This window comes from Carettochelys insculpta, chromosome 29 (assembly GCF_033958435.1).
Source record: "Carettochelys insculpta isolate YL-2023 chromosome 29, ASM3395843v1, whole genome shotgun sequence".
NCBI lineage: Eukaryota > Metazoa > Chordata > Testudines > Carettochelyidae > Carettochelys > Carettochelys insculpta.
Genome location: NC_134165.1, coordinates 8,893,367 through 8,963,685, shown reverse-complemented (window position 1 = coordinate 8,963,685; position 70,319 = coordinate 8,893,367). Strand labels below are relative to the sequence as shown.

The 70,319-nt window shown below is 54.7% G+C and overlaps 1 protein-coding gene across 2 annotated transcripts; it reads left to right on the top strand.

Moving 5' to 3' along the window:
- Positions 1-32,716: 32,716 nt before the first annotated feature.
- TESPA1 (thymocyte expressed, positive selection associated 1) lies at positions 32,717-61,238 on the top strand. 2 transcript variants are annotated; one of them, XM_074979859.1, is made up of 11 exons: positions 32,717-32,851; positions 41,355-41,561; positions 42,265-42,307; positions 48,485-48,534; positions 48,877-48,930; positions 49,460-49,496; positions 49,863-49,964; positions 51,677-51,885; positions 52,702-53,885; positions 58,132-58,216; positions 60,344-61,238. In XM_074979859.1, the coding sequence occupies exons 2-11, from the start codon at positions 41,396-41,398 to the stop codon at positions 60,499-60,501; spliced, it is 2,088 nt and encodes a 695-aa protein (XP_074835960.1). In that variant the 5' UTR covers positions 32,717-32,851; positions 41,355-41,395; the 3' UTR covers positions 60,502-61,238. The 2 variants fall into 2 exon arrangements, with proteins under 2 accessions (XP_074835960.1, XP_074835959.1); XM_074979858.1 differs by having other exon boundaries at positions 42,262-42,307.
- The last annotated feature ends 9,081 nt before the right edge of the window (positions 61,239-70,319 follow it).

Below are 70,319 nucleotides of genomic sequence, written 5' to 3'. Positions count from 1 at the left end.
TAGGTGACTCTGGACCCAATCTCTACCCTCTGGCATAGCTAACCTCTCCCCCCAGATTAGGTACAGCCACTGCTTTGTGGAAGAACACGAAAGATGAAAGATATAGCAACCGCAAGGAATACATTCAGGGCATTCTATTAAGTTTATGTATCATTGCGGGCCAGGGATTGTATGAAATTCCCGGGTTACCACAGCTGCTCAAGATGCCAAAACACATGCATGCATGGTGATTTAAGTAAATCACTCAGGTTGTAAACTCATCTGGAGAGGTCCACCTGGGGATGCCTGTATATACTGGTTCAAACTCTGTTTTCCCAAGACCAATAAAGAAAGGGCTTTTGATGTGAAAATGCTGGGTTTGAATTGACTCAGGGCCATTTTTTTCCTGATCCAGCAAACAGCCAAGAACTCCTGTTGGAGGAGGGGCTCACAAGGTGAGGTTTTAGTGAACGTGAAGACACTTTGACTGTTTTCATATGGTTTCTCTGTAATGCTTTTACCGTAAGAATAAATGTGCTTGCTTAGAAGATCTGGGTGGTAACTTGCAGTTGTTGGCAATACCCCATTCCTAGCCTTTGGAGGGAGATCAACACACAGGCAGACTGACTTGCTAGAGATATCACGGCATAAGGAAGGGAGCTGTGCAGTCTTAGAACACCTGGGCTACGTCTACACGTGCAGCCAACATCGAAATAGTCTATTTCGATGAATAACGTCTACACGTCCTCCAGGGCCGGCAACGTCGATGTTCAACTTCGACGTTGCTCAGCCCAACATCGAAATAGGCGCAGCGAGGGAACGTCTACACGTCAAAGTAGCACACATCGAAATAGGGATGCCAGGCACAGCTGCAGACAGGGTCACAGGGCTGACTCAACAGCAAGCCGCTCCCTTAAAGGGCCCCTCCCAGACACAGTTGCACTAAACAACACAAGATACACAGAGCTGACAACTGGTTGCAGACCCTGTGCCTGCAGCATAGATCCCCAGCTGCCGCAGAAGCAGCCAGAAGCCCTGGACTAAGGGCTGCTGCCCACGGTGACCATAGAGCCCCGCAGGGGCTGGAGAGAGAGCATCTCTCAACCCCTCAGCTGATGGCCGCCTTGGAGGACCCAGCAATTTCGACGTTGCGGGACGCGGATCGTCTACACGGTCCCTACTTCGACGTTGAATGTCGAAGTAGGGCGCTATTCCTATCTCCTCATGAGGTTAGCGACTTCGACGTCTCGCCGCCTAACGTCGAAGTTAACTTCGAAATAGCGCCCGATGTGTGTAGACGCGACGGGCGCTATTTCGAAGTTGGTGCCGCTACTTCGAAGTAGCGTGCACGTGTAGACGCAGCTCTGGTCAGAAAAGAGTGGGATAAGGATCTCTGCCCAGAGACAGGTGATGGCAGGGGAGCCCAGGGAGCCCAGGACTGTGTAAATCCAAGGCCAATGCCCGAGTATTACCCCTGCTCTCTGGCTCAGGTCAGAAAGGCCCTTGCTGGTTCTGAGCCCCATGGATGGCAAAATCTGTTCCCAGAGGGGCAGTGGCTGTATCAGACCCATCTCTCTCAGGAGGTAAGGGTTTTACCCCACCAGGCAGGTCTCTGTTCCTGGTATACTGAGAAGTCCACCTCTGTGACTGGATCACAGACACCTCGCTCTGGGTTTTAATGGGGAGATGTAATGAGGCCTAGCACCAGCTTGGGATTTGTGACGGTGGAGTGGGGTTGGGGGGATAATACCCCCAGTCTAGGTTTTCTTAGCCTGGACTCTTGCCTCTGGGAAGGATGGCCTAGTGGTCCAGGCACTGAGTCACATGCAAAAGTTGCAGCGTTGGTTCCTCTTTCTGCCACAGACTGACAGTGTGTGACCTGAACCCCGACCTGCTGTGTCAAAACAAAAAGCAGTCAAGTAGCACTTTAAAGACTAGCAAAATAATTTATTAGGTGAGCAAATCAGAGAGTGGAGGGGTGGGGGAGGAAGGTCAAGAATTAGATTAAGCCAAGTATGCAGACGAGCCCCTGTAGTGACTCAGAAAGTTCAGCTGTGTCAGTGTCACCTTAATTCTCCAGGCTTGGGTGTGCCTGACAGTGCTCTGCTAGTGACAAGCAGCCTCTCCAGGCCCTGGTCATCCGGCCGCTAGCTGGTGAAAGAGCAGCCAGCAATGCTCTCCCAGTCACTCATGGGTTACATGAAGAGCAGCTTCAGCCAGGGCTCTAGTCCCTGGCTTGCACCCTGAGAAATATAGGTCTTGTTTGCTCACTGTGCAGCCCAAGCCTGTATAAAGTTCCTCTTTCCACCAAAGGGTAATGAATATGCAATAGCCTTTGTTAACCTGATTAGAGACTCCCCAGATAGCTCCGCCCAAACCCCAGTGGTTTAAATAAAACGTTGAAACAAGCATATGAACTAGAACCAGACAGAATTTCAAGGAATAAAAGCTTACAAGTCAGGGTCAGCTATGAACGAAATAAAAAACATACGCACCTGCTAGTACCCAAACTTTAGCAAGGCCAATAGTTCTGAAAGCAAAACAGCTGGTCTCACCATTAGCCGCAATACATTTCACAGGCCTCATCTTTCCAGCCCCCCACCACCCCTCCCACCAATCAATGCTGCTTCTCTTTATCTTCGAACTGATCTTGCTTCCATGTTTCAAGGTGCGGGAGGGGAGGTGACCAGAGGCCTTTTCCCCTCCTTATCCCCACCTATTTGGCTGGAAAATTCCTTGCTGAGTCCTGGGGTTGGCAAACTGTCCTTCAGGTGCGTCGAGAAGTCCTGTGGCACCTTATAGAGTAAGAGGTGTTTTGGAGCATGAGCTTTCATTGGTAAAGTCCTTCAGGTGAATTGCAAATTCTTATTTACACCTTCTACAGGATGTGCCTTTTGTGCTGTCCTGGAGGCAACTGTAAAGCTTTAGGTCTCCAAGGGGCTGGTCTGCGGGTGTTCCCTACGCTCACCGTATGCTGCATAATACATAATACATAACAACATTTCATAAATCCCTATACAACAAGAAGTCTTGTGGCACCTTATAGACTAACAGATATTTTGGAGCATAAGCTTTCATGGGCAAAGACTTATGCTCCAAAACATCTGTTAGTCTATAAGGTGCCACAAGACTTCTTGTTGTTCTTGAAGCTACAGACTAACACGGCCACCTCTCTGATCCCTATACAATGTTGAGATTCCCATTGTAACAGGACAGTGATGTTTAGCAGATCATGAGTGTTCACGTGATAGCTTGTGTAGCAGATTGTACAACATATACCTTAACCGTACAAGAGTGGTGAACGTGGGGTACAGTGTCACACCTTGGGCAGTCGCTGTCCCCATGCACTCCCTCCTGTGCTGTAACAAACCTGTCTCCTTCCCTCCCAGCATGGTCAGCCTGGCACTGCAAGTACTGGATGAGGTACATTAGTCCCTGGGGACCGGACATGTCTCCAGCAGGAGTCTGTCTCAGCTGGACACACTGACAAGAGCTGATAAGAGCTCACAAGGTGGAACTAGGGTTACCATATTTGACCTTTCAGAAAAGAGGACACCCTTGAGAAGGAATTTATCTGTATCCCGTATCTACCCACTCACGTTGTATTCTGTACTATAACACTTTAATACAATGTGCATGGGTAGCTACAGATACAGACACACAACCCCTCGGGGTGTCCCCTTTTTTTGTATGGGAACCCTACTGAAGCAGGAGTGCTGAAGCTCAGAGGTTCAGTTTCAGAGGGTAATGTGGCCACTTTGCCAACCCTGGAGGAAGGGTGAGACACCTTGGGGGCCTGGCACATCAAAGGGCCTGTTCCAAAGCTGGGCTCTAGTGCCCATCCTGTGAATCTGAGAAAGGGGGTCAGGGAACTGCTAATCTAGATCTCATCATTTTATATATGTAACTGGAAATATATGTTTTCCAATGTGCAGTTAAGGCTGAATGTCATCTGCCATTGTGTGGCCCAGTTACCCAGTTTTGTGAGATCCTTTTATAACTCTGCACAGTCATCCTGACATTTAATTATCTTGAATAATTTTGCATCAACTATACCTATAAATTGACGTTAGCTCTTATCACTTGAGATAGAGCTTCAGCAGCCATTGTGGACAGTTCTCTGAAAATCCGCTCCTGTGCAGCAGCCGTCAATAAAGCTTATAGCATCTTGGAAATCATTAGGAAAGGGATTGATAAAATATCCTATAGCCTCTGTATAAACCCATGGCACGCCCACATTTTGAATGCCACCTTTTAAAAGCTATATTGGAATGGAAAAGGTACAAAAAAGGGAAGCAAGAATGATTAGGGATGTGGACAGCTGCCATATGGGGAGAGAATAATAAAATTGGGACTTTTCACCTTGGGAAAAAAGGTGGACTACAAGTGAGGTGCATAAAATCATGACAGGTCTGGACAAAGTCAATTATGAAGTGTTATTTAATCCTTCTCATAACACGAGTGTTAGGGGCTCACTCCATAAAATTAATAGGGAGCACATTTAAAACAAACACATATTTCCTTACACAGTGAACCCCTGGAATTCTTTGTCAAGCTTCTCAGGGGATGTTGTGAAGGCCCAGGCTATATCATGATTCTCAAAATAACTAGATATGTTCATGGAGGGTAGGTCCACCAATGGCTATTAGCCAGGACAGGCAGAGATGGTGTCCCTGGTCTCTGTTTACCAGAAGCCATGAATGGGTGAAGGATGGACATTTGATGACTGCCTGTTCTGTTCATTCCCTCCGGGGCATGTTGCATTGGCCACTGCTGGAAAACAGGATATTGGACTAGACGGACCTGGCAATTCGTATTCTATCATCTGCAAACTCTGCCACCTCACAGTTTAACCTGTTTTCCAAAGGAAAATGGTGAATAACACTGGTCCCACTCCCCCTCGGCTGGGGGAATCGCAGTGCAGGGAAGGTGTGTGCTCCCTTAGGCTCCACCCCCATTGCTCCATTGGACAGGAATCATGGCTAACGGGAGTGGTGGTAGCAGTTCCTGCAAGTGCTGGGTGATGCAGAGTGACCTGTGTCGCCCCACCCCAGGAGCTGTGCCAGGTAAATGCTCCATTTTGATCTGCACCCTTTTCCTATAAACCTTCCCCTTCCTTGGCATGCAGGTTTCAGAAAGCTTCTGTAACTATGATTTAACATACTCCCAGGCCCCTTCCCCATTCAGATCCTTGGGTTCTGCAGCCCAGCCCACTTCCCTAGCTCCCTTCATCTTCTGAAAGTTTTCCCTGTGAAATCAAGGGCTCTTCCCTTTAGTTTTAAACTGATTTAGCTCATGATCACTCAAACCAAGGCTGTCTTCCACGTCCAGTTCTGCTAGGAGCTCCTAACTACTTAGCGATATTAAACCTAAAACGGAATCTCCTTTTGTTGGTTTGGGGACTGTTCAATGCAGAAATCTGTGAGCTATCACATCCAGGCATATTTGGATTCTACCATTGTTAGTAGCAATTTTCTTTTAATCTATAGCTGGGAAATTAAAATCTTCTCTAATCCCCCAAATCCCAATATTTTTTGGTTCACTAAATTATCAGAGAGGCGTAGGTGCTGGAAGTAGTGGGGGGCAGGGGGTGCTGCAGCACCCCCTGGCTTTAAGTGGTTTCCATTACATGAAGAATTTCCAGCTTGGTACAATAGTTGTTAGCACCCCCACTGTAAACATTGTTCCAGCCCCCCTGCAGAAAGGCCCAAAATGACTCCTGGTGGATTATAATCTCTGGTTTCACTTTCTGCACCAGCAGTACTGGTTCCCCCATCTTGTTCCTTGTGCTCCTTCCACTGGCGAACAGATACTTAGTTGTTTCTGCTTGGATTTGCCAAGATTCCTAGCTCAGTTAGGGGCAGCCTTTCTACTTCCAGTATTACATATCTTATCCTTCCTGTCACTGGTGTTGGCCCTATTTTCACTCTTAGGCTACGTCTACACGTGCAGCCAACATCGAAATAGGCGCAGCGAGGGAACGTCTACACGTCAAAGTAGCACACATCGAAATAAGGGTGCCAGGCACAGCTGCAGACAGGGTCACAGGGCGGACTCAACAGCCAGCCGCTCCCTTAAAGGGCCCCTCCCAGACACAGTTGCACTAAACAACACAAGATACACAGAGCTGACAACTGGTTGCAGACCCTGTGCCTGCAGCATAGATCCCCAGCTGCCGCAGAAGCAGCCAGAAGCCCTGGGCTAAGGGCTGCTGCCCACGGTGACCATAGAGCCCCGCAGGGGCTGGAGAGAGAGCATCTCTCAACCCCCCAGCTGATGGCCGCCATGGAGGACCCAGCAATTTCGACGTTGCGGGACGCGGATCGTCTACACGGTCCCTACTTCGACGTTGAACGTCGAAGTAGGGCGTTATTCCTATCTCCTCATGAGGTTAGCGACTTCGACGTCTCGCCGCCTAACGTCGAAGTTGGTGCCGCTACTTCGAAGTAGCGTGCACGTGTAGACGCAGCTCTAATGTCCCAGGCTCCTACCCTTTGTTGTTCTTTTCTCCATAGCTGTATCTTTTCTTGCTTGGTTTTCCTTCCACCCAATGTTAGACTGAGGAAAGGAGATTACATGAGCATCTCCCAGCCTTCCCCCCTGAACTCCCCCTTTAACACATTTATAATCAGTTGTATTTATTAGGTAATGAACTTCCATGGGTAAGACCCACTTCATCAGATGAAATATGAAGAAGTGGGTCTTATCCAGGAAAGGTCATTACCCAATATATAAAATTGTTGGCCTCTAAGGCACTACTGGACTGCCTGTGTTTTGTGAAGCCACAGACTAACATGGTGACCCCTCTGAGACTATAGTCAATTGTACCAGAGTCCATCCCAGAAGTCTATTTCCCTCCCTACGCAGGTGGAGTCCATTCCATGAGCTCAGTCGTTTGTCCATCAATGCCTTTTGGTGGTTGAACATCCCACTATAGCGTCTCCGCCATCAGTTGGACCAACACAAGCTAGGGTCAGCTTTGCTCTCCTCCTCCAGGCACTGGTAGAATCTCACTGAAGACCACTTCAACCTCCACTTCTTCAAGCATCTTCCCCAGCCTGGCACAGTACCCAGTGGCACCAAGAGCCATTGCAGGCCCCAGGGCAAGAAGGAGCGTAGCCAAGAGTGGAAGGGGTGGAGCCAAGGGCAGTCAACCCTCTGCACTGCCCAGACCACTGCATTGGACCCACCCCCATTCCCTGACAGCTGCGTGCAGCTCGAGCAGCACTACTGCACTGTTTCAAAGGGGCCTGGAGCTCCAGGCACCACTACTACCAAAGTAGCAGCAGAGGCAGCTGGTGCTCTGGGCCCCTAAGAAACACCAGACACTCGGGCAACTGTCCCCTTGCTGCCCCTACCATCAGTGGGCCTGACAGTGTCCCTGGATGCGTTCCAGTGAGACTTCTGCTTACCATTTGTTTCCACCTGATGGACAATCAGTGGATTCTTTCCTGCTCCCACTGGGATCCTTTTCAGCCTCAGGTCCACATCTGTCATGAATGAGTGCAGGGAAGGGGTTAATCTCCAGAGGCAACCTGAATCCCGGGTGAGCCAATGGGAGTGACGTAGCTTGGTTTAAACTGAGAACAATTGGAGCTTTCAGGCTTTCTTTTCTGCAGACCAGCAGAGAGGAAAACCAGGGGCGAGATGTCTCCCCGGCATTCAGAAATATACGGACTGTTGCAAAATCAGCCGTAGAGATGTAAGTTAAAGGGAAATGTATAGTTAGATGTGATCAGATTATGCTTATTTTGAATTTGGTTGGACTGGCTGCTCTGTTCTTCTCTTGTGTGTTGTTGTTTGACTTGATATTTTTTCCCCTGTGACTTGATATTTTTCCCCTGTTACTTGATGTTTTTCCCCAATGTGCCTGCCTGGGAAAAAGGGGTCTCCAAGGGCTAGGTTGGTGTCCTCTACCTTCCAGGGTTCAGAGGATCTGTAATCCCGGAGCCGGTTTAAGGTCAAGCCTGTGTATAGGCAAGGTGTTTTTAAGTCTCTGCTAGGCCCCACTTTCTGCACTCGGAGTGGCAGAGGATCCCTGACAACATCCCATATCTCAACTCCTGGCAGACACCACCACCCTCCTGCGCTCCCAGCCAGTGCTTTTGACAGGCCTGCCTGTTCTTTGCAGGGATTCCTCAGTCAGATAGACCTGCCTCTTCCCAGGAGTGATTCACGCGCCGTTCCTCTTCTGTCCTTTCCAGCTGGAAGGCCTCTCGTCTTGTCTACTCACTTACCATCTTCTGTGAGTCATCCACTAGCCTCGCAGGGCTGAGAATTTCGGCCCTCTTCTTGTAGGAGTAACTGCTCGTCTCTTCTGTGCTGCCTCCCACCTTCTGTGACTGCTGGCTGCTCTCTTTCTTGGCTTTCCTACTCAGCAAGCCTGTTCCTGAGCTCTATTTCGCCTTTTCTGGGTGTTCTTTTTCAGCTGCTTGGTTCTTGTACTCACGTTTCCACTAGCCACTTTCCTCACCCTCCCAGTTCTCCAGTGCAGCTCGCATCTACCAGGCTTGGCTCTCTCGCCTTCCTTCCGTCATCTGCTTCTCAAAACTCTGCCACAGTTCCTATCTGCAGTTCCAGTCATGGGATCTTCCTTCAGCTCTGGCAGGCAGCACTTCATACAAACAAGGCACTTTTCAGTTGCCCTCTCCAGGGTAATGTACATGCTGCCATATCCACATCCAATCATCTTCACTGCCTCTTCCACTCCTTGGGTCACTGCTCAGCACCATGCCCCACACAAAAGCCTTGTAACCATAGGCCCGGGGTGGGGAACTCCCAGCCTATGATCTGGATCTGGACTGTGGTTTGCAAGGATTTGGCCCCCAAGGCTTGGGGATATCCTTCCCAGCATGTGGCCCATATTGGGCTGGGAGGCTGGGGAGCCCCAAACCTCGCAGGCCAGAGTCAGGGAAGTTGGGGTCAGATCTGGCCCACGGGCTCATCCTGACAGGGGTAAAAAGAGGCTCTGCTGCTGCTCCTCCTGCCCCTCCCCTGGCTGGGGGAATGGCGCCACTGCTGCTTGGAGAGGCTTCCCCTGCCACTCTGATTGGATGGAATTCCGGCCAATGAGAGCAGTCGTGGGGGGCAGTGACTGGGAGTGGCGGGAGGAAAGCCTCTGCAGAGAGCTTTTTTTCTCTTCATTGCCATTCCCCCAGCTGGGGCAGGTGGCAGCAGGCAGGGGTAGGTGTTCCCCTTCACCCAGCCCCCACATGCCCACCCTGCTTCTGCAACCCCTCGTGCCTCATGGCTACCTCCCTCAGCCTGTCCCTCTTCCCTTCCTCCCACCCAGACCCCCCCAAATCCCCAGCCCATTTCTGCACCCTCCCTCCTGCTCCCCAGCAGCTCCCTCCCACACACTGAACCCTGCACACCCCATTTTTGGTCCCAGACCCCCCAGAAGAGGTAATCCAGCGTGGGGGGAAACCCTGAACCTCAGTCCCCACTTCTTTACCCCGGCCCGTGGTTCTGGACTGCGAGGGTCTCAGTCAGGGGCTGCATGAGTGAGGGGTTTTCTGTTTTTGCACAGCAGGGGATGGCAGCAGCTGTAGTAGGGGTCACCCCGCCCCACACCTCACCACGCAGGGCGAGCAACAGTCTGCTCTGCTTCACTGCACCCTTCGGCTTGCAAAGCCCCGTTTCTCTGTGGATGACTGGGAGTGGAGGCCGCCTCTTGCTGCCATGGAAGAGCAGGGCTCAGTGGCCGGGAGGCTAGGGAGGAGTGGGGCAGCTGCTGATGATACCATGCGCTGAGTGCAGGGGGCAGGGCAAGGGGAGGAAAGTGCCCCCTGCTGCTGCCACCTGTCCCCATGGCCCACACCCTCACCCAGGTAATCCTCCTTCTCCCGGCCGTGGGACAGCTGGGACGGCCCCCACCTCATCCTGATGGCCAGGACAGCTCTGGTGGGCAGGGATACAGGCTCGGTAAGGGGAACAGTGCCCGGGCCTTGCTGGGTCATGCAGAAAGGAGTGAACCTTCCCTCCAGGGCTGGGAGAAAATGGGGGAGGTTTGTTTGGTGTGTAAATATCCTGCCCCTTGCAGAGCCAGCCTTAGGCTTCCTGGGGCCCTGGGTGGTGGTGTTAAACTGGTGCCCTGGAGGCGGTGCGGGGGGCATGAATTTCTAGAGATGTGATTTTATAACCTTCAGCAACACACTAATGAAATGAGTTTGAACAGTGGCACCTGGGGTGGGGCTTATGGAGGAGAGGGAAGGGGAGAGGGTCCACATGCCCAATCCCTGCCCTTCCCCCCACCACCCATGCTCCGCCATTGGGTCCCACCATTGTGAGCTCAGATTTACACTGCAATGGGGAGTTTCCAGTATGGGAAAGACCAAGTCCAAGGTCTGAATCTCAGCCCCCTGGGCTGAGTGTGCAGTGCAGACATCCTCCCAGAGATCCAATCAGAGAGCCATTGGCTCGCTGGGTCCCACCCCCAAGAGATGCTGAGGCATGGACCTGCCAATCAGAGGAAACCCGCTGGGGGCAAGAAAAGGGTCTCAGAAAGGGCAGCCTAGGCCAGCTTCCACCCTTTGTTCTCCCGAGTGCCCTCCCTCCACACAGTCCATCCAGAGCCTCCCCAGACAAACAGCTCCCTGCACAGCCTGTCCCATTGGATAGGTCGGGGGGAACAGGCTGAGCCCAGCCCAGACAAGTGGCTGGGCTGAGAAGCTGGGGCTGGCCCAGGCTGGGGTGGGAGGAGGCCAGCAGCCACCTGCGTCAAACAGCTGCAGCAGCAGCAGCGGTAAGCAGATGAAAGTCCCATCACTTATTCATGCGGCAGGGGGGCTCTTTTGGTTTCTGCAAGTCTCCAGCAGCAGGAATTAACTAACTAGGTCAGTGAGCAGTGTCGGAGCTGCGTTCGTCTGTATCTGCAACCAGCGAGGAGTCCTGTCGTACTTTAAAGACTCACGGATTTGCATCTGGCGAAGTGAGGTTTTGCTGACGAAAGTTTATGCCCCAATAAATCTGTGAGCCTGTCAGGTGCCACTGGGGTCCTCGTTTTTAGGTCAGTGAGCATGGGGGGATCAAGCCTGGCTCATCTGTCAGCCGATGAAGAAGGGGAATGGTAGGATGCTGTGCCTGGTCTCTGGTTGTCCTAATGGACCTTCCTTTCCTTCGCCCTGGTCCTCTCCCCCTCTCTCCCAGTTATCCCAGTACAGCAGAGACCTGGCAAAGCCACTTTTCTGCTGTGGATCAAGACGTGTGTCTGCTTTTGGGGCATACTGGGATCCTGGAGCAGGCTGGACAGCTATTGACAGCACAACATCTCCCAGTGCCTGGCAGGAAGCTTTGAAGCAGAGAGTGTTGATCTCATGGGCCCAGCGACATCACCGGGGTGATATTGGCACCGGCCCCAAGCCAAGGGCTGGTCCTCAGGTGTGTTCAGTGTCTGATGCCCTTCCTGTGCACACAGTGTTGGTCTCTCTGGAGTGCCATTGGCAGGGCCCGTGAGTCTGTGTGCACCAGAGGTGGGACTTACGGGTTGCAGCTTTGTCAGGAGGATTGTGGAGGATTCTGGTTTTGATCACATTTGGTCACAAACAGCTGGGGATGTGCAATGGGCTAAACCAGCAGAATTGTAGCTAACTGGAGAGTTTCTACAAGAGCCATCTGGCCCTGCCCCATGACTCGGGCACCTGGCAACCAGGGCTGGCTTTCCCTGCTGCAGTCTCTGCCCATCGCACTGGGGTGGATGGGAGAGAGTCAGGATTCTGGTGGTGGTGGTGGGGACAGGGTATAATCTGTCCGGCTGGGGGCAAATGGGAACAGTGTTCATAGAATCATGGAAGCATAGAACAACAGAGCTGGAAGAGACCTAAAAAAAGCCATTGAGTCCAGCCCCCTGCTCTAGGCAGGACCAAACCCATCAGATCAGCCCTGCCAGGGCCTTGTCGAGGCGAGACTTAAACACCTCCAGGGATGGAGGCTCCACTGCTTCCCTGGGTAGAACATTCCAATGCTTCACCACCCTCCTCGTGAAAAAGCTTTTGCTAATGTTCAACCTGGACTTTTCCAACCGCAACTTGAGACCATTGTTCCGTGTTCTGCTGTCCGTGACCACTGTGAGCAGCCTCTCTCCAGCCTCTTTGCAGCCTCCCTTCAGTATTGGGAGAGCAGTTCCCATGGGGCCTGAGCTTGAGAGCTGCATGTGGCCAAGAGTCCATGGCCTGATCCTGACCTCACACCTCTTGGATACTGGTGACTCTCCAATGATGTCAAAGGAGTCAATCCAAATTTAACAGGAGCCGGACCCCTTTCTTCTGTGCTTCCCTGACCTGAGCCCATCAGCTTCACTAAACGGGCTGGGTCTGGCTGTGGGAATGGGCGCACGCCAGCATCTATTCAAAGCTCAGCTGGGGGTCTCACTGCCCTGCTAGATCACTGTAACACACACAGGAGTGAGTGACTACAGCCTGGCCTGCAGTAACATCACAGGGCATGGCCCCCACAGCCAGCTTACAGCAGGGGCATCAGGGCTCAGCTGCTCAGCCCTGCAGGACCCAGTGAGATTTCTTGGATATACTTGGGACAACGTGACTTTATGGCACCACTGCTAATGGAGCTGGGACAGGGAGACTTCCCCAGTCCATGACCCGAAGTAAACTCTATTTGAAATCATCTTCTGCTATTTTATGTGGCCTTTTGTGAGCTCTAGAGGCAGTGGCAGGGCCTGTGAACCAGGATACAATGCTACATGGTCCTACTCTGTCTCAGGGCATGTCTACACCACCAAGTTGTTGTTACCTTATTTTACGCTGGAGACCATCCCAGGGTTACAATAAGAGGTATTTCATTAAATGCCACTGTTGGATTAAACATAGGAACATAAGAACGGCCACACTGTGTCAGATCAAAAGTCCATCTAGCCCAGTATCCTGTCTGCCAACAGTGGCCAATACCAGGTGCCTCAGAGGGAGTGAACCTGTCATCAATCTCCAGCTCTGACAAACAGAGGCTAGGGGCAGCTTTCCTTACCCATCCTGGCCAATAGCCATTAATGGACCTAACCTCCATGAATTTATCTAGCTCTTTGTAAAATCCTGATATAGTCCTAGCCTTCACAGCCTCCTCTGGCAAGCAGTTCCTCATTTTGACTGTATGCTGTGTGAAAAAGGATTCCCTTTTATTTGTTTTAAATCTGCTGCCCATTAATTTCATTTGGTGTCCCCCAGTTCTTATATTATTGGAAGAAGTAAATATTTTTCCTTGTTCACTTTCTCCACGCCACTCATAATTTTGTATACCTCAATCATATCCCCACTTAGTCTCCTCTTGTCTAAGATGAAATATCCCAGTCTCTTTAATCTCTCTTCACATGGGACCTGTTCCAAACCCCTAATCACTTTAGTTGCTCTTTTCTGAAACTTTTCTAATGCCAGTATAACTTTTTTGAGATGAGAAGACCACATCTGTACACAGTATTCAAGATGTGGTGTACCACGGTTTTAAATAAGGGCAATAAGATATTCTCAGTCTTATTCTGTATCCGTTTTTTAATGATTCCTATCATCCCATTTGCTTTTTTGACTTCCGCTGCACACTGCATGGAGGTTTTCAGAGAACTATCCACAATGACTCCAAGATCTCTTTGCTGATTAGTTGTAGCTAAATTACACCCCACCATATTGCATGTATAGTTGGGGTTATTCTTTCCAATGGGCATTCATCACCATCAGCAACCATGGGCTCAGTGCCTGTTGGTGTCTGATGCCTCCCTCACTATTTCCTTCCATCTTTCCCTGTCCAGTCTGGAGGGGCTTAGTTTCTGTAGACTAGCTCTGCACCAATCTACTATATCATCTGCCCATTCTCTGTGAGGTCTGCCTCTCCTATTTGAACCGTTCATTATGTCAAAGACCAGGGTCTTGATTTTGCATTCATTGTTCATTCTGCAGATATGCCCAAATAACTGTAACTTCCATTTATAACTTTCTGCAGTAAGTTGTCTTTCAGTTGTGTTTTCCTATATAATTCATCCTTGGTGACCTTCTGCATCCATCCTATTCTCAGGATCTTTCTATAACAACTCCTCTCGAATACCAATATTCTTCTCTTCGTATCTTTCATTATCACCTGTCTCACGTCCTACAACATGCTGCTGAATACACGTTTTCAAGACACTCAGCTTTGTCCCTAAGCTAATTGCTTTGTTTTTCCAGATCTTATCCATCGCCTTCAAACTCGCTCTTGTTTTTGCTATTTTAGTTGCTGTTTCCTTCTTACAGTCTAGCTCATATGTTATATTGCTTCCCAGATACATGAACTTTTATACATTCTCTAATTCGACCCTGTCTACACTGATCTTCCTTCCTATTTCCTTGTCTCCAAATACCATTGGTTTTTTAAATCAATGTTCATAACCAGTCCATACTGCTTCCCTTCCTCGTTTAGCACCTGCACCCTCCTCGCTGGCTTTTCTTCGTCTTCTTCAATGATACCTATGTCATCCGCAAACCTCAGGCTGTTAATTCTCATCCCTTCTGCCTCTTCCTTGATCTTGCCCATCGCTGTCTCTAGGTGTGTGATGAAGAAACTTGGCGATATCGGATCTCCTTGTCTCGTACCTCTACTCATTCTAAACCAACTTCCCAGTTCCGTGCATGTTCTCACCACTGCCTCTGCATTGTCGTTGATATCCTTCAACAACTGTATCAGTTTGCTATCCACTCCATACGACTCCAACACCACCCAAGTCACTTTCTGATCTATACTGTCAAATGCCTTCTGAAAATTGATGAAACAAGAGTAGATGTTCTTGTTTCCATTGAGCTTTCTCCAATATCAATCTTAGTGCCCATATCTGCTGTATGGTACTTCTATCTATAGTGAATCCCTCTTGCTCATCTGGCAGATGTTCCTCCATCTGCGACCTCAGTCTTTCCCTCAGTGTCATCATAAACACTTTGCCTAGATGACTCATTAGGGCAATCGTTCTGTAGTTCTTGCACTCCAGTGCACTTCCTTTCTTGTGTATTGTCACTAGTACAGATTTTGTCCATTCCTTAGATGCTTTCCCTTCTTTCCATGCTATATTACATAGTCGGTGTATTTCCTGAATCATACTTTCTCCGCCATATTTGATCATCTCTCCATGATCCTATCATTTCCAGGGCTTTTGTTGTTCTTTAATCATGTCATTGATATTTCTACTTCCTCCTTTGAAATATCAGTCTAGTTCTTGATGCTTGGCAAAGATATCTCTTTCAGTTCTTTGATCAATCCCTCTGAGACACTTGGGTGCAACTGTGTTTTGTATAGGTTGGTGCAGTATCTCGTCCATTGCTGCACAGTCTTCTCCTTGCTCATGAATATCTCGTCATTCTCGTCTTGGATCACTATCTGCTTCAGCTGCCACTTCCTATTAATATTCTTGATCATCTTCTACACCTCCCTAGCCTTACACTTGCCACAATACCTCTCTATACCTTCACACTGCTCCTCTAACCATTTCGTATTATCCTTTCTGGCCTCTTTCCTTACCTTGTTCCATTTCACTCTATATTGCTGTTGCACCCTGTCAGAAACATCCCTTCTGATCTTGGACCAACTACAGTGTCTCCTGAATAATCCACTTCTTATTGATCTTCTTTTCTTCTGGAACAGCCTGCTCAATTGCCTCTTCTATTGCTGTAGCTACCCCTTCATCTCTCTTATCTAGGTCTTTCTCAGAACCCGCATTCCTAATCTTCTCTTTGAGGGTTCCTCTGTACGCATTCCCTATTTCTTCCTTTCCTAGCTTTTCTATGTCTCTTATTTACTTAAACTGTGTCTTACACTTTCTCTTGAGTTTCATCTGGATGTTTGCGATCACTAGACTGTGGTCCAAGTCTATATCCTCTCTTTGGAAAGTTCAGCAGTGCTGTACTGAAGTTACCCATCTTCCTCTTATCAAGATCATATCAATCATGTTCTTGGACTTCCTGTCATTTGATCGCCATGTCCACTTCCTAAAGTCCTTTTGATGGAATCTTGTGTTGCAGATCACCATCTTGTGTTCCATAGCAAACTCTAGTAGTTTCTTGCTCTGTTCTTTTCTTTCTCTGTATCCAAATCTTTCCATGATTCTCTTCCAACCTTCATTATCTGTTCTGACTTTCACGTTTCAATCTCCTCCAATGATCAACAATCTCTCTTTGGTATCTCCTCCAGTGGCTTTGTCAAGTCTTTATAGAATAGCTTGATCTCTTCCTCCTTACTCTCTCATATGGATGCATACGCCTGACCGACTGGAGATGTTGAACCATTTTTCTTCGAATCTCATTACCATAATTCTTGCACTCACCACTTTGTATCCTAATAATGCTCTTCTAGCTCTTTTGCTAAGAAGGAATCCGACTCTTGCTTCATGCTTCATTTTGTTTCTTGACCAAATGACTTTGCAACCGCGCATCTCTCCTGATGCCGTCCAATGCATCTCTGCCAGTCCAAGTATATCACATTGGCATCTCTCCATCTCCTTTTGAAGCAGCTTTAACTTTCCAGTTGCCCACAGTGTTCAGACATTCCACATTCAATTGATAGTATATATGTTAGTTAAAATTTTCTTTTAGTAGCCAACTAACTGACCCAATCCTGACTGCTTGATTGGTGCTGCTGACCTTGTTTATCCAGGACATCTGAGCCGGCATCTTTTATCAGTTTGTCATACTGGCATCAGATTTCATTTGCATTGTTACTTCACGTCAGTGCATAGACACTCATCTGACCAACCCTCCTCCAGGCTTAGGACTGGCATGGAACCCCCAGAGGCTTAATGGTGGAGTTCAATGTGCATTACCTTAAATTTATCCACATTAAATTTCATTTGCCATTTTGTTGCCCAGTCACTTATTTTTGTGAGTTTTTCAGTCTGCTTTGGTATTAACTAACTTAAGCAGTTTAGTATCATCTGCAAACTTTGCTACCTCACAGTTTACCCCTTTCTCCAGATCATTTATGAGTAAGTTGTATAGGATTGGTCCGAGGCCCAACCCTTGGGGAACACCACTAGTTACTCCTCTCCATTCTGAAAATTTACCATTTATTCCTACCCTTTATTTCCTGTCTTTTAAGCAAATAAAGGGAAAGGGGGAACCTAGCTTCCAGGCACACACACACTCACACCCTCCTGCGCTCGTACCCTTACACAGATGCACTCATGCAGGGGAAGAGATGTAGAGGGACCGTGAAGGACGTCAAGGCATAGTGAGCCCAGTGTAGTGGCTCCAGGGTGTCTGGCTGCAGTCATGAATCCAGGGCAGTGAGCTGATTGTATGACTGTCTGGTCAGCTTGCTCTCTTGTCAGCTGTAGCATTCAGGAGCAATCAGTACTACCCATCCTGGGGCCAGGGGAAGGGGGCCCACAGCCAGACACCCTGGAGCCACTACACTGGACTCACTGTGCCTTGACCTCCTCCCCACTGGGACTCATTCCTGCCGAGCGGTGATGGCAAGAAGAGCAAGGGAAGAAGGACCTCCATTGCTTTGCCCCTATCTTTTATATATTTCAGTCCAGTAGCAATTATCCTGTCCCACTGCCCCAGGACTCTGTATGACAGCAAACGAGACTTTGATCTTCTCTTGCCGGGGCCTCTTTCTCATTCTTGGGTGAATTCTTCGCAGGTTCAGCTCCTATTATTCTGTGGCCATCCAGGTGGTGCTGGCAGCTGGTCATCCAGACAAGCTGGCTTTAGGGACTGATTCCATCACACACACACACACACACACACACACACACACACACACACACACACACACACACACACACACACACACACACACACACACACACACACACACACACACACACACACACACACACACACACACACATTTTCCTTACACACAGAAAGGGCTGCTCACTTCAGAGAAAGCTGTTTCTCTTACAGAGAGGAACAGTCAGGATTTCTTAGACTTATAGATAAAAACAATTTCTTACCAAAACTCAATATAGGCCCAGCAGCTGCCACTATACAAAGCTCGTGGCTATGTCGAAACTGCAGGTCTCCCAACAGAAGTCTGCCTCTTCCGGAGCATTCTGCCAACATCCCTGTCTCCCTTTTTGCAGGGGGAAGAAGAAATATCTGGAAAGAGGGGTTTTTCCTGACATTTGACCCCATGTGGACGGGTTGTACAATTTGCATATCTTTAGCCAACAATGCTCAGCAATCTAGACATAGCCCATGAAACGAAACACAACCGTAGAGAACAAAGCAACATCCACAAAACAAAGCTACTGTTACAAAGTTCACAGACTTAAATGACTGTAAGTTACAGAATTTACCTCTGTATTGTACTGGACTGACTGGAGGCATTACGCAGCAGTTTTGTCACCAAATATTGCCTTTTGGCAACAAAACAGTGCGAGTGCTTCCACTTCAAGGACATTTTGTGGGAGAAACACCTATTTTCAGCAGCAAAAATCTTCTGCCCTCACAAGAGACATTTTTCTTTTCTCCTCCCTTTATTGTGGTGAAAGCCACTGCAGACTCTGTTGTATGTTTTGTTGATAGAACTGGCTTCCACCAGTATCCCACAATGCCTGCCCTGACTGCTCTGCTCAGCGTTTTGATTTGTGCTGCCTGTAGGCATCCCTTCCTTCTCCCGCCCTTCCGAAGCTCTGGGAAGTATCTGATAGCTGAGTGACCTGCAAAGAACAAATCAGTGGGGTGCTTCTCAGCCCAGGGGGACAGGCTGAAGGGGGAGAGGGACAGGTTGTCATGCTGCTTTGGCTTCCCTCAGCACGGAGAGCTCGCTGAACTTCTCATGGTGCTGCTCCCAGCAGCTGAGGAGGCTGTGGGAGAACTCAGAGGGACGCAGGATCAGCTCAGCCTTCCCACAACTCTGCACTGTGGGATAGATCCCCCCAGTGCATTGCTCACACTGTCATTGCTGCTGCCCGCAGTGTGGACATGATCTGGCAACAGAGGGAAAAGTGTGAACGCCTGTTAGCCGGTGGCCAGGTAATGTGCGGTGAGGTACTCCCCTGGGTCCTAAGCAACCCAGTGTTTTACTGTTAGAGCAGGCAGCTCCTAGCACTCTCACCCACGGCCAGGCTGCGGAAACCAAACGGTTAAAGTTCTTTTGTTGTGCCGGCTGTGTTGCAGTGACAAAAGGGTTAACAAAATGGTTAGGCTTGGATCTTAACTAGTTACAAGTTTATTTAAGCTACAGTTATAAGCCTGCGGTTACAAAAGGCTATTGTTTACTTCTTATATGCTAGCAAAGTACAGGTGTTAACAAGTTACGTTACAATCCAATACAAAGATATCTGTTGCCATCTAACAGAATGATATCTTGACACTAGTTACAGAGCTCTAATTCTTTAGCTGTGCACAAAAAAAAAGTCAGAGACCTAGCATGGGTGTATCTTACCCTCTCTGCGTCTCTCGATACCAGCGTAGCCAAGCTGGATTGGTCACTCAATTCCGCGGAATGACGAATACAAGGTTGGGCGTCCCCAGTAGTGGACCTCGGGAGGCAATCACCTGACCCGACCAGCAGGAAGTTGGTGGAATGCACTCAAAGTTAGAGTTCTGCTGGACCCACCTTTTATACCCCTTTTTGGGTTACGTATTCTCTTTCTTATCTATGGTGCCAGATCATACTGGTCTGTCTTTGTGACGCCAGTTTGTTACAAGGGCATTTCTTACTTAGTTTGCACTTGTAAGACAAGAGATAAGCAATTTAGGAGTACAGGACATTCTTTTTGTGCGGGCGGGGCACGTCCCCTTCTGGGTGATTGTGTGTGTGCATCATATTGATCAATGCCAGCTGGGGTGATTTCTGAGGGTCCCCCCCCCTCATGTTGACAGTCTGGCCTGTTAGCCTTCTAGCTGTACTTTCTGCTTCTCAGGGTCACGATAAGCTAGCATATCTGGGCCTCAATGAGGGCATCAAAGACTGTGCTGTCAGCAGCCATTTCCGTGCCCTGTGTGCTCCTCGGTGGGGGGCGGGCAACGAGCAAGCTGGCTTGTAAGGGGGAGACTTTGTCTGGCTACAACACCCTCTAGTGATTTTTGTTTTGTTGACTTTTGGGTGTCAATGTAAGTTTGTCAACACAACTTGGTAGTATAGACATAGCCTTAACCACCCGGCCAGCTAGTGCCCTAAAACCGGAGGGGCTGAAGCCAGTAGGCTGACTGCAGTGAATACACCATCCCAACAACATCCAGTTGTCCCCAGGCAGAGCCTCTGGCTGAGCATGTTATAGTCACTGTTCCCATATGTGCATACCCTGTCCAGCTGTGAGCACACTCACTGCTTTGTCCAGCATCATGAGATTCATGGGTCGGATGCTCAGTGGGGTAACTCAACATCTCTGCATTGACTTGGGTGCTGGTTTCCAGCAGCTGCAGGCAGGGCAAAGGTTCCCAGGAACAGCCAAACTCTGACCTCTGGCTAAGAATACAAGTGCTGGACCACTGGGCTCAGGACCCATTTGTACACGTTGGGGTCCTGACCCAGGAATAGCATTGGTGCAACAGCACCTGGCTTACTACACACGCCCTACCTGTGATATATAATACACACATTCCTGTAATAAGTTTGCAATGACTACATTGTGCTCATCTTAGCAGCAGCTCCCATGCGCCACATTCAGTGGAGCTGGCTGGGCTCGGCTCCCTGCTTTGGGTCTTGCAACCTCCAGGGTCTCAGCACCACTCAGGTGTGGTCCATCTCCCCTGATGGGGTCCAAATTTGTGCGAGTGGCAATGCAGCTGTTGCACGGGGCCCTAGCCCAGACAGCCCATCCCCAGAAGAGAGGGGCACTTGGACAAATGTGAGCAGTGAAGTGACCCCATGAACAGACCTGCAGTGCCTGGAGATTAGAGCCAAGACCAGCCATCATCACATAACTGAAGCCCCCCTGGAGCTGCTCCTGCAGGCCGAGAGCAGGGCCAGCTCTGCGCTGCAGCCTCGCATGCCAGCCTGTGTCACAGGCTGCTGACCCCATTTTGAGTTGAGCCCCCTGGATTGAGAAACGCACACTGAGCCCACTTCACTCCCAGTGGCTGATGGCCGTGTCTTGCTCTGATCCCACCGAGAGACTCAGTTACTGATGAAGGATTCATGACAAGCTGTCATCTTCAGCTGCCTTCTCCCTCATGTGCTGATGGGGCTGGTGTTCTGGCTCTGCTCTGTCTGAAACCAGAGAGGACTCCAGGGTAGCGTGGCATTTCCCCTGAGCATTTCTGTGGCACTTCAGAGGCATCGACTGGGGACACTGTGCATTTCCCCTGAGTGAGTCCCCTGGGAAGCCAGAGGGCCAGCACCCCAACTCCACAGTCTGCCTGGACTCTCAGCCAGTGGGTTATTTGTCAATGGAAACACAGCATAGAACAGAGCTTGTCAGCACAGACATCAGCCATGTCCATCTTGTGGGGGACCCCTGACCAGATGCCCTGGACTTCCGCCCCTCCAGCATCCCAACCTCCCACACGCCTCTTGCCCCCTTCCCTTGTCTCCCTTCTTTTGGGGCAAAGTATCACCTGACTGCATCCCCCTCCTGGGTCTCAGGGTACAAAGGGCACCTGGTATCCCTTTTGCACAGGCAGCTGGAGCTGCCCCACTGGCCCCTGAGGGTCACAGCAAAAACCACACACCCTGATTCCCACCACACAGGCACTGGTGCAATACAGAGGAAAGCTGAGGCACATGCCATATTCACACAAAACAGCTGGACTCACATAGGCTCACACACAACACACCAAGGGAAAACCCCACAGTGCTTCAGCCTCTTGTCCTCCCTCACGTATCATAGAACTGGAAGGACCCACCAGAGGTCCGAGTCTGGTCCCCTGCACTCATGGCAGGACCAAGAACCCTCTAGACCCTGGCTGGGGAATCTGCAGCCCACAGTCCAGATCCAGCCCTCTGAGGCTTGGGGCCCTCCCTGCAGAAGCTGGCTGGGGTGGGTGGGGTGTGATCGGGGGAAGAAGAGGCTCCTGGTTCCACACACTGTCGAAATGGCAATGCCACCAAGTGGTGCCTGGAGCTTTTCCCCTGATGCGCTGATTGGTTGGAATTGTGGCCAATCAGAGCAGTGGGAGGCATTGCCTAGGGGTGGTAAGTGCCCCTCCATCACCCAGAGCCTCCATCCCCAGCTTGCTCCTGCACTCCCTCCTGCCTAGACCCCACACTCCACTCCCACTCCCTGGCAGCCCCTCCACACTGAACCCCTCATCTTTGGCACCACCCCAGAGCCTGGGGGGACCACAAAATCTACTAGCTCTGTCCCCCCCACCCCTGGCTCTGGGTCTGGCACGCAAGGGGAATGAGGGGAGGGGTTCCTCAGCTGGGGACCACATGTCAGTGAGGTGGGTTTTGTTTTTTGTTTGGGGTTTTTTTGTTTTGTTTTCTCACTTGTGAGGCCCCTGATTGTTTTCTTCTGCAGGTCAGTGGTCCCCTGACCCAACGAAGGTCCCTGCCCTCTACTCTAGAACATCCCTGGCAGGTGTTTGTCTAACCTGTTCTTAAATCTCCCCAGAGATGGAGATTCCACAAGCTCCCTGGGCAACTTATTCCAGTGTTCAACCACTCTGACAGGAAGTTTTTCCTAATGTCCTACCTCAACCTCCCTTGCTGCAGTTTAAGCCCATTGCTCCTTATCGTAGCACCAGAGGTTAAGAAAATGTTTTTTCTCCCTGTTCCTTGTAACATGGCTTTAGGTACTTGAGGCAGTTATCATGTCCCCTCTCGGTCTTCTCTTCTCCGGACTAAACGCACTAATTTGTTATAAAATTAAAAAGCAGTCCAGTAGCACTTTAAAGACTAACAAAATAACTTAATTAGGTGATGAGCTTTCATGGGACAGACCCACTTCTTCAGCCCATAGCCGTACCAGAACAGACTCAATATTTAATATTTAATTTGTTTTAGTCTTCCCTTCCATCCTCGGTCCAAGGGTCAGGGGTCTAGCCCAGTGCAGCCATGGTGGTGGAAGGGGGTGTTAGTGCTGAGCTGAGCCGCCACCAGGGCCTGGAAGGTGTGGTCTGGTCTGCCCTCCCTGCCCACCCCTCGTCTCTCCAGTGCTGCACCTCCTGGGAAACGTGGGCTTTGCCAGGGCAAGCTGCACTGACATGGAGTGAGCTGCCTGGGCCCACTCCTGACCCTCAGTGTGAGAAGGGTTATGGGGCTGACTGCACCTCTGCCATCCCAGGAGGGGGCACTGCTTGCAGATACGAGGGTAGAGCTCCAATCGTTCACGCTGCAGTACAGACCCCTTCGACTGTGCCCGAGGAAGAAGGATCCCTCAGGAATCTCTGTTCTCAGTAACAAGCACCCAGCTTTTTCAGCAGCAGATACCTCAGTTAGCAGCTAATAGCTCCAGTACTCCCCTGGCCTTTTGGATCAAGGCATCCCCCAGCCCGGAGCTCCCCGCAGCAGCCCAGTGTTCTCCCGGCTCTGCGGTGCTAAGGGCACAAAAGGCACAGAGTACCCACTTCCTCTTCTGTCCAGGGCATCTTGCCACCAGCTGTTGGGACAGGATTTCCTGCTCTCCCTCCATGACCAGGCTCCCGCCTGCTCCCCTCTGCCAATCAGAGCCTTGGCGCCAGGCTGCCCCGACTGCTACTGCTTTGTGGGAGCGCTGACGACAGGGACCCGACCTCTTTGGCTGACCGGTCTGGGCTTGGAATCTCACAACTCACCAGCTCTCAGACTGGGTCCTGGGAGCAGTGCCCAGGCACCAGCCACCCATCATCCTGCAGACCGGGTGGGGGCTCAGACCCTGGCTTCATTTCTTGTCTTCACTGATCAGTGAGCAGCCAGCAGACTCCTGCACACACCAGCTTTTCATTTTGCAGTTGGATCAATGTGTTGGAGCTCAAAGGATTTTACAGTCTCTGTCCCCTTGGGCAGACCCCACTGCCTTGAACTCCTGTCACTCTCAAACAACTGCAGCTTCTGTAGCTAGCCTGGCCCTGGCGTGGCTCAGTCTGGTTCCTTCCTGTGCCCTGGGAGTGTTAGCCCAGCTCATTCACAGGCCATTCAGTCGCGCAGTCTGAGGTCCGCCTGCGTGACACTGGCCAGAGACTCCCCCTGCTGTTTACCACCCTAAATGAAGAGAAAGAATGAAAATGACCCAAGTGCTGGAGCCTGGGAGATGCTGGGCCGTGGCCTGAGACCCCTGGCAGCAGCCTGACTCTCAGGGCTGGTGGACAACAGCGTCAGAAGCACTAAACTCGAGCTGGGCACCTGGAGCCACGGCCCAGGTCTGACCCCTTTTGGCCTTTAAACTCTGTAAGGGGCCTTTGTTCTCCAAGATAGGTCTTCCCAGCCTCTCCTGGTCAATGAGTCTCCTCTAGGGGCTGAGGCAGAGCCAGCAGAGCCAAAGGAGCTGTCTTTGGCCGTTAGCACCCAACACGGGCACGTAAACACCCTGCAGTGGAAGCTCTTAGTGGACTTGCTTGATCCATCTCCTTCCCGACTGGACCGTCCAACTCCTGCTGTTAGGCAACACTAGATGCTTCTATACCCCCTGCCAGAGCCAGGCCAGCATCTGGAGACTCTTAAACAGCTCCTGTGTGTGTCACATGGCAGTGGGGCTCCCTGGCACTCTGTCAGGCAATGAGCAAGCCTCTCCTGCCAGAGGGTCTGTTCTCCCTGCTCTACCTTGTTTTCACCCCTTCCTCCATCAGGGAATGCTGGGCTGAGCAAGGCACAGCTGAGGTAAGTTCTCCACCCTCCATCCATGGAAGAGAGAGATGTACCTTGGTTGCTCCCCATCCGCCTGCTAACTGTTATTTGCACTGGGTTTGATAATAAATGAAAGTGTTTTACTAAGTACAAAAAGTAGGAGTTAAGTGGTGGCAAGTGAAAACAGACAGATGGAAGTGAGCTACGAAGCCAAACTAAACGAAAGATTCCAGCTAATTCTAACACACTAAGGCTGTGTCTACACTAGCCCAAAACTTTGAAATGGCCATGCAAATGGCCATTTCGAAGTTCACTAATGAAGCACTGACATACATATTCAGCGCCTCATTAGCATGCGGGCAGCCGTGGCACTTCGAAATTGACATGGCTCACCGCCACGCGGCTCGTCCAGACGGGGCTCCTTTTCGAAAGGACACCGGCTACTTCAAAGTCCACTTATTCCTATGAGCAGCTGGGAATAAGGGGACTTCGAAGTAGCCGGGGTCCTTTCGAAAAGGAGCCCTGTCTGGACGAGCCGCGCGGCGGTGAGCTGCGTCAATTTCGAAGTGCTGTGGCCGCCCACATGCTAATGAGGCGCTGAATATGCATTTCAGCGCTTCATTAGTAAACTTCAAAATGGCCATTTGCATGGCCATTTTGAAGATTTGGGCTAGTGTAGACGTAGCCTAAGAGACTTGTTAATGAACATTCTTCCCCTAAGCAGTTATTCTTATCTCCGGCCAGAGTGGATCTTTTCCAGTCCAGGGCCCAGCAGCTTTTCCTTCACCTTTTCCCTATGGTTCTTTGCTTCCACATCATTTCCCATGTATCCTCCTGGGGTGGGGAGACAGTTTGAAAAGCCAGCTGAAGACGAAGCCTTGCTTGCTTTCCTTTCCTTTAATAGACCTCACTCCAGAGCAGGAACCCTTTGTTCCGTGTCCCCTCCCCATGGAAAAGTACCCAGTTGAAGATGGACTCCAGTATCAGGTGGCCTGGCCACAATGTCTTTCTAGGATCAACCACAGTTTGGACTTCTATATAAATAAAACCATTCGCTGGTTGTCTGAGTACTGAACCATTAAGTTCCTAAAGTGTCACTAATGGCCCTCATTAGCACATTTAGAATTAAAACCAGATTCACACTTCATATTCCTATCTTCACTTACAAGGATGATACAAGCACAAAAACAGCATAAACAGATTCAGCGGATTACCACTTTCAAAATGACATCACACATCCCACTTCACGTAAAGCATCTTTGAGTTACACATATTTGTAAGACAATTTTCATAAAGCATGGGGGGGCCCAGGATAGCAGCGACTCAGGGAGGCACTGCAGGGGATTGCTGAACACATCCTGGTGGCATACTGACGTACATATCTCACAGAGCTGGAAGGGACTGAGACAATCCCTGTACTCACAGCAGGACCTCCCACCTATCACCATCCCTGATGGTGTTTCCACCCCACTCCAACATCTATTTGCTGCAGCTCCCTAGATGGTCCCCTTGAGGGCTGAGCTCACAACACTGGGTTTAGCAGGCCAATGCTCAAACCACTGAGCTACTCCTCCCCGCCTTGAAAGGCATGGCGAGCATTTTTGTTGTGTGGCTGCCTTTCAAAGCGGGACACCTGCAGCAGCCCCCAGGAATTGCAGGATGGGGTCTAGAACAATTTTCATAGTAGGGGTGCTGACAGCCACTAAACCATAACCCCTGCGTATACTGGAAATCACTTTGAGTGAGGGGGAGCTGCAGCACCTGCTGCGCCCCTTGTTCCAGCACCTCTGGGAGGGACTGGTTCATTCCCAGCTCAAGCCTCTTTATGGCCACATGGATCTGACAAGGCAAAGGTCAGTTCTGCTCAGTGCAGTGACAGCCTGAGACAGGGAATGCACTGAGATGCTTGAGTCTCCATGCGTGGGTCCAGGGCAGAGCGTGGGGCCCAGGCTGCTCCTTTTAAGGGGGGAAGCTGGTTGTCACGCTGCCTGCATGGAGCCTGCACTCATGTGTCCATCTGCAGAGACCGAGCTCTGCCATGGACAGCTGTGGCCTGCACAGCCCAGGGAGCAGGGTGCAGGCAGCTCCTGAAACCCAGTGGGGCTGCTGCCTCCGGATTGCCAGCGCTCGACAACTCAACTGGCAGATTCGTAGGGGAAAGCCCAGCAATGAGCCTTGCAGGCCTAAGTGCGACCTGAGGGACATTTCACCTCCCAGCTCTAGGGCTACCTTGAGTCACCAGCTCTGCCCTTCAGTTGACATTTGGGCTTTGACTGGCCACTTGTATGGCTGATGGATTTTGGGATGTGGGGTAAAGAGATGCTCCGCTGCCCCTTTTCAGCCTGGGTGGCTGGTTAGAACAGGGATGCACAAAGTGTGTGGGGGGTGAAATTTCCTAAGGTGGGTGTGGCACAATCGGCTGCTAAGTGTCAGGCTTGTCCATCTCATTGACCGTGTTGAAATACATTACTGGTTTTTCTGTTCGTGTGTTCGCATTTATAGCGCGATCAGCAACGTTTTTACATTCTCCGTATTTTCTTATACCCGCCGAAAGGGATTTTGTCATATGAACAGAACTGAAATGTCCATCGGTTTGGATGACGTTAGAGAGGCTGAGGGTGGGGCTGCTAGCTACAGGGAGGAAAAGTGGAGCCCAATGTAAAAGCTTTGCTCCCCCCCCAGGTTGGATTTTGGGGCCCAGTGAACATTCCTGCTGGGAGTGGAGATAGGAGCTGGTTGGTTATTTCTTTGGTGGAGTTGTGTTTATTTACAAAGAATGAGCAGAGTCGGAATACAAGGGCATCAAACAGAAGGCACCAGCCCCAAGAGCCTCCTGACCTAAAACCTCCACAGCAGCCCCCTGGCTGCCAGCTGTTCCTTGCTTGGCTTGCGCTCCCTGCGGGTTGCAGCTCTCTCTGGCTGTGTTCTCCCCCCGGCTGCTCACAATGCCCACACAAACCCTCACCTGCCTGAGGCTAGCTCCAGGGCAGACTTTCTGCGAGATGTGGCCCCTTATCTATCTTCAGTGCAGGACTGGTTCACGCAGCAGTTTGTGCAGGGGTGTTAGCCCAGCTCGTCCACAGGCCATTCAGTCACGCAGTCTGAGGGCTGCCTGCATGACACTGGCCAGAGACTCCCCCGGCCATTTGCCTGAAAGAGGAGAAAGAATGAAAATGACCCAAGTGCTGGAGCCTGGGAGATGCTGGGCCGTGGCCTGAGACCCCTGGCAGCAGCCTGACTCTCAGGGCTGGTGGACAACAGCGTCAGAAGCACTAAACTCGAGCTGGGCACCTGGAGCCATGGCCCAGGTCTGACCCCTTTTGGCCTTTACAAGCTGACCACTGCCCTCCACCAGGGCTGGGCATCCAGCCAAGCAGCCCCCTGCTGACAGCCCTCCAGTGTGTGAACCTCTGGCATGGGGAATGGTGTGAGAATAAGCGCTGATGCCCTGGTCCCTTGTGTGCAAAGTCCCAGTGATACAGGCTCAGTGCCTGGCCGCAGCCTGCTCCCAGTGCCTGCGTGGCTCTGCCAGGGATGCTGGATGGGCCTGGCGCACACAGGAATGTGCGCGTGCATGCACACACACACACACACACCCCGCTACACTGTAGAGATGGATGTCAGCAGAAGGACCCTTTACCCGCGTGCCACTCCCGGCTTGGCTGCTTCTCAGGAAGCCTGGCTCCGATCAGCCTCCCCCAGCCTACTGTCAGTTGCTTAACGCCAAACCCAACCAGGAACTGGGTCAAACTAAGCTGCAATCCTTCAAACCCCAGTCAGAGCATACAAACAGGGGCTGCACCGGCCTAATGAAACCAGTCTAAGTTAAAGCAATTGTGCAGCTTTGCTGTGTAGACAAGGCCTAATCATTGGAAAGAAGAGAGCAGGGGGGACCCGGAGGCAATGGGGGGTAAAAGGAGTTCTTTACTGCAGACACTCTGTCCGTCGTGGACCCCAAACCTGTCTGGCTGAGGCTGATTCATTCACAGGTGCACCCTTTTGTCCAGGTCACTATTGCAGCTCCCTCTGAACCCTTACTAAGTCATATAGACACCCACTCCAGGGATCGTAATACCCATGTGATGCACATGATTATACCCGCCCCTATTTACTGCTTACAGCACTGTTAGCTGAAGCCTGCAGTTTTTGTGGTTTTTACAGCTCACCCTCCCAAATCATCAGTTTACAGGGATGGAGAGGAGCTCTGACCCTGAATACAGTCTTTAAGCCAGGGTGGAGGGGTGAGGAACTTTTTCTGGGTGGGGTGGGTGGGCATTGAGCCAAAGGAAAATCAGTTCAGAATTAACACCCCCCTCAGAACCGCCCCCCACATCACTGATATGGTCCTGACTGAAAGACAGAAAAGACCCTCCCCTCATACACCAGCCCCAGAACCTAAAGAGTCCTGGGCTAGTAGATTTTGTGCCCCCCTAGGTTCTGGGGTGGTGCCAGAAACGAGGGGTTCCCTGTGGGAAGGGGTTGCCAGGAAGCGGGCTTCGGGTGTGGAGTCTGGGAAGGTGGGTGCACGGGCAGGCTGGGTGTTGGGGTATTTGGGTGGGAAGGGGTCCAAGAGGGGGCTGCAGGTGGGGGTCTGAACAGGAGGGAGTGCAGGGGCAAAGCAGGAGGTGGGGGTTCAGTGAGGGGGCTGAAGGTGCAGTGTGCGTGGGGGCTGGGTGGGAGGGGTTGGAGGGTGGGGGTCGATGAGTGGACTGGGGGTGTGGGGTTAGGGTGATGGGGGCTCTTACCTGGTACATCTCCCTTGGGAAACACGTGCTTCTGTGTGTCACCCTGATCCTAGGTGCTGCCCCCTCGCTGCTCTGATTGGCTGCAATTCCAGCCACTCAGCGTGCTGGGGGAAAACTCTCTCTGGGCAGCTGAGGAGGAGAGTTCCAGCCTTGGGGGCCAGATCCAGGCAAGCTGCAGGCTGACTCTGACCCAGGGGCTCGGGGTCCCCACCCTGCGGTAAGCGGACGGGAAGGCAGAAGGGAAAGGGAGATAACACAGCTCTGAACACGAGCTGTTCAGTAGAAGTCACGTTATTGGCACAGCTGCAGCTTACTTATCTCGTTTGAGGCCTGCCGGAAGGCGTTAGCAAAACACATCTATAAATCAGCAGAGCAGCGCCTGCCCCTACGGTTCCCCTATTGCCAGAGGGCTGGTACCCAGACCCGTATGTAACCCTTACATGCCCAGCACTCATAAATGGACGACGCTGTCATATCACTTTCTGGCAGCTGTGGTGTTTCCTCAGTGGGACTCTCTAGCCTTGCTGGTGAATGGGGAACATCATTGTTCTCCCCCATTGCCCCAAGTTCAGTGCCCAGGTGGAGGGTGCCCAACCAGAACTTCTAAGTGACTGGGGCAGGAGTTCACATGAGAGATAAGAGCGTTGACACTGCTGGCAAACATCCCACCTCGACATTCTCTCCCATCTCGGGAGAGCGCCCGTCTCTGTGGCAGGGTCTCTGCCCCACACGTACTATTCACATCAGAGTCTTTCCAGGAGAAGTGCCAGGCTGGAAGCAGGGTCCAAGCTGGGTGTGATGGTCTATGGAAAAGCTAGTCTGATTTCTACCCAGATTTTGAAATGGGGATTGAGTGATTGTGGTGACTGGACCATAGAATCATAGAATCCTAGGGCTGGAAGGGACCTCAGGAGGTCATCTAGTCCAGCCTCCTGCCCAAAGCAGGATCAACCCCAACTAAATCATCCCAGGCAGGACTTTGTCAAGCCAGGACTTAAAAACCTCTAGGGATGGAGATTCCACCACCTCTCTACGTAACGCACTCCAATGCTTCACCTCCCTCCTGGGGACATAGTTTTTCCTTGCACTGTAACTTGAGACCATTGCTTCTTGTTCTGCCATCAGTCACTACTGGGAACAGCCTCTCTCCATTTTCTTTAGAGCCCCTTCTAAGGTGGTTGAAGGCTGCTATCAAATTGCCCCTCACTCTTCTTTTCTTCAAACTAAATAACCCCAAATCCCTCAGCCTCTCATCGCAGGTCATGTGCTCCAGCCCCTTCATCATTTTGGTTGCCCTCCACTGGACTGTCTCCAGTGCATCCACATCCTTTCTATACTGGAGCCCAGCCCAGGATCTCATGCACCCACTTGGTGCAAGAGTCTGGAACCAGTACCACTCCCTTGACACCCCCATATGCCCTCTAGTACTACCTCCAGGTCTTCCCCTGTTTCTTTCCTGTCTCTTTCAAGGTGTCAGTGATTTACCACACTTTCTTCCAAGTATTCAGCTCCCCCTATACAGGCTACATCTGCTCATTGTGTGTGCACCACAGCACAAGCATCGGAAGTGTTTTCCTCCATTGCAGCTGCCCATTTATCTATGATCAGGATGCCTGGGGACAGTATGTTTTTGGACCAGTTCCCTCAGGCAACTGAACAGGTGGACGTGGGGCCTGATCCTCCTTCCTACCATGTAGCCATTTGCGCTAGTGCAAGCCGGGGATGAGACTGAGCCATCCGGAAAACCCAATTTCTGTTGCATGATCACTGTCAAATTTGGACAAAGAACCATAAAGTCTGAACTTTTCACATAGCTGAAGTCCCATAACATTGCCTTCTGGAAACCTCCAAACCTGCAGCACAGTGGACTCATTGGCGTTTGTGGTCTGAAACTGACATAATTTTTGTCAGTTTCTTTGCAGTGCACCACTGACTAACACCAATCAAACTGGCCCGGGGCTTGTCTGGATGGTGAGCGACTGTGCAGTAAGCCAAGCTGTGAGCCCACAGTGCACCAGCTTGCTGTGTCCTTGCTGGCAGTGCAGGAAAACCCGGGTTTTAGGATGGCAGTGAAACTGACACAAATCATGTTAATTTCATTCTGCACTAGCCTGTGCATGGCCCCTGACTGATTTTTCTCTGGGTCAGGGGCCCCTGTTTAAGCCAAAGTCCTGTAGACTAACACAGTAAATTTGGAAATCGACGGGGGTAGGCTTGTTAAATGACTTCATTGCCAATCAAATGGCTTTTTCACAGGTTCTGCTGCTAGCAGCTCTGGCAGAGTTTTTCACTGTTAACTAGATCCTCTAGGGCGGAAGCAGAGCCACAGAGCAGGGATAGGAAAAGACAGATGGGTGGATGTTAGGACCCAGTGCTGCCCCAAATCTACAGATGCCCTGGCTCTGGATGAGCTGGCCCAGCTCTGGCCTCCTCAGCCCTGGGCCTGTCCTCATGATGGGCTGCTGAGGAGCATAGGGGTGGTGCTGGCAGAATACAAAGCAGCAGGTGTCACAGGCACTGGAACTAGGGTGTGGGGGTTGTAGCAACCCCCTCCCCCAACGAGAAGTGGGTTCCATCCTATAAGACATTTACGGTTTGATTCACTGGCTCTCTGCACCTGCTGTGCACAAACCGATCCAGCCCCCTGCGGGTTTCTGCAAGACGCTTTGCTGTCCACAAACAGGCACGTGCCAGCAGCCCAAACTCCATGAGCAATGTGTTAGGTGCCAAGGACCAGGACCAGAAGGAGGTGCTCTTGCTGCCTGCTGAGGTTGTTTGCACTGCTTGCCCCTCGGGTTCACAAAATCTTTGTTCCAGCATCACAGGCAGCAGAATACTGGGACAAACTCCCTGCCCCTCCCGTTCCCCATGGGGGCAGATCACCATAAAAACATGGAACTGGGAGCGTGGAGAGCTGGAATGGCCTTGCCCCAATCTGCTGTGTGACGCTCCTGTCTCCAGGCTTTGTTTCCCCCGATAACAGTAGCCACTGACCTGGATGGAGTCAAGGATAAAGGAGCCTTTGGTCACTGTGCTGCGCATGGACAGCGCCTTGCACATGTGAGTAGCCAAAAAGAGCGATTACGTCTGAGTCTTATGGCACACGGGTGCCAGAGCTTCAGCCAAGACAGTCAGTTCTCTCTACCGCTCGGGCACCTCCAGGCCCTGCCCCCTGCCTCAGTTTCCCTCTCTGGGTGGGACAATGGCAGAGGGCTATATCTGGCTGTGTGCTATTATTAGCCACCCCCTCCTGCGTTGGCGGATCATTAACTTTTCCCGTCTAGGCAGCGGATGTGGGTCAACGTTTGAGGTTTCGTTGTTGATTTTTTCAAGTTTCCTCTTCAAAACAGATCAGCTTCCTCCCTCCCGGCTGACGACACTGCATGCGTGGGCTGTCGCGCCTCAGTGCTGTGACGGGACGCCACGACTGATGGACCCTCTCTGGAGCTAGACAGCACCCGCTGGTCAGCCAGCACCCAGGGTCACGCTGGCGCCCCCCAGCCTGGGTGAGTGACAGGACCGACCGAGTGGCCCCAGCCACTTGCTCTGGGCACCTTTGCGGAGCAGCATGTGGGGCAAGGGCTTCACAGGGCCGGGGTTGCAGGTGGCACTGGCAAGGAGGGGGAGGAGTGGGGGCCATGGGAGTGGAAGAGGAGGGTGAGTGAAGGGGTGGGAGGTAGGAGTGGGGCCCAGAAGGAGGGGCTGGTAGGGGCTGGGAGGGGGGCAGGACAGTGCACCCTGGACCCTGGGAAAGTACCCTCCTGTGGCTTTGTTTCCGAGAGTGTGCTAGGAAGTGGGGGGGCAGATGGAGGGGTAGGAGGTGGGTGCACAGAGGACAGGAGGAAGAGTCAGTAGCGGGAAGGGGAGGGTCAGGCAGGAACAGGAAGTAGGGGGCAGGGTTGAGAGCAGGGAGCGCGGTGGGCACAAGGCAGGGAGTGGGGGTAGGGTGAAGAGGGTGGGGGAAGTAGGGTAAGTGTAGGGACAGGGCTGGGAGCCAGGGGATGGGGAAACTGGTGGAGATGATCGGTAGAGCTGGCCTTCCCAGGCTGAAGCATTCCTGGTCTTTGCTTCGGTGTCGTGAGGTCTGTGGCTGTTCTCCCCCAGCCTGCTGTGGGGGGCTGGGGAGCAGCCCAGCTCAGTTTGTTTGGGTGTGGTGGGGCTGCAGCTCCCGCAGGGTGTGACACCCACTGGGGCAGGGGACTCCTGGACTGTGTGTGCCCTTCCTCACGGCCCATCAGCCGTCAGACTTGCAGCTTTCCAGCAGTTCCCTGGATGCTCAGGAGCCAGGACTGGGCCCTGTCCCAGGAATTCTGCAGTGTATGGTAGCCCAGGGCCTGGCCCAGCTATAGCAGTGCCTGGGAGGGGGCAGGACATGCCCCATGGCCCCCTGTGGCTTTGGTACTGTGTCCTGGGAGCCCTGCGCTCTGGGAGATCGCAACCCCACTACACTGCCCAGTGCAACAGAGCACAGAGCAGCCTGGTGGGTCCCCATATCACTACAGTGAGCGGTGGCGCCTCAGCCCTTTGTCTGCCCCGGTCAGAGCAGGGGAGAGAAGGCAGCTCAGTGCTGGGTCTGGGGATTAAACGGGTCAGTCTCAGTGTCTGGGAGAAGAAGCAAGGTCCGTGTCTGGATTTGAGGGGGAAGGTGGGCTCAGTGCTGGGATTTGCAGGTAGAAGTGATATACCTGGACTTCAGCAAACCTTTGTATGTGGTCTCGCTCAGCACTCTTGCCAGCAAGTTAAAGCAGCATGGGCTGGGTAAATGGACTGTAAGGTGACTGGAAAGCTGGTCAGATTGTTGGGCTCAGTGGGTTGTGATCAAAGGCTCAGTGTCTGGGCTGGTGATTGGTATCAAGCATAGTACCCCAAGGGTTGGTCCTGGGGATGGTTTTGTTCAACGTCTTCATTAGTGATATGGAAGAAGGGATGGATTGCACCCTCAGCAAGTCAGCTGCAGGAGAGGTAGATACGTTGGAGGGGAGGGATAGGGTCCAGAGTGACCTAGACAAATTGGAGGATTGGGCCAAAAGAAATCTGATGAGGTTCAACAAGGACAAGTGCAGAGTCCTGCACTTGGGACGGAAGAATCCCAAACATTGTTACAGGCTGGGGACCGACTGGCTAAGTAGCAGGGCAGCAGGAAAGGACCTGGGGATTACTGTGGATGAGTGGCTGGACATGTCTTAACAATGTGCCCTTGTAGCCAAGAAGGCTAATGGCATATTGGGGCGCATTAGGAGGAGCATTTCCAGATCTGGAAAAGTGATCATTTCACTTTATTGGGCACTAGTGAGGCCACATCTGGAATACGGGGTCCAATCCTGGGAGCCTCATTACAGAAAGGATGTGGATGCACTGGAGAGAGTCCAGCAGAGGGCAACAAAAATGATTAGGGGGTTGGAGTACAAGACCTATGGGGAGATGCTGAGGGATTTGGGCTTACTTAGTCTACAGAAGAGAAGAGTGAGGGGGGATTTGATAGCAGCCTTCAACTTCCTGAAGGGGGGTTAAAAAGAGGATGGAGAGAAGAGGTTTTCGGTGGTGACAGATGACAGAACACGAAACAATGGTCTCGAGTTGTGGGGGCGGGGTCCGCAGTGGATGTGTATAAGTAAAGGTGAAGCATTAGAATGAATTACCAAGAGAGGTGGTGGAAACTCCATCCCTAGAGCTCTTTAACTCCCAGCTTGACAAAGCCCTGGCTGGGATGATTTAGTTAGGGTTCATCCTGCTTTGGGCAGGGGGTTGGACGTGAAGACTTCCTGAGGTTCCTTCCAGCCCTAGGATTCTAAGTGTGGTCAGTGCCGGGGTTACAGGTAGAAGCTGGGTCAGTGCCAGGGTTATATGTAGAAGTTGGGTCAGTGCTGTGGTCACAGGTAAAAGTGGGGTCAGTGCCAGGGTTATATGTAGAAGTGAGGTCTGTGCCGGGGGTGCAGGTAGCAGTGGGGTCGGTGCCGTGGGTGCAGGTAGCAGTGGGGTCGGTGCCGGGTTATAGGTAGAAGTAGGGTCAGTGCCATGGGTGCAGGTGGCAGTGAGGTCGGTGCTGGGGGTGCAGGTAGCAGTGGGGTCGGTGCCGGGTTATAGGTAGAAGTAGGGTCAGTGCCGGGGGTGCAGGTGGCAGTGGGGTCGGTGCTGGGGGTGCAGGTAGCAGTGAGGTCGGTGCCGGATTATAGGTAGAAGTAGGGTCGCTGCAGCTAGCAGTGGGGTTTGTGCAGAACTGTCATTCTCTAGACAGGGAGGCTTTTGCAAAGGGGAAGGTTTTGTGACATTCCTGGTGCTGGTCAGACACTGGATTCTCCTGATCTCTGGGATGTGTCCAGCAGCCAGACTCCGGGACAGGGATGTGGGGTTCCCAGCTCTGCTGTGGTTCTCCTGGGCTCTGCTCTGCACTGTCTCACGGGAGCCCATGGGTCATAGAGCAACATTCAATTCTTTCATGGCTGGGGCTCGACTCACTACAGGACTGAAGTTTCAAACCAGCATAGGGATCTGCCTGGAGCCAGCAGATGGACCTGCACATGGGTCTATTATGCTGCCAGTGCCTGAGCCATGGAGGAGGCGGCAGCCACATGCTTAGGGCGACCAAAGGGAGAACAGGAGCTTGCATGGGGGGCTCGCCTGAGGCTTCCATCTCCTCGCTCTCATGGGTGCCTGCCTGAGCCCTCCTCCCAACCTGAGTTAGCATGAGGCCCCTCCACCTCCCCCATGTGCAGGGTGTGCCAGGGTCAGCCCAGCCTGCTCTGGCCTCCTGAGGCCTCCCTGCCATGCAGGGCTTACAGTGCTGCTGTCCCCCAATTCCTTGTGTCCCGCTAGGGGCCGCCAACCCCCCCTTCCCCGGCCTCTCTCGACACAGCTGGGCAAGTCTCCAGGTTGCTTGTCCCTCCTGTGAGGCAGCTGGCTGGTGAGAGCAAACGGGACGAATGCCCAGTTCTGCCCAGAGAGTCGAGACGACCAGGACAGGGCACAACAAGGGACTGTCCCAGCCCAACCAGGAGGCCTGGTCCCGCTGCTTGTACTGCCCCATCTGCAGCTTGCTCTTCAATCCGCCCCAGAGCCAGTGGGTCAGGCTGGCACAGCCTGGAGGTGATGGGCCTGATCCCCGTGTCCAGAGGTGGAGTGGAGGGGTCAAGTTTCCCAGCCAGCTGAAGGTGAAAAGCAGCGTTACGCTGAGGGCAGCTGGGGTCCATGCACAGCCAAGGGTCACACAGCACCAGAGGCTCTGACGACCGGGGCGGGAGCCTTGGATGCTTGGCCAGCCGTTCAAAGCATTTCCCCTTCCTTAGCAGCACCAGTAGCCTCAGGGCAGGGCTGGAGTCTCCTGCTCTTGGGTCCTTCCAATGTGGACTAGAGGCCTTTCCCTAGAAGAGGTGCTAGACAAGCCCAAGTTGGAGAGCTCAGCCAGAGGGTGCGGGTGGCATTCCCTGTCCTGTGCTCTCCACAAGCCTCTCTTGGTCCCATCTGTGGCTCTGCGAATAACTTCCCAGGGTCTCCAGCAGACTCTCCACGGCTGCTGTTCTGTTCTCCATGGACTGGCTGAGCTGTGCGACTAGCACATGCCCCGGCTGCTCCACACGATGGCCAGGCCGGCACTCCAGCCCAACACTCATGCAATGCGACGCATTCGCAGGGGGCCTCAGAGCACTTCCCTGGGCTGCCATTATTTGCACAGGTGCCGTCCCGCTGGCAGGGGTGCTCAGGAAGTGCAGGTGGGCTTGGGCAAGTGTCCGTGAGCATGCAGGGAGGCTGGGGAAGAGGCCGGGGGAGCGGAGATGGAGCAGCGAGAGGAACAACTCCGGGCGAGCTCCTGGCTCAGAGGCAGAAGAAATTAGACATTTCTGAAGTTCTTTCCTGAGCTCACAGGGCCTCGGCCTGGTGCCGCCTGCGGTAACCGCCAGCTCTTCAGCATCACCCAGTCACGGGGGTGGGGGACTCCTCACATTTAGGTGTCTTGCTTCTTCCTCAGGACCCCCCTCCAGAGCTTCAGTCACATCCAGACCTTGCTGTGGCAGGAGCCAGGAGAGCAAAACCAAACCCCGGCACTGGCAGGGATGGTGCAGTCCAGGGCAGAGCTGCCCTGAGCTGTGACAGGGACATGGCTGTGCATTGGGTGTGGTAGGGGTGGGGCACCGGCCCTGGTGGTACGGTGTTGTCTCTCTGCCCGACCCCGCCCTGGCAGTTCTCCCACGTGGGCCATGGGTGTCTGCGGGTTGCTGCTTCTAGATGCCAGGGGACGGTTCACTGCTGCATTGCTTGGTCCCTGCCATGGGGCTGAGATCCTTTTGCCCTCAGCAGGGGGTGGTGCAGACAGCTCCCCCTCTGGCTTCTGACAGAGTGTCTCCCACCTAGCAGGGAAGGCAACTTAAGGAACTGGACTGAGACTCTCCCAGGGAAGAGAGATATGTGGCGGAGGGGGCGGGGGATGGGGACGACACCTCCCAGGGTCACAGTAGCTGTGTCTACACATGCGCACGACTTCGAAGTAGCGGCACTAACATCGAAATAGCGCCCGTCGCGGCTACATGCGTCGGGCGCTATTTCGAAGTTAACTTCGACGTTAGGCGGCGAGACGTCGAAGTCGCTAACCTCATGAGGGGATCGGAATAGCGCCCTACTTCGACGTTCAACGTCGAAGTAGGGACCGTGTAGACGATCCGCGTCCCGCAACGTCGAAATTGTGGGGTCCTCCATGGCAGCCATCAGCTGGGGGGTTGAGAGACGCTGTCTCTCCAGCCCGTGCGGGGCTCTATGGTCACCGTGTGCAGCAGCCCTTAGCCCAGGGCTTCTGGCTGCTGCTGCTGCAGCGGGGGATTCATGCTGCATGCACAGGGTCTGCAACTCGTTGTCGGCTCTGTGTATCTTGCGCTGTTTAGTGCAAGTGTGTCTGGGAGGGGCCCTTTAAGGGAGCGGCTGGCTGTTGAGTCCGCCCTGTGACCCTGTCTGCAGCTGTGCCTGGCACCCTTATTTCGATGTGTGCTACTGTGGCGTGTAGATGTACCCTCGCAGCGCCTATTTCGATGTGGTGCTGCGCAATGTCGATGTTGAACATCGACGTTGCCAGCCCTGGAGGACGTGTAGAGTCGCCACATCGAAATAGGCTACTTCGATGTAGGCTTCACGTGTAGACGTAGCCAGTGGGAGCAGCACAACCTGGAGTCAGGAGTGTGGCTGGCATATGATGAGTATGGGACTCCCACCTGAGATTATTTATAAACGGAGGCAGGGTGCTCAAGAGAACAAAAGGCTCCTCATTAAATTCAGTTAAGGCCCTTGGCTGATTCTCACAGCATGTCCAGGGCCTCCCTTCCAAGATAAGGAAACAAAGGCTATGTCTACCTGCAAGGCTTTCCAGAAATAACTCACTGCGAGGTTCTAACTCCACAGTGAGTTATTTCTGAAAAGAGCATTCACATGGCAAGAGCATTTCATAACAGAGCGTTCACACGAGACAGCCTGGTTTCGAAAGCAGAGCAAGGATGGGATGCCTTCCTGCAGGCCAGGTAAGTTGTAATTGTCTCTGCTTGGTACATAGTGAGTCAATTTTGAAATTGAAAGGGTGGGGTCAGCGGTGGGTTGTTATGTCGAGTTAAAAGCCCTGTGAGTCCGGAATAACAAACTTTGCAGCTGGACGCAAGAGATTTTTTCTGGGGGAAAAAAAAAGCTCCCCCCCCACAACAACAACAAAACAAACAAGCAAAAACCCCAAACACAAACAGTGTGGGTGAGCCCAAAGGGTAGGAATAAAAGGCTCATTTCAGACTAGAAAGAAGGAAATGGAGGTGCCCCAGGGGTGTAAAAGGAAAAGTAAGTGGAGATGCCCCAGGACCTGGGATAAGTGCTGCTCACCCTACTCACAAAAGATCTGAAAAAATAGGTAAACATTGAGGTGGCAAAGTTTGCAGAAGACGCAAAGTTTCCCAGGACAATTCGGTTCACAACAGCAGGCAGAGAGTTCCAAAGTGAGCTCACAAAACTTGAGGGACTTGGCAGCAAAACGGCAGGTGAAATTCAGTGTTCAATGCAAAGCCACGCACGTGCCACAATATAATCCCAGCACCGCACACACAGTGATGGCGCCTACGTTAGCCGTTACCCATCAAGAAAGAGCTCTTGGAGACAGTTGCCTCAGAACCCGTCTCCGGGGGCCTGTGTCACCATGAGCTCACTCTCCAGCTTCAGAAGACTTAATCATTATCTCTGCTCTTCATCCGGACAGACACAACTGAGTAGTGCAGCTGTACTCAGTGCGCAGGTTGTGTGGGTCATGTGTCCCACCGCCCCTTTCATTGGTGCTCCCCTTTGTGTGTCCCCAGGAGTCACCTCTGCTCCCCGCCAGTCTCAGCTGCTCATGACTCCCAGGCTGGGCCAGCACAAGAGGAATGGCCTGGAAGGGGAGGCCTTGGGGCCCAGGGCTGTTGGTCATGTGATTTAGCAATGCCACATTGATAACATGGCTGTGGGGGTGGGTGGCAGTTTTGGTTGTTGCAGCTGGTGCAGGCGTTCCTGCGTCATGCTGATGGAGGGGGAGTCACTTGTTTCCCTTGTCTGGACACCTGGCGCCTGTGCACGTGTCACGCTGCAGGAGTTTCCATCCGCGGGAGGGGGCACAGTTTTCCATTCACTGATTGGGTGGGGTTGTCACAGGCCACGTCCTCCACTTCTCTTGGCTATACGCATGGGGAGGGAAGGGCTTGGTACACCCCAATGTGAATAGGACATAGGACCATAGGAGCGGCCTCACTGAGTCAGACTATAGACTGACATTGGCCAATGCCAGGGGCCCCAGATGGAAAGAACAAAACAGCACAATTATCTCAGATGTTTAAGGACACCCCAAGCATGGGATTGCATTCCCGCCCACCTTGGCTAACAGCCATTAATGGACCTTTCCTCCATGAACTTATCACAGTGGAGGGCAACCTGCAGCCCCAGGGGGCCAAATGCAGCCCATCAGGTTCTGTGTGAGGCTGCAAGACATTTTGTTTATCAGTGCTCATGCACAGGGTTGCCGGGTTTCTGTCTGTGTCACTTTTCTTGACCGATATTAAGTGACATATAACTAAAGCAAGGGCATAAGAAGGCCATGTCTGCACAGCCAAGTTATCCTGAAATAGCAACAGTTCTTTGGAAATAACTTTGGCATTGTCTAAATGACAAATGCGCTATTTCAAAATAAATTCGAAATAGCTGGTGCGTTACTTCAATTGTGGTAAACCTCATTCCCTGAGGAATAATGCCAATTTTGAAATAGGTCAGAATGGGCTCCAATGGCACTATTTCCAGCTAGCACTATGGACTGGCAATGCTCTTTCAAAATAGCTGGGTGCTGTTTTGAAATACATTCTGCGTATGATTGTGTGTTTCGATATAGGGCTGTCGTGCAGATGTAGCCAAAGGGAGGTGCATGCTGAGTCCACACAGCATTGACTGTAAAAGCCATGTGCTCCTTCTGCATCCAATCAAAGTATTGCTATGGTTCAGCTGGCACATCCTGCAAATTCAGGAGCAGTTCTGGGTGCCGGGAATGGGAGTGGTTCTGGGCACTGGGGAAAGATAGGAGTTATAATAATATCATGGAACTGGAAGGAATCTCTAGAGTTATCCAGTCCAGTCCTCTGCACCCATGGCAGACCCTACCACTATTCCTAACAGATTTTTTTCCCCAAATCTAACCTACCCCAGCCCCTTGAAAGGCTTCCTCAAGCATTGAGCTCACAACCCTGGGTTTACAAGATCACTGGGCTGACCACTGAGTGATCCCTCCCACCAAGCTGCAGGTGCTGGGAACAGGAGTGGTTCTGGGTGCTGGGAATGGGGGAAGTTCTTTGCGCTGGGGAACAACAAAGGTTCCAAGTGCTAGGAAAGAGCAGTTTTGGGTGCTGGGAGCCCATGGAGGTCCCGGCTCACCTGCCAGGCTGCAGAAGGCAACCCCGGCAATGTCCTGGCAGCAGAGACCGCAGGAAGCGTGACTCAGCTCAGAGCTGGATGCACTAACTGACTGTTTTCTCTCAGGGTCTTGGTTCTTCCCAGAGCATCCTGTGGCCCCACAAGCCATGGAGGGCGCTTCAGTGCTGAGCCCCACATCCTGGGAAAAGCGCAGAGCATGGGCTCGGCAAAGCCGGTGCTGGCGCACCACTGTGCTGGAGGAGGAGGCAGCGATGGCCATGCAGGATGTGCCTGAGCTGCAGCCACCCCATCTGGATGACGTCTTCCTCGAAGGTGGGAGAGCAGGCGGGGATGTGGACAGAGTTGTGTGTCTGGGGGACCAGGCTTTTTCCCTGACTCCTATGCTGTGCTTCCCAAGGGCCAGCGTGCACACTGGAACTCCTACTGTGCTGGCTCTGGCTCACCTCTAGCCCTGGTCTGAGCATCCCCCTGCGCCTCCACCCAACCCCCACCGCCCAAGGATTTTTATTTATTTATTTATGATCTGCAATAACTTCCCAGGGAAAAGTGTCAGTAACGGGGACAAATGTCCATCAAACGACCCCATTCCTGTCTCCTTGCACCTTGTGTCCAGCTGTGTGGCTGCATCCCTGACCCAGCTGTTCATTCCTGATGCCATAGTCCGCAGCCCTTGCCCCTGTTCCTGAGACTGAGCCCTCTTTTTGCAAAGCGGCAAGGGCCAGGACTGGAGCTTCCGTCTTGGCCTTGCACACTCTGCCTGCAGGAGGATGAGGCTCAGTGCTCAGTCCAAGAGATGAAACACGCAGCGAGTGCAGGGCCCTCTGCCCAGGAACCCCACTGGGAACTGCAGGCAGGCGTATCCACGCTGCACCTCCTGACGAGCTTGCTCTTCTGTGATGGGTGCTTGGGAGGCCCTGGGGCTGTTGACACAGAGGAGCGGGATGGGAGTGTGGAGCTGGGAAGCGGGAGAGGAAGAGTTCTTGGTTTATCATATGGATTTTTGTATTTCCAGCAGGCAGCTCCTCCAGGAAGATTGAGACCTGGCTGCAAGACTGTGGGTGAGCCCAACTGCCGTGTGTGTGTGTGTGTGTGTGTGTGTGTGTGTGTATGTGTGAGAGAGAGAGAGAGAGAGAGAGAGAGAGAGAGAGAGTTTGGAAGGGACTGCAAGGGTCATCTAATCTAATCTGAGGTGGTTGTCTTTTCCATTGTCCTATGGCTCTCAGAGTTCAAAAGATCTTCCTGAGATTCAATCTTTGTTGGCTATGCCGCAGTCATCTGAACCCATTTCCCCTCAGCGGCAGAGAGAACAACTTTTCTCCACCCTGTTGACGGCAGCCGTCCAAGTATCTGAAGATCACTGTCCTGTTCCCACGCAGTCACCTTTTCTCCATTAAACAGACCCAGTTCCTTCAGCCTCTGCTCTTATGACTTGCATTCCACTCCTGGGCTCATCGTTGTTGCTCCCCTCTAGATCTTTTGCAACTTCTCGCCACCTTTAGAGTAATGCCGTCCCTCCTGCCAGGCCTCTCGCAATGCAACCTAAAATGGCATTTGCTTTTTTTGCAACAGCATCTCATTACTGACTCACAGTGAGGCTGTGATCCACCACAACTCCCAGAGCCTTCACAGCAGGCCTGGTGCCAAGCCACTTATCTCCCACACTGTATCTGTGTACAGTAAACTCTTTCATGTCTGGCATTCTATTATCCGACACTCAAATAACCAGCATTTTAATCATAAGTAAATTTTAGTTACATTTTCCATAAGTGCAGTGCACTGAAAGGAAATATGAATAAATACGGCAAATACAGTATAAGTTTACAGAGTACAATACTTTTGGTAAATAAAGTACTCTGCCTAGTTTTTTGTTTGTTTCTTTATATCTAATCTTGTTTTTCTGCATTGCTAGCCATACCTCTCAATTATCCAGAACATTTCAATGTCCAGCAACCTCCTGGGCTACTGGATATGAAAGTTTATTGTATTTGGGTTTTCTTCCCTAGTGTCCCACCTTAGATCTGTCTTTGTTGCATTTCACAGAATCATAGGGCTGGAAGGGACCTCAGGAGGTCATCTAGTCCAGCCCCCTGCTTCAAGCAGGATCAACCCCTACTAAGTCATCCCAGCCAGGACCTTGTCCAGCCGGGACTTAAAAACCTCAAGGGATGGAGAATCCACCACCTTTCTAGGCAACGCATTCCAGTGCTTCACCACCCGCCTGGTGAAGAAGTTTTTCCTGATATCTAACCTACACCTTTCCCTCTTCAACTTCTGACCATTATTCCTTGTTCTGCCATCTGACACCACTGAGCACAGTTTCTCACCCTCCTCTTTAGAGCTCCCCTTCAGGAAGTTGAAGGCTGCTATTAAATCACCTCTCAGTCTTCTCTTCTGTAAACTAAACAAGCCCAAATCCCTCAGCCTCTCCTCATAGGTCTTGTGCTCCAGACCCTTAATCATTTTTGTTGCTCTTCACTGAACCTGCTCCAGCAAATCCACATCCTTTTTATACTTGGGGGCCCAAAACTGGACACAATATTCCAGATGTGGCCTCACCAGTGCCGAATAAAGAGGAATAACTACTTCTCTAGATCTGCTTGAAATGCTCCTCCTAATGCACCCCAGTATGCCGTTAGCTTTCTTGGCTACAAGGGCACACTGTTTACTCATATCTCGCCTTTCATCCACCATAACCCCTAGGTCCCTTTCCATCGTACTGCTGCTGAGCCAGTCAGTCCCCAGCCTGTAACGATGTTTGGGATTCTTTCGCCCCAGGTACAGGACTCTACACTTCTCCTTATTGAACCACATCAGATTTCTTTTGGCCCAGTCCTCCAACTTATCCATGTCCCTCTGGATTCTCTCTCTACCCTCCAATGTATCTACCTCTCCACCTAGTTTTGTGTCATCCGCAAACTTGCTGAGGGTGCAACCCAGTCCCTCATCCAGGTCATTAATAAAGATGTTGAATAAGACTGGCCCCAGAACCGAGCCTTGTGGCACTCCGCTTGGAACAGACCATCATCCAGATATTGAGCCGTTGACCACTACCCGTTGGGCCTGACCATCAAGCCAGCTTTCTATCCATCTTATAGTCCAAGGATCCAGTCCATATTTCCTTAACTTATGGACAAGAATGTTGTGGGATACCGTATCAAAAGCCTTGCTGAAGTCAAGGTATAACACATCCACTGACTTCCTCATGTCCACAGAGCTTGTTACCTCGTCATAGAAGCTGATCAGATCGGTGAGGCAGGACTTGCCCCTGGTGAATCCATGTTGGCTACTTTTGATCATTTCCCTCTTCCAAGTGCTTCAAAATGGATTCTTTGAGGATTCCCTCCATTATTTTCCCAGGGATTGAGGTAAGGCTGATGGGTCTATAGTCCCCTGGATTGTCCTTCTTTCCTTTTTTAAAGATGGGCACTACGTTTGCCTTCTTCCAGTCATCCGGTATCTCCCCTGATTTCCAAGAGTCTTCAAGGATAATGGCCAAAGGTTCAGCAATGACCTCTGCCAATTCCCTCAGTACCCCGGGGTGCATTAAATCCAGACCCATGGACCTGTGCACATCTAGTTTTTCTAGATAGCTCAGAACTTCTTCCTTCCCCACAGATGGCTGCCCTCCGCCTTCCCGTACTGCATCATCTAGGACCGTCATTGGGAAGTTGACTTTGTCTGTGAAGACTGAGGCAAAAAAAGCATTGAGTACTTCAGCTTTTCCTGCATCATCTGTCACTAGGTTACCGCCCTCATCCAGTAATGGCCCCACACCTCTGATAACCTGTTTATTGTTCACATGCCTGTAGAAACCCTTCTTGTTACTCTTCACATCCCTTGCCAACTGCAGTTCCAATTGTGCTTTCACTTTCCTGATTACTGCCCGGCATTGTCCAGCCGTATATTTATACTCCTCCTTGGTCAACTGTCCTCATTTCCATTTCTTGTATGCATCCTTTATGAATGTAAGCTGACTAAGGATTTCCCTGTTAAGCCAAGTTGGTTGCCTACCATGTTTGCATTTCTTACTGCACAGCAGGATTGTTTGTTCCTGTGCCTTCAGTAAGACTTCTTTAAAATACTGCCAGTTCTCTTCAACTCTTTTCCCCTTCATCTTCATTTCCCAAGGGATCCTGCTCATCCGGTCTTTCAGGGAGTCAAAGTCTGCTCTTCTGAAATCAAGGGTCTGTATGTTACTGCTCACCCTTCTTCCTTTCGTCTGGATCCTGAAATCTACGATCTCATGGTCGCTGCAGCCCAGATTCCCTCACACTTCTATTTCTTCTACTAGTTCTTCCCTGTTTGTGAGCAACAGGTCAAGTTGCGCACGGCCCCTGGTCGGTTCCTTCAGCACTTGTACCAAGAAGTTATCCCCAATAGTCTCCAAAAACTTCCTGGATTGTCTGTGTGCTGATGTTTTGGTCTCCCAACAAATGTCTGGATGATTAAAGTCTCCCATGAGAACCAGGGCCTGTGATTTGGAAGCTTCACTAAGCTGCCTGAAGAAATCCTCATCTACCTCCTCTCCCCCATCTGGCGGTCTATAGCAGACACCAACTACAACATCACCTCTGTTACTTCCGCCTCTAAGCTTAACCCAAAGACACTCAACTGGATTTTCTCCTTCCTCATGCTGGAGCTCTGAGCAATCACACTGCTCCCTCACACAGAGCGCAACTCCTCCTCCTTTTCTCTCCCGTCTGTCCTTCCTAAACAATTTATAACCTTCCATGACCGTGCTCCAGTTATGCGAATCGTCCCACCAAGTCTCTGTTAGTCCACCCATCTCATACTACTTTGACTGTGCCAGGGCCTCTAATTCTTCCTGTTTGTTCCCCAGGCTTCTGGCATTAGTGTACAAGCATCTCAGAGAAGGGGCCGATTGGCCCATTGTCTCCTCTTCACCCAGGAAACCCACTTGATTGTTCCCTCCTCCTTCCCCGCTTACCTCGGGGCTTGTGTCACCTTCCCCCAACAAACCTAGTTTAAAGCCCTGCTCACTAGGTTTGCAAGCCTGCCCGCAAAGATGCTCTTTCCTCTTTTAGTGAGGTGGATCCCATCTCTTCTCAGCAATCCCTGTTCATGAAACAGAATCCCATGGTCAAAGAAACCAAATCCTTCCCTGCTACACCACCTGCACAACCACACATGTACCTCTGTGATTCGACGATCCCTCCGCGGACCCCTTCCTTCCACAGGGAGGTTAGACGAGAAGACCACCTGTGCTCCATATCCCTTGATCTTTCTCCTGAGGGTTACGTAGTCTGCTGTGACCTCATCAAAGTTGTTCTTGGCTGTATCATTGGTTCCTACATGAAGTAGGAGGAAGGGGTAGTAGTCTACTGGTTGAAGATTTTTGGCAGCAACTCTGTACTATCCCGAATTCTAGCTCCAGGCAAGCAGCAAACTTGCCGGGATTCTAGGTCCGGGTGGCAGATGGATGCCTCCGTCCCTCTTAGGAGGGAGTCCCCGACCACCACCACTCGTCTTTTTCTCTTGGGGTGGTGGTCATAGAACTCCCATCCCTAGGACTGCGCATCCCATGCCTTCTAAACTGTGGGGACTCTTTCAGATACAATCCCTGGGAGGTATCAGCCCCAATTATCTCTGCTGTGTCACCTGTGGAGAGAGGCTCAAAGCAGTTACTTAACTCCTCTGGAATTGGAGAGACCGGAACTGGTTTTTTCCTCCTGGAGGTAACTTGCTTCCAGTTCTCCTCGTTATGGGCAGCCTGCTGCTCCTGCAGTATCATCTGTTGCCTTCTATCCAGTTTGTTGTCTATGTCCCAGTTGGGCAATTTGTCAAGATCCCTCTGAATTTTATCTCTGTCCTCCGAAGTATTGGCTCACACACACACCCTGCATCACACACATGCACCTCAGTGCCACCTGCAAATTTAATTGGCAGTATGATCCCTCTGTCAACATCCAGGGCAGGGATGGTGAGATGTATGGGCCAGCCAAGGCTGTGCCTCCCCAAACAGGCCTGCATATCTCCAGCCATCTTCTGCCCCACGGCCCTCTCCTGCATGTTGCCAGCTGCCCCAGCCCATTGCTGTTGTTTAAATAACTATGCATGTAATTATATATGGGTAGTTTCATGAAGCCCGTATATCTCCAGCTCACTTATCAGACTGTCATGCGGGTCTGTGCCCAAAGCCTTGCTGAAGTCCAGGTAAATTATGTGCATCACGCTCCCCCAGCCATCAAACCGGTTAGTGTGTCAAAGAGCAAAATCATGCCGGTTTAGCGTGAGCTGCTCATGGTAACTCCATACCGACCACCCTGTCCACCCCACACCATCATGCGCACTCACCCAGCCCTGCTTCCCTGCCTCATCTCAGTCCTCCACTCGTCCCCATCCCAGTCCTCCCCACACCCCCATCCCTGCTTCCATCTCAGCCCTGCCCTCACACCCATTCCCAGTCCACACCCACAATCCTGCCCCTGTTCCAGTCCTGCCTTCATACCTGCCTCCAGCCCATTCCAGCTGTCTTTTCCCACCATCCCCACCCCACACCCTCACTCCCACCCGCATCTCATCCCTCCCCTCACACCCATTACCTTACCCATGACCCCCATCATTGCCCCATCCCAGCTCTCCCCTCAAATCCATCCACACCTCTGGCTCTGTTCCCCCCTCCACACCCAGCCCCATCCCAGCCCCTTCCCTCACACCCCTTTTGCTCTGTTCACAGTACGTCTTCCCCTCAAGCTGTGGACAAGTCTCCTCTCCTGGAATCACCAGTCCTCTTGCTGCTTGTAGCACAGTGGGCGGTGGGAGAAAGGTGGAGCATGGGTCCCCTCTGGTTTAATACTCTTACTCCATGTCCAGGCAGGTCTGAGGCCCTTACTCTGTCCCCAAGCAAGGTTGAGCGCTTCTCTTGGTGTTGCCTTATGCAGGGGAGTCATTGAGTTGTGGCTCCCTGGCTGGACCGTAGCTGTAAGCAGCTATTTGACACCTGCCCCAGCACTGGTTACTTCCTTTGCTGTTGTCTGGCTTGTTCTCCAACTCATGGCCCATGTTAGTGACAGCCCTGCAGCTCAGCCTCATAACTCGATACATGTAATGAAATACATCATTAGGTAGACCAGTGCCTCTCACCAGGTGGACAACTTCCCAGACAGCCCCCGCGGCCTGCTTTGGATGCAGCTCCCAGTTACACTTAACTGAGGGATACGGTGGTTAAGGGGTGCTCAGAACATCACACTAACATGCTCTTCTCTCTGGCTCAGGGGGTCTGTGGAGGTCCTGCCTGAGGAGCCTGGCCTGCCTGCCCCCTTTGGTAGGTTGCTCCCGCTGTGCTGGGCCCCTTCCAGGTGTCAGGATCTGGCACTTGGAGCTGAGAGGGGAATGGTGCTGGGGGAGGGAGCCACAGGCCCCCCTCAAGGTGTGGGGAGCAGAACCCCTGGGCATGTCATCCATCACTGCCCTGCGCAGGGAGCAGCCTGTGCTCGGTGCCCTGTCCACAGGCTGGAGCCCAACCTTCAGCCCTAGCTGCCCTCAGCGCATCCAGACCCATGACCCCCTTTGCTCCCAGTGACTCCCTGCAGTGCGAGTGCCCTGCCCAGCCCCCAGCTTGCTGGCCCAGCTTCCAGGGAACTGCTCAGCCATTGCTCTGTTGCAGGATGCAGCAGTAACGGGACCAGCTTTGAGGACGACTTGACACTTGGGGCAGAAGGTATTGGTCGCAAGGGGCATCAGCTCCCAGAGGGTGCCCCCAACAGTAGGGAGCGGGGCACATTGCCTCTCACTCTATCAGCCCCCCTGGGGCAGCACAGCCTTGACAGCCCACTCTGGCCAGGCCAGTGATTTCCCTGCCATCTCTGGGGGGAGGAGACCAGACACTGAGGATGTGTCAAGCCTGAATGACTTGGCTTGGGTGGGGGAGGGGGCTTGTGGGAGGGAGGATGGAGGGGTCTGGATGTGCTCAGATCCTTGTTCCCTCCTTCAGCAGTTTCATCCCCCCACAGCTGCTCCAGTGCAGCCGACTCAGCCACCCCATGGGGCTGGCACTGGTACAGTATTTGCCCAGCCTGGGCCCCAGGTACCTTGCCTAGGGTAGCTGGTTCTGGCACAGTGCTGTCCATTTTCCCCATGGGAGGTCGGCTTCTGGTGGCCCAGGGCAAGGGGATCTGGGGGCAGTGGGGGCACAAGCCTGAGGTTTGGAGACACCTTTTGTTACTTGTTTCCTGTCTTTGTTCTTCCAGCTCTGTTGTTACCCAGCAATGACAAAGCCACAGACAGGTGAGAGTTCTTAACCCCTCCCCGTGGGCTCTCTGGCTCCTCCCACTGCTAGCCCTGAGCTCCGGCTCTTGTGCCCTCACATGCCTGGCACCAGGCTGCCAGCACCACCATGCCCCATCTTCACCCACCCGCCTGGCCCACCCCCCACCTATTCCCAACAGCCCCTGGGAAACCCAGGCCTGGATCAGGCCCTGCACCTTGTCTGTGGTTCCCAGTCACAGGGCCTGAGCCTGTGGTGATCTACAGCAGGATCAGGCACGTGAGTATTACTACTCAGGGGATGGTGACCAGGGCCTTGGGTGGGGACGACCTTGGCCAGCCCATGCTATTCCTGTCTGTGACCTTCCCCTGCCTTCTGTCCCACAGCAAGACCCTGCTGGAGAAGCCCTGGCCAGGCCGGCACCTCCACCTTGGGCACAGCATGGCCTCCAGCGCCATCTCTAGTGGCACCAACAAGACTACCTCCAGGTAGGACCCCCAGGGCCTCAGGACCAGGTCCAGGGACTGGCTGGTGCTTTCCAGGGGCAGTGAGTCCCTCTGGCCCCTGAGCTCAGGTGAGACAGCTGCAGCCAGTTCCAGTCCCCTTGGGGGTTCCTCAACTGCAGCCAAGCATTCCTCTTTGGTATCTGTAGAGCAGCAGCAAATTCCTTGGAATAACCCCACCCCACCGGGCTCCAGCCTGCCACAGGCTGGCCTCAGCACTTGGAGAGGAAGGCCTGGGGTAGGTCGGTGGAGGCACATGGGGATGAGGTGTGGGGAACAGCATGTCTGGGGCTGGTCTGTGGTGGGGGCTGTAGAAATGAGGGGGTGGGTGAAGCAGTGTTCACTCTATTTTTTCCCATCCAGATGTGGAATAAATTTTGTTTAGTGCCCCAAGGCATGTGCGGCTGTGCACCCCCAAGAGACACACATGCTGCCCCTCTAGGTAGTACGAGAATCTCTGGGCAGAAGCTAAATCTTTCCTAGGCAGCTGCCCAAGCGCTCAGCTTAGAGCGAACACGGGCGTGGAGTGGACATGTGGAAAGAGGGTGTGGTGGCGGCAAGGATGGGTGTGGTGCAGGGTTGGTGTGTGCAGTTGGGTTGTAGCAGCAGAGGTCATGGGCGCAGGGGCGTGGCTGATGCGTGGGCACAACATGTGGAGGGGATGCGTCATGGCAGTGGGCAGGTAGAAGGAGGGATCAGGGTAGTGGCAGAGACCTAATGATGAGGACGGGGCGTGGCTGGGCTGTAGATGGGGTGTGGCTATGGGATGGAAGTGGGAGGATGGGGCGTGGCCGGAGGGTAGATGGGGTGTGGCGGAAGTGGGAGGATGGGGCGTGGCCAGGGGGTAGATGGGGTGAAGCGGTGTGGTGGCAGTCGGAGGACGGGGTGTGGCCAGGGGGGTAGATGGGGTGTGGTGGTGGGGTGGAAGTGGGAGAATGGGGCATGGCTGGGGGAGAAATGGGGTGTGGCTGTGGGGTGGAAGTGGGAGGACAGGGCGTGGCCAGGGGGTAAATGGGGTGTGCCGGTGGGGTGGAAGTGGGAGGATGCGGTGTGGCCGTGGGGTGGTGGTGGGAGGATGGGGGGTAGATGGGGTGTGGCATTGGGGTAGAAGTGTGAGGATGGGGCGTGGCCGGGGAGATAGATGGGGTGTGGCCATGGGGTGGAAGTGGGAGGACGGGGCGTGGCCAGGGGGTAGATGGACTGTGGCCATAGGGTGGAAGTGGGAGGACGGGGCATGGCCAGGGGGTAGATGGGGTGAAGCGGTGGGGTGGAAGTGGGAGGACGGAGCATGACCAGGGGGGGTAGATGGGGTGTGGTGGTGGGGTGGAAGTGGGAGGATGGGGCGTGGCCAGGTTGTAGATGGGGTGTGGCTGGGTGGTGGAAGTGGGAGGACGGGGCGTGACCGGGGGGGGTAGATGGGGTGTGGCTGGGGGGTGGAAGTGGGAGGATGGGGCGTGGCCAGGTTGTAGATGGGGTGTGGCTGGGTGGTGGAAGTGGGAGGACGGGGCGTGACCGGGGGGGTAGATGGGGTGCGGCCGTGGGGTGGAAGTGGGAGGATGGGGCTTGGTGCAGATGCTGCAAGGCTGGGATGTGACAGCGGGGGCATCATGTGGGATTCTCCCCCTCCAGCCCCTGCACCCGCAGAAGGGTCCAGCCCAGCCCCATTTCCCTGCTTCAGCCTCCCGCCCTCTCCACAGCCTGTCCGAGATCCTGGAGTGGTGCCAGGAGGACGCGGAGGAGATTCTCTACAACTTGGGCTTTGCGCAGGACGAGCCTCTGGCTACAGCCCGGATCCCGGCCCGGTTCTTCACAGCACCTTCCCAAGCCAAAGGCATCAATTTCCAGCTTTTCCTGAAGGCCCAGGTGCGGCGCCTGGAGATGGAGGACCCCTGCCTCACCCTGGCCAGTAGGTGTTGCTGTAGTTTGCCCTCCCATTGGCCATCTGGGCCCCCAGAGAAGCCTGATGAGGTGGGAGGTGAGGGGTTCAGCCAGGCTGGGACACCTGCAGTCAGTGGCAACCGGCTGTAACTGTGCCGGAAGGTGGGGCAGCCTCTGAGACTTCTATCCTGCCCAGCCCCAGCTAAGTGCCCTGCCTCTGCGCACAGGATTCACACCCCTGGTGCCCGAGGCCAGTTCCCATCCCAGGACGGGCGCTTGGAGCAGGGGCTGGCCTGCTCGCTAGGGGAGGGGCTGGGATGTGCCTGTGGGACAGGCGGTGGCAATGGAGGGTGTTGTGGGGGAGGCAGTGGTAAGAGCAGACGATTAGCAGCCAGGACTCCTGAAGTCTAGTCCCAACACCTCACACTCTGTGCAGCCTTGCGCAAGGCACTTTCCCACCAAGACCTCAGTTACCCCATCTGTGAACTGGGCAGAGCAATATATGCTGTACTACAGCACAGGGAGCCCCTCTGATCCTTGCGGGAGGTGTTCCTGTTCTCCCCCCACTCCAACCCCCTTCAACCCACACGGAACGGGCCACTGGAACAGCCTGGCAGTAGACAATGTGGTTGTGTTTCACTCACCTCCTCACAGCAGCCTGCTAATAGTCCCTCAGGTGTCCTGGCCAGCAGGGACTGTTCTGACCACCTGGTGCGGCCTGGAGCATGGCCCAGGTGAGAGAAGGCCACCAAGGACTCCTGCCTGGGGCCCAGTAACTTCCGACCGACACCTGAGAATCTCTGCCGAGTGTCTGATCTTCCTCCTCCCCTCTCCATGCCTCCAGGTCGGTTCCAGCAGGTGGAGGCGCTGGCTGCAACGGCAGATGCCTTCTTCTGTCTCTATTCCTACGTCTCCAAGACACCTCTGCAGAAGATCTCCCCCACCCAGGCATTCTGGACCTGCCCAGAAATCCCCAGCACCTGGCTGGTGCCCATGAAGGCTGAGGCGATGTCTCCCGTGGACCGTCTGAAGAAAGCCGTCTCCAAGATGTGCCTGTACATCTCGCCCCGAGCTGAGTCCCCACGGACAGCTGGTGGGGCTCTGCGTGCCCGGAGCAGCAGCCTGGGCACAGTGGTGCAGGAGGTGCTGGAGAGAGCAAGGGGGGAGTGGTTCCGATTTGACCAGACAGCCGTAGAGGGCTTGGAAGGGGCAACCTGTGAGATGCCCACCAGGACAGCCCAGGGCCTGCAGAGAGTGCAGCGCTCCATCCAACAGCTGTCAGAGCTGGCCGGCGATGTTGCAGAGCATCTCTGTCACGGAGGCGGGGCAGCCCCACCTCCTCCAGGAGAGAAAGGAGAGCTCTGCGCAGCACCAGCCCTGTCCAGACTGCAGTGGGCCCAGCACGAGCTACCTGATGGCCTAGTCAGGGCTTGTGCAGAGGCGGCAGGTTGTCCAGGACTCCAGGAGAAGAAAGACCCTGGAGAAGCCCCTATGGAGATGGTTCCTTCCAGATGGGAGGTCTCCAGGGACGCGTCCTGCCCGTCAGAGGGAGCTGGGCCTGACGAGCATAGTTCCCAGGCTGGAAGCACTGTGGCACTGTGGGCTCATCTCGCCCTGTCTCCTGGGACACGCTGCATGGCCAGCAAAGCCATGGGCACAGCAACGAGGGGCCACCCGCTGCCCAGAAGTGAGACCGGGTTTGCCTTAGACTTGCCAAGGACCCCAAGCCAGGATGACGCCAGCTCCTGCGCAGCCCTGGGGGTGGCCCCGACGAAGGGCGGGCTGGAGGCCTGCGGAGAACAGGCACCAAGCAAACAAGACTCACTGCCTGGAGGGAGCTCCCACACATGTGGCCCCTGGGACGCTGCACATCCCCAAGGGCAGGACACCAAAGCCCCAGGGCTGGCGGGGCTCTCCGTGGGAGAGGTTCCTGCTCTCTGGGCAGCAGACGGGGGCTCCGGGCTCCACAGGCCCCATTGGGCACCAGTGCTGCCCCTCCGGCAGGATGACTCTTTTGAAATGGAAGAGGTTGGTATTGGCACGTGGGTGCCCTGAGCTTAGTCACTGAATCCCTTGGGGGGCTGAGTCCTGCCCGCCAATTTCAGGGAATGATGACATCCCTCCACTACATGCTGCCTCCATGGCCCTGCCCCTAGCCTACCCACCATGCAGCACTGAGCTCCCGAGCAGGGCACACGACAGGGTCAGCGCCTCCCAGGGACGCTGGCCATGCCCTCGTCTGGTCACAGAGCACAGGGTGCACCAGCTGCCTGGGACAGATCCCCTGCAGGACAGCTGTTGGTCACATGTGGGGAGCTGCCTGGGTGGGGCTTCAGGGTACAAGCTGACCCCTTCTCTTGCGGATAGAATCACCGAATCCTAGAATCCCAGGGCTGGAAGGGACCTCAGGGGTCATCTAGTCCAGGCCCCCTGCCCAAAGCAGGATCAACCCCAACTAAGTCATCCCAGCCAGGGCTTTGTCAGGCCAGCACTTAAAAACCTCTAGGGATGGAGAATCCACCACCTCTCTAGGTAACACATTCCAGGGCTTCACCACCCTCCTGGGGAAACAGTTTTTCCTAACATTCAGTGTCTGCTTAGGCAGAGGAGCAATCGCTGGCTAGACTGGGGCAGGCAAGATCCTGCCCATGCGCTAGATCTGGCCCACCAAGCCTTTTAATCCAGCCCCCATCTGCTGCGCCGTGTCATTGACTGCGCTGGAGCAGGAGGGGTTCACACACTGCCCCTGCCCCAGCAAAATCGCTCAGCTCCTTTGGGCCAGAAACCAGCCAGCGGGAGCTGAATGATTTGTATGGGGGCATCCAGCATAATTTCTCCGCTCCCATTGGCTCAATTCTGGCCAATAGGAGAGGAGAGATTTTGCTGGGAGCGGGGGGGCAGAGCCAGAGCTGAAAGTCCCCCCAGCAGTGCACAGAGCCACAAGGTCTAGTCAGGTGGTTTGAGTGGTCTGGGGCTCAGACAAAGTCTCCCCCTTACATTCCACCCTGCTCGCTGCGCCAATTCTGTTTGGTTACTACAGCCTGGCTGTGGGTGAGAGTGCTCGGAGCTGTCTGCTCTAACAGTAAAAACACTGGGTTGTTTAGGACCCAGGGGAGTACCTGACCGCACATTACCCGGCCACCGGCTAACAGGCTGCTGGCAGCCAGGGAAGCCTGCTTGAGAGTAGTGCTGCCCACACCCCCACCTGCACCCCAGCTCCCACCCAGACCCTGCGCCCCTCCTGTTTTCCTCCCCCAGGCCAGAATCATCTCGTGCACCTGTACTGCCTCCTGACCCCTGCAAACAAGTCCCCCACCCCAGGCCACCACCCAAACCTTCTGCCCCCTCCTGCCCCCGCCCCAGGCCACCACCCAAACCTTCTGCCCCCTCCTGCCCCCGCCCCAGGCCACCACCCAAACCTTCTGCCCCCCTCCTGCCCCCGCCCCAGGCCACCACCCAAACCTTCTGCCCCCTCCTGCCCCCGCCCCAGGCCACCACCCAAACCTTCTGCCCCCTCCTGCCCCCGCCCCAGGCCACCACCCAAACCTTCTGCCCCCTCCTGCCCCCGCCCCAGGCCACCACCCAAACCTTCTGCCCCCCTCCTGCCCCCGCCCCAGGCCACCACCCAAACCTTCTGCCCCCTCCTGCCCCCACCCCAGGCCACCACCCAAACCTTCTGCCCCCTCCTGCCCCCACCCCAGGCCACCACCCAAACCTTCTGCCCCCTCCTGCCCCCGCCCCAGGCCACCACCCAAACCTTCTGCCCCCCTCCTGCCCCCGCCACAGGCCACCACCCAAACCTTCTGCCCCCTCCTGCCCCCGCCCCAGGCCACCACCCAAACCTTCTGCCCCCCTCCTGCCCCCGCCCCAGGCCACCACCCAAACCTTCTGCCCCCCTCCTGCCCCCGCCCCAGGCCACCACCCCAACCTTCTGCCCCCTCCTGCCCCCGCCCCAGGCCACCACCCAAACCTTCTGCCCCCTCCTGCCCCCACCCCAGGCCACCACCCCAACCTTCTGCCCCCTCCTGCCCCCGCCCCAGGCCACCACCCAAACCTTCTGCCCCCTCCTGCCCCCACCCCAGGCCACCACCCAAACCTTCTGCCCCCCTCCTGCCCCCGCCCCAGGCCACCACCCAAACCTTCTGCCCCCCTCCTGCCCCCGCCCCAGGCCACCACCCCAACCTTCTGCCCCCTCCTGCCCCCGCCCCAGGCCACCACCCAAACCTTCTGCCCCCCTCCTGCCCCCGCCCCAGGCCACCACCCCAACCTTCTGCCCCCTCCTGCCCCCGCCCCAGGCCACCACCCCAACCTTCTGCCCCCTCCTGCCCCCGCCCCAGGCCACCACCCAAACCTTCTGCCCCCCTCCTGCCCCCGCCCCAGGCCACCACCCCAACCTTCTGCCCCCTCCTGCCCCCGCCCCAGGCCACCACCCAAACCTTCTGCCCCCCTCCTGCCCCCGCCCCAGGCCACCACCCAAACCTTCTGCCCCCTCCTGCCCCCACCCCAGGCCACCACCCAAACCTTCTGCCCCCCTCCTGCCCCCACCCCAGGCCACCACCCAAACCTTCTGCCCCCCTCCTGCCCCCGCCCCAGGCCACCACCCCAACCTTCTGCCCCCTCCTGCCCCCGCCCCAGGCCACCACCCAAACCTTCTGCCCCCCTCCTGCCCCCGCCCCAGGCCACCACCCCAACCTTCTGCCCCCTCCTGCCCCCGCCCCAGGCCACCACCCAAACCTTCTGCCCCCTCCTGCCCCCGCCCCAGGCCACCACCCAAACCTTCTGCCCCCTCCTGCCCCCACCCCAGGCCACCACCCAAACCTTCTGCCCCCTCCTGCCCCCGCCCCAGGCCACCACCCAAACCTTCTGCCCCCTCCTGCCCCCGCCCCAGGCCACCACCCAAACCTTCTGCCCCCTCCTGCCCCCGCCCCAGGCCACCACCCAAACCTTCTGCCCCCGTCCTGCCCCCGCCCCAGGCCACCACCCAAACCTTCTGCCCCCGCCCCAGGCCACCACCCAAACCTTCTGCCCCCTCCTGCCCCCGCCCCAGGCCAGAGCCAATGTTCCCCCTAACTTTTTCCATCCATGAGCAGAATAATTTTTGTTATGTGAAGTGAGGTAGATGCAGCTGTGCGTGCTCTGCCACTCAACTGGGCAGCACCTGAATTTCTCCAGGGTGGTCGCCCAAGTGCTCAGCTTACAGGGAACACTGGTGACAACTCCCTCTCAGACCCTGCATCTGCTCCTACATCCCTCCCGCAGCCCAGAATCCTCTCCTGCCCCCATGCCCCCTCCCAGCCCCACACACCAATCCCCTGTCCCAGGTCACAAACCCCTCCTTCACCCAAGCTCCATCTCAGACCCCCCCACCCTCTCCTGCCCCCCAGGTCCCTACCATGAGCTCCCTCCTGCAGCCAGCCTCCATCCCAGACCCCACACCCCTTCCACAGAACAGTGCTACCCTTGACCACTTGCCATAACCTTGGTGTGGCCCACATCCAAAATGATTGCCCAGCCCTGGGCTGGGCACTGAGACTGCCTGACAGACAGGCAAGGGTGAATTGCCAGCAGAGGGCTCCAGCACAGCACGTGCCCTGATATGCTAACCATGGTCCAGGCTGTCTGGGTTTGAAAGGTTGAATGCTTTAAATGACCCTGCTCCCAGGAAGGGAAGGAGCTGGGTGTGAGGGGATTGGCCTCCGACAGTGGCTGGGAAGGAGGACGCAGGTGGAACGGAGTCCGTGAGACCCATTCCGGTCTCTTGGAAGAACTAGCTGGTGTAATGAGTCCATCCAGCAGCTTTCGGACGAAGATCCTGCCACCCACCCTTCCCCTGCGGAAGCGGCACCTGCACCGCTAGCATTCCCCAGCTGGAGCACCTATGCCTGGCGCACCGAAGGAAAGTGGGGCTCAGCACCAGCAGGGCTGGATTACTGGCGCCTGGGCCGTGACCCCTGCTCTGCCTGCTCCCTGTGGCCTCACTTCCATGTGGCCTCTTCGCCCCTGAGCCCAGACCCACTGTGCCCACAGGGCTCAGACAGGAGCACCCACTGGCGAGAACAAAAGTCAGCTCCTGTGCACTCAGATCTCATTGGGTCCAGCGGGGAGAACCAGGCTCTCTCTCTCTCTCTCTCTCTCTCTCTCTCTCTCTCTCCTCTCTCTCTCTCTCAGCGTGCCAGTGTCCCCTGCCGTTAGCCCCTGCATTTCCCCCAAGCTGCCCCCCCGCCCAGTACCATGCCGGCTCTCTCACACGGCGTGTGTGGGGTCTTACTTTCAGGTGCAAAGCACCAGCGAGGATGAGAGTGGCACCTCTGAGTCAGGAGCCTGGCTGCCCACGCCCGTGTTGGCGAGAGAGCGGAGGCGTAAGTAGGCTCTGACGTGAGCCATGCGCGGGCATGCTGGGGGTTGGAGTCTGCAGTGGAGCTGTCTGGCCATAGGATAAGCCAGACCTGGCCTTGGGTACTGCCCTGTTTGGAGCCCATGGGATCTGTGGGGGCTCGGAATCCTGTCCCCCAATACACAGCTGAGTGAGAGGAGAGGCTGGATATGAGTCACCAGTGCACCCTTGCATCCAGGGCAGCAAATGGCATATTGGGGTGCATTAGGAGGAGCGCGCCCAGCAGATTTAGGGAAGTTATTATTCCCCTCTACTCAGCACTGGTGAGGCCACACCTGGAGTATTGCATCCAGTCCTGGGCCCCCCAGTACGGAAAGGATGTAGATGCATTGGAGCTGGTTCAGCAGGGGGCAATGAAAATAATTAAGGGGCTGGAGCACATGACCTATGAGGAGAGGCTGAGGGATTTGGGGTTATTTAGTTTACAGAAGAGTGAGGAGCGATTTGATGGCAGCCCTCAACTTCTTGAAGGGAGGCTGTGAAGAGGGTGGAGAGAGGCTGTTCTCAGTGGTGAGGGAGGGCAGAACAAGGAGCAATGGTCTGAAGTTGAAGATGAGGATGTGTAGGTTGGATATTAGGAAAATCTATTTCCCCAGGAGGGTGGTGAAGCACTGGAATGTGTTGCCTAGAGAGGTGGTGGAATCTCCATCCCTAGAGGTTTTTAAGTGCCGGCCTGACAAAGCCCTGGCTGGGATGATTTAGTTGGGGTTGGTCCTGCTTTGGGCAGGGGGCTGGATTTAACGACCTCCTGAGGTCCCTTCCAGACCCAGGATTCTATGATACCTTGTACCCCACGGCGCGAGGCCGGCTGGGAGCCGGGACAGGGAAGGGAGCACAGTGGGGTCAGAAAGGGAACGCTGAGAATGGTCCAACGTGATGCAGCAGTTGGACATTGGCTCTGACTGTACATACGTAATATTGAGACTCACGGTGAGCCCTTCTGGCCATGGACTCAATAAGAGCCCAGCTGCCCAGGGAGCACCTGTCTTGGCTAAGCCGGGTGCCTGGCGGGGGGGTGCCTTTGGGCAGCTGAGTGGGAGAGCAGAGTCAGTCCCACATGCGGCCCTGCACACAGCTCCAGTCCTGCATCTGTGCCCCCAGTGGCCCTGCCCCCCAGCACACAAACTTCAGCCCGGCATGTGGCCGCCAGCCCCTCAGAGCCCTGCCCCCCAACCAGGAGCTCTGAACAGCCCAGCACGCAGCTCACAACCCCCACACAGCCCAGCCCTCACTCCCTAACCCAGCCCCAAACCCCGCATCACCCAGCCCTGCATACAGCTCCCAGCCCGACCCCGAATCCTGCACCATCCAGCCCGACCCCGAACCCTGCACCACCCAGCCCTGCACACAGCCCCCAGCCCGACCCCAAACCCTGCACCACCCAGCCCTGCACACAGCCCCCAGCCCGACCCCAAACCCTGCACCACCCAGCCCTGCACACAGCCCCCAGCCTGACCCCGAACCCTGCACCATCCAGCCCTGCACACAGCCCCCAGCCCGACCCCAAACCCTGCACCACCCAGCCCTGCACACAGCCCCCAGCCTGACCCCAACCCCTGCACCACCCAGCCCTGCACACAGCCCCCAGCCCGACCCCAAACCCTGCACCATCCAGCCCTGCACACAGTCCCCAGCCTGACCTCGAACCCTGCACCATCCAGCCCTGCACACAGCCCCCAGCCCGACCCCAAACCCTGCACCACCCAGCCCTGCACACAGCCCCCAGCCCGACCCCAAACCCTGCACCATCCAGCCCTGCACACAGTCCCCAGCCTGACCCCGAACCCTGCACCATCCAGTCCTGCACACAGTCCCCAGCCTGACCCCGAACCCTGCACCGTCCAGCCCTGCACACAGCCCCCAGCCCAACCCTGAACCCTGCATAGCCCAGCCCTGCACACAGCCCCCAGCCCAACCCCGAACCCTGCACCATCCAGCCCTGCACACAGCCCCCAGTTCTACCCCTGCACTGCCCAGCCCCCAGCCCTGAACTTAGCCCAGCCCAACTGTAGTGTGTGCAGAGATCTTTCATGTCGACAACCTGCAAAGAGGTGCCTGGACTGGTCCCCACCTTTCTTTCCCTTGGCTTTAGGTTTCATGCTCCAGGCCCACAGCGGGCAGTCTGACAGCAGCGGTTTCGTGGAGGAGCCAGCTCCCGACTTGACGCCCACCCCCCAGCTCCCTGACATTGCCAGCTCCAAGCTCTGCAGGACAATGGGGGGCCCGTGTGGCACCGGCCAGGCAGTGTAGGTCAGGACTGCCTGGCTGAGAATTTGTCTGAGCGAGAAGACGACGCCCCCTGCCTCCAGGCCACACGCCCCTTCCTTGCAGCCACTCCCAAGCCCCTCCGTGAACAAGCCCTGGGACACCAGGCTCAGTGCGTCCTGGGCCTGGGAAAGCTACACCCCTGTGTTCTGGGTCAGGGGGCTGGAAGGCAGCAGAATTGTATCTCAAATCAAGGCAGCCAGCAAAGCCAGGGAGGGGCATCCATTCAGCAGGGCTAGCTTGGACACAGGGGGACGACCACCTGCCAGGCAGCCGTGGTGACCCAAGGGTGCAGAGTGTGGTGGGAGAGGCATCCACCCACCAGGGCGCCAGGGTGAGCCTGGGGCTGGGGGGAAGGGAGAGCTCCCTGGTGTGTAAAAAAGACAAGTTGACTGAGAACTTCTGCTACAAGCAGCAAAAAATCATCCTTCCTCCCACAGCCCTGGGCTGCCGGACATCAGCATGTGGGGCACCGCAGTGGGTGGCCTTGCCAAGGTGACAATGGGGGGCCGGGGGTTCTCTGTCCTGGTTGACTGCCCCCTGCTGGCACAAATGGAGACGTGCTCCACAGGCTCCTCAGGGGGCCCCAGCTCATCGCTCACAACCTCACTAGCACTTTGGAACCCATTCTTGTTACACACACTGTAGCGCTTGCAACACTAGGACAGCTGGACACTGCCCAGCCACAGCCCACGCACACTGCAAATAAACACGTGGGAGAGAATGGCCCTGCGTGCATGTGGAGCTGTTTGAATGGACACAAGTGAGGCCCAAAGGCCCGTCTGCACTGGGGGGGTAGCACGGAGGCTGGCAGCGGGGCGCAGGGGAGACAGACTAGAGCATGTGGTGGGAGGTAGCTGGGCTCTGGCTGGAGGTGTGGGCTGAGGGGTAGGGCTGGGGCTGAGGGGTTTGGGGTGCGAGAGGGGGCTCAGGGCTGGGGCTGAGGGGTGCGGGAGGGGCCAGGGCTGGAGCTGAGGGTGCAGGGTGTGAAGAGGGGCTCAGGGCTGGGGCTGAGGGGTGCAGGAGGGGCCAGGGCTGAGGGGGCTCAGGGTGAAGGACAGGGCTCAGGGCTGGGGCTGAGGGTGCAGGGTGTGGGGAGGGGCTCAGGGCTGGGGCTGAGGGTGCAGGGTGTGGAGGGGACTCAGGGCTGGGGCTGAGGGTGCAGGGTGTGAGGGGGGCTCAGGGCTGGGGCTGAGGGGGGCAGGGTGTGAGGGGGGCTCAGGGCTGGGGCTGAGGGTGCAGGGTGTGAGGGGTCTCAGGTCTGGGGCTGAGGGGTGCAGGGTGTGAGAGGGGCTCAGGGCTGGGGTCGAGGGTGCAGGGTGTGAGGGGGCTCAGGACTGGGGCTGAGGGTGCAGAGTGTGAGGGGGGCTCAGGGCTGGGGCTGAGGGGGGCAGGGTGTGAGGGGTCTCAGGGCTGGGGCTGAGGGGTGCAGGTGTGATGGGGGCTCAGGGCTGGGGCTGAGGGGTGCAGGTGTGAGGGGGGCTCAGGGCTGGGGCTGACGGTGCAGGGTGTGAGGGGGGCTCAGGGCTGGGGCTGAGGGGTGCAGGGTGTGAGGGGTCTCAGGGCTGGGGCTGAGGGGTGCAGGGTGTGAGAGGGGCTCAGGGCTGGGGCTGAGGGGTGCAGGTGTGATGGGGGCTCAGGGCTGGGGCTGACGGTGCAGGGTGTGAGGGGGGCTCAGGGCTGGGGCTGAGGGGTGCAGGGTGTGAGGGGTCTCAGGGCTGGGGCTGAGGGGTGCAGGTGTGAGGGGGGCTCAGGGCTGGGGCTGAGGGTGCAGGGTGTGAGCGGGGCTCAGGGCTGGGGCTGAGGGGTGCAGGGTGTGGGGAGGGGGGCTCAGGGCTGGGGCTGAGGGGTGCAGGGTTTGGGGGGGATAGGGCTGGGGCTGAGGGGTATGGGAGGGGCCAGGGCTGAGGGGGCTCAGGGTGAAGGACAGGGCTCAGGGCTGGGGCTGAGGGGTGCAGGGTGTGAGGGGGGCTCAGGGCTGGGGCTGAGAGGCTCAGGCTGCAGACAGGCAGCACTGACCTCAGGCAGCTCCTGGTCAGCAGGGCTAAGCCCAAGGGCACTTTTGGCCCCGCGGCGGAGACACGGCCAGCGACCACGCGCGCTGCCCGCACCCACCGCCGTGGCAGTTCCCGGGAGCTGCAGGGCAGCGCAGGCGGCAGGGGTGGCACAGAGCGTCCCTGGCTGCCCTGTTGCGGAGGCGCCAGAGGGAAATGCCAGCACTTCTGGGAGCTGCGCAGGGCCCAGGCAAGTGGGGAGCCTCGGCCCTGCCGACTGGGCTTCTAGTGGCTCGGCCAGTGGGGCTGGCCAGAGCTGCCAGGACAGGCCCAGTGGTGCGGGGTGGGTGGGGGGGGTAGGGAAGGGACGATCGCCCAGGGCCCAGCATTTCGAAGGGACCTGGAGCTCTGGGCAGCACTGCCGCTACTTCAGCCCCTTTGAAGTGCCAGAGCAGTGTTCCCCTACGGGCTGACTGCCTGTGGCCCCACCCCTTCTGCCCATGGCCCCGCCCCTTCTGCCCATGGCCCCGCCCCTTCTGCCCATGGCCCCGCCCCTTCTGCATTTGGCCCCGCCTGTTCTGGGGGCATGGGCCTGGGCTCCCCTCCCCCATTGCCCCAGGGCCCATGGTAGCTGTCAGCTCCACAGCTCTAGGGCCCCTTTTCCAGTTAAAGCGACTGGGTTGTAAGTTTCCTTCCTGCCCTGGGTGACCCAGCTGTGCTGCCCTGGCGTGCCCAGGCCCATACTACTCCCAGCACAGCACTGGGGTGGGGGTGGAGGGGTGAGGTGTGGTTGTTCTGAGTCATTCCCAGCCCAGCCGATCCCTGTGGCACCTCCACAGCTGAGCCACCTCTGCCCTGCCCCATGCAAGGCCCATCCTCACTCCACCCCTCCCGCTCAGCTCTTCCTGCGTGCTGCCAAATAGCTGATTGAAGGGAGAGGGTGGGGAGGGAGAGGAGCTAATCAGTGGGACCACCACGGGGGGCTGAGCACCCATTATTTTTCTCCAGTGCACCCACAGAGTTGGCACCTATACCTTTGCAAACTCTATGTCTCTCGCTGGCCCACAGCAGAGTCACAGCTGATTCTCATACCTTTTCCCACCCATAAGGGCTGGAGCTCTGTAATGGTCCCCGCTTAGGGAATATGGCCTAGTGGTCACAGCTATGATGTCTACTTCACCAGGAGGGTGGTGAAGCACTGCAATGTGTTGCCTGGAGAGGTGGTGGATTCTACATCCCTAGAGGTTTTTACGTCCCGGCTTGACAGGTCCTGGCTGGAATGATTTAGCTGGGGCTGATTCTGCTTGAAGCAGGGGGCTGGACTAAGTGACCTCCTGAAGTCCCTTCCAGCCCTAGGATTCTGTGATGTTATGTCAGCTTTGGCCCCCTTGCCCAGAATGGTGAAGCTCAGGCTTTGCCCCTCCCCACCACTCAGGGCAGTGGGGCTTGGGAAGGCTCAGGCCTCAGTACCCACCCCCCCACGCCCCCCTCCCTAGGGCCATGAAGTACTTTTTGTTGTCAGAAGTGGTTGCCATGCAATGAAGTTTGAGAATTTCTCCTGGTGGGAGTTATCCATGTCCATGGCAACAGGGTACTTGTCTTTGTGGTGGGTCCCCTCCCCTCCCCTTGGAGCGGGCCCTTTAGGCAGCTGTGTCAGAGTCCTGGGCCTCCCATTGCTCAAGCTGTGGGCTGCAGTTCTGCTCACCTCTGGTGCTGCCTCCCAAAGGAGCCAGTTCCTCTCCTTGCAAATGCTGCAGCAGACGGAGCATATGCTGTGGGTGCAGCGGGAGTGGGTGAGCCCCAAATGATCCCTCAACCACTTGTTGCTCAGCATGGGGTTCGTACACCCCGTTACAGGCCCCCAGGCTAAACTGCATAAAGGAAGCCGCCTTCCCCAGGGCTGGGAGCAGGTTCCATCAGGAGGGGGCGTGAAGAGTCCAAACCATTCAGGAGTTGGTCCCGAAAGGTTTGCCCATCCCAGCGCTGGCAGGAGCGGACATGGCCCTTAGCTCACCAGCCCTAACAGTACTAGTCACCCAAGCTTCTGCAATGCATGTGAGACCTAAGAAGCTAAGAACCTACTGTTCCCAGCGGCTAGCAGGGATGCACCATTAGCTCTCGCTGAACCAGCTTATGCTTGTAGCACTGAAGACCCAGTGTTCAGCCCCCACTGATGATGTGGTCAGGGGATTCACTAGAAAGGTGTTTCCCAAATGGTGTTCCTGGGAACCCTGGGGTTCCGCGAAGTGGAAAGAAGGGCTCTATGAGAAAATGCTGTCACAACAGCTGACCCCCTGTGCGGCTCCCTGCCCTGCCGCTCCTGAAACAGTAGAACTAAATTTAATTTGTTCACCAGCCGACAGTGCGGTGGGAGGGATCCAGCTGTTAAACTGAATTTAGTTCCATTATTACAGCGGGGGCAGGGTAGGGCATCACAGAGAGCCCCCCACTCACCCCCCTACCCGGGTGGACCCATTCCTGTGGTGGGCATGGCTTGGCTCACTCCCGCCAGTGGAACACCTCCACGCCAGCCTTCCTTCTGCAGGGAGCACATGGCCGCCCAGTAAAGGCTCTCCAGCCAGCACCATGGATGGATTAGGCCCAGTGGCTGGTTTGGGGCTGTGATGGGTTAATACTGGGGATGGGGGCGTGGATTTGTGGGATGGGGGTAAAGTTGGGGGTACGGAGGCAGATTTGGGGGGCTGAGGCACGGAAAGCCTGGAGATGGGGGTGGGTTTGGGGGCGGAGGAGGGTAGAGCCTGGGAATGGGGTTCTACAAAATTATTTTGAGTTTAAAAGGAATCCATGGCCAAATAGAAGTGGGAAACACTGCATTAGAGCTACATGAGCTTCTCGGACAGGAGAAGATGAGTAATTCAAACCATGCAGCTTGTTACCCTCCCTGAAATAATCCCTGTAGCTGGAACAGCCTCCAGCTCCCTCTCAGGGCAGGTTTGCTCCAAGCAGGGTGAGACAGAAGGACTGTGCAAATGCCAGAGTCGTGTGTCCCCAGTAAGCAGCCCCAGAAAGAGGGGTCCAGCCGTGGCTGGAGCAGCTCAGCAGTGGCTCAAAAACGCTGGCTCTAAGGGCCCCTAAAATCAGTTTATGCAAATCCCAGCAGCTGTTTCCTTCTTCAGCTTCTAAGACAGAAAACAAGTGTTTACAGGAAATCCCCCAGCCTAGCGCCGGTGTGCAGGCTGTGCTGGGCATAGTGTGAAGACTCTCATGGTTTGGCTTCTCCAGGGTCCCAGGGTGGGAATAGGGTTTCCAGCCAGTGACAGCTCATCTACAGGACCGTCTCTGAAAGGGAGGAGGTGCCTCACCTGCACCCCAACCTGCCCTGGCCCTCAAATGGGGCTCCCACAACCCACCCTGGGGCCTGCACTGACCAGCCTCCTGCAGTCTCTCCTCAACAGAGGCAGGTTAAGATTTGTTGGGGGCCTGATCACAAAGCACATTGGGACTCTCCATCCAACTCCTCAGCCCCTGGGGCCCTGACTCGTGCCCTGCCCCTTCCCAAGGCCCCACACCCTGACCTGGCTAGGAGCTGGGCTGTGGTAAGAGTTGCACAGACAACCTGGGCTGCAGCATGGGGCCCTGGACCATACACATGCCCTGGGCAGCACACCATGGGGGTGAGGGGGGCAAGGTCACAGGCCAGGGCCTGCTCTGGGGCACTCTGCCCAGGGCAGCTGGAGGCTCCAGGAAGCCCCACAGCTGCCCAGGTCCCCCAGGCAGCTCTTACCACAGCCTAGGTGACGATGTGCCCCATTTGGGGCATGACAGACCCCTTTTTAGCTCTGCTTCCGACATCCCAACGGTTTGCCCAAAGTGGGCTCTTTGCTGTTTGCTTTGGCCGATTTGGCTCCTCTGCTGAGAGGCTGTGACAGAGCCACCATCCCAGGAACTGGATGCCAGGCCGCACGCTAGGATCCCAGCAGGCTCAAACTCACTTGCACTTATTTGGGCAATTTCACACACGCTGACACTGGAATCTGGTTGGTGTCAGTGCAGGGGGCGTGCCACGTTTGCTCATCTACTGCAGATTAAACGAAGTATTGCACCCAATGACCCGTGGCTGGCAGAATTATCCTCACCTTCTTCTCCAGAACCTCCAGGTAAAGGAGCAGTATAGAGCGGTGGTTCCCAGCCTTTTCACTACTGCAGACCTCCAACGACCTCCCAAACCATTCTCAGACCCCCTAGTCACCCCCAAACCATTCTCAGACTTCCAATCACCCCCCAAACTGTTCATGGACCCCCACCAGTCACCCCCAAATCATTCACAGACCCTCAATCACTCCTCAAACTCTTCATGGACCCCCAAATAACCCTCAAACCTTTCATGGATGCCAATCACTCCTCCAATATGTTCACAAAGCTCCAACCACCACCAAACCATTCACAGACCTCCCCAGTCACCTCCAACCCGTTCAAAGACCCCCAAACCATTCACGGATCCCCAGTCATTCCCCAAATGGTACACAGACCTCCAGTAATATCCCAAACTGTTCACAGATCCCCAACACCCCCAAAACATTCACAGACCCCCCCAGCTGCCCCCCCAAACTATTCGTTGCCCCTCATCAAAGCCAAGTCTAGCTGCTGTGTACACTTCATTCAATGAGAAAGGAAACCATCACAGAGAATTTTTGGACAGCGACTCATAACATTATTGGAAGAGATTTTATTGCAAAATAGTTGCTTGTAATTTTGCCGTTTATTTAAAACTTATTTTTATTTATCTTTTAATTTTTTCGTGCCCCCCCCCCTGACTGCAATACCCTCAGACCCCAGGTTGGGAACCACTGGTCTTGAGTGTTCCTTGGTCTCTGCTCTGCACACTGTGGCTTCATTTGCTCCTGATGCTCTCGGTTTGGGGAGCTCACCACGCTTGGGGCCCACAGACCCACAAGCTCACTACTGGCCTTTTGTCAGCCCTGCAGCTGGACCCACACCACTACTTTTACCTCAGTCTGAGCTATCACGTGTGCTTCGCCCAGGCTGGGAATTACACCGCCCTGCAGCAGTGTGCCATGGCCTTGTCTCTCTAGGCCTCAGCTGCCTTCCTTTCCAATGGAGTTAATGGTCATTCTCCTACCCTGTCTGCCTTGCCAGACTGTTGATCTAGGGGAAACCATATGAGAGGCATCCTCAGAAGGGCACTTACACCCCCTTGCTCTCACCCCACTGTGCCCTGCCAGCCCCAGACCTCTCATCCCTTTGCACTGGCTGCTGCCAGTAGGCTCGTTTCTCAGCTCCTGACAGGCCACTGCTGAGGCCAGTGAGCAGCTGGGGCACTGGCATATAACAGAAAAGGACCATTACATGGGATTTCTCCTGATTCTAGGGACACCAGACAATCGCATCACACCAGAGTCAGTCCGGTGCAACCCCTGACTCACAGGGCCCAAAGTACAAGGGATGCTTCAGTGTCCACCATCGCACTTTATACTCATGATGGGAACCTCCAGCACCATAGTGGGGCATCGGGATCAGCAATGACTGCAAAGGGAGAGTGCTGCCTTCCTCAGCCTTCTTCTTCATCCCTAGAGCACAGCAGCCCCAGCACCATGCACTCAGAACACTGGGGTCAGTCCAGATTGCAAGGAAAAAGCGTCCCCTGACATTTTGGGGTTCAGACCAGTGAGGGGCTGTGCTGCCAACTACCCTGCAGCTCAGGGGGCCTTACATGTTAAACTGCTGTAGCTCAGAGCCTGGACACCAACAGCCAACAGACAGGCATGCGGGTCACCCCCTGGCTCCCACTACCCAGTGACTGTTTGCAGGGTGACCTCAACACTCCTGTCCTGCAGTTTCCCAAAGCTGTGTCTCCGCAGGGTCCAGCCCTCTCCTGGAACATGCACAGAAGTTAATTAGTTCATTGCTTCTTTAAGGAGACACAAAAAAGAGCTTGTTATTGTGATTGGATTACAGTCACTGCGGTGCAACCAAAGCACTGGGTTGGTTTACAACGGAGTGGGGAATCCAGGGCTGTAGCAAGAATGAGGCATTCAGCTCAGGTGCCACAGATCAAGGGGCACAGTTCAGACGGCACTGGCCCCATTTTTAAAAGCCAGCTGGGTGGCTCCATCCGAGCCACATATGGCTCTTTAAGGAGCCATTTGCAGCTCGGAATGCTGCCGTCTCCAGTTGACTCCCCCTCAGGCTGGCTCCCTGCCTTGCCTTGCTGTGCTGATAGATCTCAGCTTAACTGGTTTATTGGCCGGCCGTTAAACCAATTAAACTGAGTTCCATTAGTAGTGTGGCTAGGTAGGGACTGCCTGCGCTGCAGGTGGGGGCAGGTGGGGAGCCACACAGAGGAGGCAGCGGCAGCAGCAACAGAGATGGCGGCGGCCTGGCGAAGGAGCAGCAGGCGCAATCGTGGCGATGCACAGCTTGGCTGCTCATGTGAGGTAGTGTGGGGAGGTGAGGGGAGCAGTTTGGGGCAGGGGGAGTGTTTAAAGCTGGTAGCGAATGGGAGCAGTTTGCGGCTCAGTGAGTGAGGTTGTAGCGAGGGTCAGGGGGAGTGATTTGGGACTGATCAGCATTGTTGGCCACTTGATTTGAAGGCAGCCTCTGCTGTTAAACACTAAGCTATATTTTGGGATGTGCTCTTCTTTCTGCCTTTTATTTATTTATTTATTTATTTGTGGTGAAATCTACCATTTTGGCAAGAAAGTGAAGACAGTGACTTGATTCCTGTGTCCTGGAGGAGTGTCTGTGTATATCTAGGCCTAAGACTGAAAGGTCAGTATCAGCTTGCACCTTAATTTATTTCTTTTGTTTTCAAGCTCCCTCGTTAGGGAGACATCCCAAATGTGTCTTCCTGGGTTTTGAAGGGAGGTTTTTCTTACTTGAGTGGTGGCAGCTATTACCCAGGGTCGGGGAATCTGTGAGCTTTGGAAGCTTTTTAAGCAGAGCCTACTGAGGCCAGGTATTTTTAAGGTCTCTTGTGGGCCCCCACCTGCACTTGGAGTGTCAGAGTGGGGAGCAGTCTGACAGCATGTAGGTGCACATGGACACGTACATCCATGCACCAGACAGGGTCCCCAATCTGATCTCCCCCCACCAGTTCACTGTTGTGGTTTTTGGGGGCATCGGCGGAGATCCTTCCCCTGCCCTGACCTGGAGGTACACTGCTCTGCGGGTGCCTTGGGGCATTGCAGGGGATGGAGATCCTCAGACTAGTGGATGCTGCTGTAAAATACCTTATTAAGAACCTTTCCCACAGGGGACAGAGCCAAAAAGGCTTTGTGATGAACGTAGCTGTGAAGGAAGCTCTGTAGACAGCCCCTGTCTGGTACAGGAACACAAGTGCAAGGCAGAATCAATGGCTCCAAGGGAGCCAAGGGGAATCCAAGGTGATTGCACATTTGAGGTAAGCTGAGGCAGGTGCCTGGCTACCCAACTCCTAGAAACCCCAGAGAAAGAACTGTCCCAGGGACCCCTGACAAGAGAAGCCCCATGTGGGATGGGAGGGGCATTAATGTTCCCTCCCACTAATCTTTTCCATCCAGGTGCAGAATAAGTCTTGTTGTGTATACTGAAGCATATGCAGAGGTGCACCTCCAGGAGAAACAACAACCTAGCAGAGGTCCCTCTGCTAGTCCACTGGCAGTACCGGCAACTGTCCTGAGGGGCCGCACAAGCCAAGCACAAGCTCCCAGCTTACAGGGAGCACTGCTGGCCCCCTCAGAGAGCAGGGCATTGTGGGAGCGAGGAAGGGGGGCTGCTGGGTATGCTGCAAAGCCCAGGATTGGCAACCTGAAGAGACCAAAGTGTCTGACCCCCAAAACCATGAGATAA

What these genes read in the sequence shown, in the direction of transcription:
- TESPA1 (XM_074979858.1), top strand. Translation starts at nt 41,396, where the DNA reads ATGGAGGGCGCTTCAGTGCTGAGCCCCACATCCTGGGAAAAGCGCAGA. An exon ending in ACTCTTTTGAAATGGAAGAG is followed by an intron (nt 53,886 to 58,131) that starts GTTGGTATTGGC and finishes TCTTACTTTCAG; the next exon opens with GTGCAAAGCACCAGCGAGGA. An exon ending in GTTGGCGAGAGAGCGGAGGC is followed by an intron (nt 58,217 to 60,343) that starts GTAAGTAGGCTC and finishes CCTTGGCTTTAG; the next exon opens with GTTTCATGCTCCAGGCCCAC.